We start from the raw sequence: 71,095 nt of genomic DNA on the forward strand, positions 1-71,095 counted from the left end.
AGAAACGAGCAAGAATCCAGTAGCACCTTAAAGACTAACAAAATTTCTGGCAGGGCATGAGCTTTCATGAGTCACAGCTCACTTCTTCAGGTCAGTGGTAGTAGATCTGAAGAAATGAGCTGTGACTCAGGAAAACTCATAACCTTCCAGAAATTTTGTTAGTCTTTAAGGTGCTACTGGACTCTTGCTCTTTTCTACTGCTACAGGCAGACTGACATGGCTACCCATCGTGATCTATTTCTTTGTAACTTAATCTCAGATGGGGCAAGTAAAGGATTTCAGATTTATTGTTATTTCTTGTTCAATGTTTTATTGTTATTTTTCTACTTGAAAAAAATCAAAAAGTCATTTAACAGAAGTACAATGGCTAGGCTATTAAAATTAGAAAACACCAAATACTGGGGTAAATTAAACTCCTGTTTATATCAGGGGAAGATGCTGAGCAGACAGCTGCAGGTAGGGAGTTCCACAAACAAGGTGCCACCACAGAAAATGCCCTGTGTCTTCCCACTTCATCAAGGTGCAAAGGGCACCCAGTGAGCTTTAGGGCAGAGTGGGGATTTGAACCCAGGTGTCTCCAATCCTAGTCCAGCACACTAACCACCACACCACACAATCAAAAAAAGTATTTCTTTAAGAAGGGGGATGTGTGAGGGGCTGTGGCTCAGTGATAGAACATCAGGTTGGCATGCAGATCCCAGGTTCAATCCCTGGTATCTCCAGTTAAAAGGACCCAGTAGAAGGTGATGCAAAACGCTCTGCCTGAGACTCTAGACAGCCACTGCCAGTCTGAATAGACAACACTAACCGTGATGGGCCGATGGTCTGATTCAGTATAAGGAAGCTTCATGATGCGTGGGTGAGAGATAAAATAATGGCAGTTGCCAAAATTAAAAAAAAAATTCATTGTTTGCCATATGTACACTTTAGGGTTGAGAAAAGGACACAGAAGATCACATTCTGAAATTTGTCTAGTTTGGGACAATAGCCCAAATGACACCATTACATTTTTTTTGCCCGTCTGCAAGTAGGCTAGGTCTTGATTCAATACCGAGTCCAACTTGTGTGGAATATTTTGATCGGTTTCTCAGTAGTCATTCCAAAATAGTTTTCTTCAGGGATCCAGCAATAATTTTTTGAAATGTTTATACCATTAAGACAGCTCACATAACAAGACTTGATTCTCGTTCAGTAGCACCTTAAAGACCAGTAAGATTTCCAGGGTATAAGCTTTTAAGAGACAAAACTCCGTTCATAGAATCATACAGCTGGAAGGGGCCATACAGGCCATCTACTCCAACCCCGTTTAATGCAGGATCAGCCTAGAGCATCCTTGACGTGTTTGTCCAGCCTCTGCTTAAAGACAGCCAGTGAGGGGGAACCCCCCACCTCCCTAGGTAGCCGATTCCACTGTTGAACAACTCTTTCTGTAAAAAATCTTTCCCTAATATCCAGTCGGTACCTTTCCGCCTGCAATTTAAACCCATTATTGCAAGTACTATCCTCTGCTGCCAACAGGAACAGTTCCCTGCTCTCCTCTAAGTGACAGCCCTTCAAATATTTACAGAGAGCAATCATGTCTCCCCTCAACCTCCTCTTCTCCAGACTAAACATTCCCAACTCCCTCAGCCGTTCCTCATAGGGCTTGGTCTCCAGGCCTGACAAAGGGAGCTTTGACTCTCAAAAGCTTACACCCTGGAAATCGTATTGGTCTTTAAGGTGCCACTTGACTCAAATCTTATTCTTCTAGTGCAGACCAACACAGCTACCCACCTGAAAATAACCAGATCTGGACTGTGTAATGTTTTGAAGTGGTTGATGACTTCTATGATTGGTGGGTGTAAGTCTGCCCACCGGACCTTTGTTGGATGACAAAAACCTAAGAGCTCTGAGCTGTGACTCGCCCCTAGTGTGGAAGAAAGAAAGTTCATATAGACATCAAGAGACTGTCAGCACCTGTGACCAAGACAAGTGGAGAATTTCAACTCTGTGAAATGCAGGTCAGTGGCAGATATGTTCCATTTCCCCTCCAGTTAGTGACTGCACTTCTGAGCAGATCACTGAAACGGAATTTCCAAAACTCCCAACGGTGACCTGTTCTAGTCACCAATGAGTAACAGCAAAGATAAATCCTTTATCGTAGCTCTGCATTCTGAGTTCTCAGGAACATTCAAGTTAATCAAGACATGAGCTTGCAGAAAACATGACACCGTCATTTGGTAAATGATTCTCACACGGATGTGACAACAAAGGTGACCCCAAAGAAGGGTTTGAAGCAAGCCTCTAAACCTTATACAAAGCTTCCATTGGCTTATAGGATATACATACACCCCATGATGGAAAGGGGAAATTAGACACGAAATTCTAGATCTATGCATTAGGCACATGACTCACTGCTTGAAAACATCTGAAGTGTTTGTCAAGACTTGATGTCTGACAGCTGTTGCATTTTACAGCTACTATTAACAGTGGAGAACTATTAACAGGACAACTTTAAGCCAAGTCAAGCAAACACATTTTTAAAACAAACAGCATACACAATCTACCCAATTCCAAATCAAAGCACAAAATAAGGTTCCAAAACCTTGAGAAATGTCCAAGCGCTTCCTATTGAAGATCCAACTAGTTTTGCATTGTGTTTCCAACCAGCAGTTCTGAGCAAAGGCTGGAAGGCAACCCTCCTTCTCCCTCAGCTGATATTCAGATATACTTCCATTTAATCCTCTTGGCTGAGAGCTGTAGATAGATTATGAGTAAATTCACAAAGAATGAGTCTAAGTCCTGGCCTGCCAACACATCTTGCAGTGACTTCTGTAAATGTCTGTTTTGAGAAGGAGTTTCTCTTTGTTGTTCTACATATGGTACCCAATTTTTGTAATCCACTGTGTGGCGATGGTTTTAACAAGGGATGGGCCAATCTATGGCAATGTCTATCACATGCTCCAAGTTCAGAACAAATGTAGGTTTTAATAAAAGTGACCAATGGGTTAAAATTGAGGATGGGATGTTAATATAATGCCCTGCTTGAAGGTTTCCTATGGCCATCTGGATAGTCAATGTGGGAGGATCCTGGACACTGGGTCTGATCCGGCAAGGATCCTTTTGTATTCTTTAAAACAGTTTTTAGTGTTTTTCCTCCTTTTCAATGACAGCTGCACATTTGGATCACAAGGGTTTCGCCAAATGATAAAGCTGTTCTGAAATATTGGCTTCCACTGAATGTTGCTTCCTAGACTAACTTGTTTTTCTCAGAGGAAACACAGTTCACAGAAATCTGAGCATTTACACAACATCTCCCTTGTGTAGATTCTGGGTTGTTGACAAACATTTGATCAGTCAGAGAATCTCGAGTTTGATTATTTCTGTACTCGGTGTGATGGTCAAGCCATCTGTGTCCACACCCCATCTGAAGTTTTTTTCATCGTCCAGGTATTTCTGCAGTCTGCAGGATTCTCCCATGTGAATCCTCTGATGAGAAGCTAGGCTCGCACTCTGGCTGAAGCTCTTCCCACACTCCAGGCACTTATATGTTTCTTCTTCAAGGTGCAGCCTCTGATGATATTTAAGGCTCCCTCCTTGAGAAAAACTCATGGTGCACTCGGAACATTTGTACGGCTTCTCCCCTGTGTGGATTCTTTGATGCCTTGTCAGGTCTGAATTCTTAATGAAGCTCTTTCCACACTCCAAGCATGGAAATGGCTTCTCCCCTGTGTGGATGCGCTGATGGGAGATAAGGACCGAGCGCTGAGTAAAGCTCTTGCTGCACTCAGAGCACTTAAATGGTTTCTCGCCCGTGTGGATTCTCTGGTGCCTTGTAAGTTCAGCACTTTTACTGAAGCTCCTCCCACACTCCAAGCATTTATAGGGTTCTTCTTCCATGTGCAGTCTCTGATGATATTTGAGGCTTCCTCCTTGAGAAAAACTCATGGCACACTCCGAACACTTGTACGGTTTCTCCCCAGTGTGGATTCTTTGATGCCTCGTCAGGTCAGTTGTCTTACTGAAGCTCTTCCCGCACTCTAGGCACGGATATGGTTTCTCTCCCGTGTGGATTCTTTGATGAGAAGTCAGAGCTGAGCTCTGGCTGAAGCTCTTCCCGCACTCCGAGCAGGTGTACGGCTTCTCTCCTGTGTGGATTCTCAGATGGGAAGTGAGAGCCGAGCTCTGGCTGAAGGTCTTTCCACACACAGAGCATTTAAACGGTCTCTCTCCCGTGTGGATTCTTTGATGGGTTTTAAAGCTTGCTGTAGTGCTTAACCGCTTCCCGCACTCCAGGCATTCAAACGGTTTATCAACCTTGTGCATTCTCCAATGAGCATTCAGGCTGGATTTAAAATTGAAGCTTTTCCCACATACTGGGCACTGACTCTTTTCCTTCGCTTGGCCTAACCGGCTAAGAGCTGAGATTTCATGGCTGTTGTTGCCTTGACCTACTCTGGATTTCTTCCACTTCTGAAGTTTTGCTTCTGTTTCCCTTCCTGGCAGATCTTCTTCTTTACATTGGACTCCTTCCAATGATTTTGTGAGAGGCTCTCCTTCCTTCTTGGTCTTCCCTTCATCACCTGACGAGACAAGAACACACAGAAGATCAAAGCCAAATTCACAATCATCCAGTGCAAAGGGGCAGTAGGTTCAAATTAGAGAAAAGGAAGTGGCTTGTCATACTTCTCATGATAAATATCTATCATTTAACCTCACAAGATCTGGTGATGGCCCTTGATTTTGTTATGTTTTTAATGAGAAAGAAATGTGGGAAGGCAGACCTTGCCATATATTAAATAGTTTCTGATCATTACCATTATTTTCCTCATTTATTTTCAATAACATAGCCATAAAGCACAAAAGCTTGTGAGACTTTAAAAGCCTGCTCATTCAATACAAAACGCTAGTAAATGACAATACACATAAAAACACAGATTAAGAAGAAGAGTTGGTTTTTATATGCTGACTTTCTCTATCACTTAAGGGAGAATCAAACCAGCTTACAATTACCTTCCCTTCCCCACAACAGACATCCTGTGAAGTAGGTGGGGCTGAGAGAGCTCTAAAGAGAACTTTGACTAGCCCAAGGTCAGCCAGCTGGCTTCACGTGTAGTAGTGGGGAAACCAATCCTGCTCACCAGATTAGCATCCACTGCTCTTAACCACTACACCAGAGAAAGCCATACTGGTGTAGTGATTAGTGTTGAACTATGGGAGACCCAAATTAGAACCTGCACTCTGCCACAGAACCTTGGCTGGGTGACCCAGTCACACACCCTCAGTCTAACGTACCTCATAGGGTTGTTGTGAGGATAAAATGGCGCACGGGGGCGGGGGGAGAAAATGATGTTAAGCTGCTTTGGGTCCCCCTGGGGAGAAAGGTGGTGCACATAAATGAAGTAAAATAAATAAATAGAACGGCACTGGACCTCAGCTCAGTGGTAAAGCATCTACTTGGAATGCAACGGGTTAACCCCACATGAAGGATAACAGAATAACAAACCTACACATGAAGGATAACAGAATAACAAACCTACACATGAGGATAACAGCCCTACACAGGAGGCCAGATTTTTTTACCAACCAAAGGAAAGCAGCAGGCTTACCCAGGGTGGCCACGATCCCACAATTCTCCAGCATGACTTCGATGTACAAGGCTCTCTGGCCCGGATCCAGCAGCGCCCACTCCTCCTCGGTAAATTCCACAGCCACCTCCTCGAAGGACAGCAAGCCCTGAAAGAATTTATTTGAAACATTTACGAGCCACTTTTCTTCCATTAAGGAGCTCAAGGTGTGTTACAACATAGATGAGAGGAAGGAGAAAAGGCGCCATTCCCCATAGCAGACACGACAGTCCTTCCCCAAAAGAGCAAACCACAGGAGGGATTAACAACAGAGGATTTAACATTTTCCTGCAGGATCCAACCCTTCCTCACTGGCGTTCCCAGCTTTCCTAGAGGGCAGCTTGGGGAGAAACAAAGGGGAAGACACAGATTTCCTTCTAAGTCCAAGGAGATAGGCAGGCTGGGCCCTGCGCACCCCCTAACCATTCCTCCCTTACCTGATCTGACAGTACGGATGTGTCTTTTGCTCCATCACTAGGAAGCAATGGCTTGGTATGCTTTGCTGATCTTGTTTCAACACCTGTGAAGAACATGGAAAAAATCCTTTGCTTTGCATACACTTTGTATTTTTATACAGAGTGTGGCATTCCGTTGTGTAAAAAAATACTCTCCCCCTCCCCATGTTGGCTCTCCGGTTCAGTTATGAACATAAGATGAGTCCTGCATGATCAGGCCATGCTCTACCCACTCCAGAATTATTTGCAGTACTGGGCATCCAAATCAACATCTTTATAAATGATTTGGATGAAGGAATAGAGGGATGCCTAATAAATTTGCAGATGATACTATATTGGGAGGGGTAGCAAATTTAGTAGAAGACAGAGCCAGGATACAGGATGATCTTGGCAGGCTGGAGAACTGGAATAAAAGTAATAAAATGATTTTCAACAGATTTAAATGTAAAGTTCTGCATTTAGGTAGGAGAAATCAAACGCATACTTATAGGATTGGGGGAGACTTGGCAGTAATGTGTGAGAAAACGATCTAGGGGTCTTAGTATATCATACACAGAACATTAGTCAGCAGTGTGATACAATAGCTAAACAGACAAATGCGATTTTGGGCTGTATCTATCGCGAGTTCAGCGGATTTAATCAGATGCCCAAGAAACTCCTCCAGACAGCAGCTTATACAAAAGTGCTCCTTTATTCACAGTGCAGTTAGTATGCTCTATATACAAATTCCAGCAGAGCCTCCGGCTTAGCAATATATCCAGTCCAACACTAAACCCTAGAGGCTGTGCTCCTTATATACACATCTCAGGTATAGCCAATTGCCTGGCCACCTGTAGGTATTGAATCATACCACCGGTTCCATCCAGTTCTCTCGAGTCCACTCTGCTGGGGCAAGTCATTTCTACACCTTGCATCAGCAAGATCATGTGGATCTGACAGCTCCTTCTCAGCTGTACTGTCAAAATAATACAGCATGCTTGTTTATTCTTGACAGTATCAACAGAAGTCCATATCACACAATGTGATGGTATCACTTTGCTCTGTACCAGAAGCCTCTTTTTCCCTTCTCTTGTTCCTTTGTTTTCTTCTCTTTTTTGTATTGCAGGCTGCTTTGGGTCCCCATTGGGGAGAAAAGCAGGATACAAATAATTAATTTAATAAAAGCAATCAACTCTCTAGAGGGCGAGAGATTTCTTTTCCCCTTGGCTCTTCCAGCCCACTTCCCTCACATGAGGTATTTCTGTTTCATTTCACCATGTACCCTGTGTATGTCAGAGGTTAGACCTCACCTAGAGTACTGTGTTTAGTTTTGGGCACCACTATTTAAGAAGGATGTAGCCAAGCTGGAACATGTCCAGAGGAGGACAATGAAGATAATGAGGGGTCTGGAGACCAAGTCCTATGAGGAAAGGTTGAAGGAGCTCGATATGTTTAGCCTGGAAAGGAGACGACTGAGAGGTGATATGATAACCACCTTCAAGTACTTGAAGGGCTGTCACATAGAGGATGATGTGTTGTTTCCTGTTGCCCCAGAAGATTGGACCAGAACCAACAGGTTGAAATTAAATCAAAAGAGTTTTCGTCTAAACATTAGGAAGAAGTTTTGACAGTTAGAGCGGCTCCTCTGTGGAACAGGCTTCCTTGGGAGGTTGTGGGCTCTCCTTCTTTGGAGGTTTTTAAGCAGAGGATAGATGGCCATCTGTCAGCAATGCTGATTGTGTGAACTTAGGAAGATCATGAGAAAGAGGCCAGGAAGGGATGTCTCAGTGTGCTTCCAGGTAGCAGGAATGCCTCCAGGGATGGAGGTGCTCTGGCAAGGGAAGAAATAAGGAAGAACCTGCTAATGGTGTAGTGGTCAGAGTGTTGGACTACAGTTTTTTTCCTTTTTCTTTATTTTCTTTATTGTAATTTTGTTAACAATAAATTTAATAAAATGCTTTAAAAAAAGAGTGTTGGACTAGTATCTGGGAGACCCAGGTTCAAATCCCCACTCTGCCATGGACACTTGCTGGGTGACCTTGGGCCAGTCACATACTCTAAGCCTGACCTACCTCACAGGGTTCTTGTGAGGATAAAGTGAAGGAAGGAAGAGCCATATGTGATACCCTCAGCTTCTTGGAGAAAGGGTGGGACAGAAGTCTGACAGTAAGCCAGTGTGGTATAGGGGTCAGAGTGTCAAACTCAGATCTGAGAGGCTCAGGTGTGAATCCCCACTCTGCCATGAAAGCTCGCTGGGTGTCGTTGGGCCGGTCACACACTCTCAGCCAGACCTTCCTCACAGGGTTGTTGTGAGGATAAAACGGAGGAGAGGAAAACAATGTAAACCACTTTGGGTCCCCATTGAGGAGAAAGGCAGGATATAAATGAAGTAAATAAAATAAAAATAAAACAGCTAGCTTACTTCATTGTTCTCTTGATTAGGTATTCAAGTTCTGGGCATGCTCAGAGGTGCGAACTGAAGGGTTTTGGTCCTTCAGCTAGCTCTTGGCCTGAGTTTCACAGCCTCAGACTGGTGAGAAGATTGGTTAGACAAGAGAGAAAGACGTGCTCTGTACCAGAAGCCTCTTTTTCCCTTCTCTTGTTCCTTTGTTTTCTTCTCTTTTTTGTATTGCAGGCTGCTTTGGGTCCCCATTGGGGAGAAAAGCAGGATACAAATAATTAATTTAATAAAAGCAATCAACTCTCTAGAGGGCGAGAGATTTCTTTTCCCCTTGGCTCTTCCAGCCCACTTCCCTCACATGAGGTATTTCTGTTTCATTTCACCATGTACCCTGTGTATGTCAGAGGTTAGACCTCACCTAGAGTACTGTGTTTAGTTTTGGGCACCACTATTTAAGAAGGATGTAGCCAAGCTGGAACATGTCCAGAGGAGGACAATGAAGATAATGAGGGGTCTGGAGACCAAGTCCTATGAGGAAAGGTTGAAGGAGCTCGATATGTTTAGCCTGGAAAGGAGACGACTGAGAGGTGATATGATAACCACCTTCAAGTACTTGAAGGGCTGTCACATAGAGGATGATGTGTTGTTTCCTGTTGCCCCAGAAGATTGGACCAGAACCAACAGGTTGAAATTAAATCAAAAGAGTTTTCGTCTAAACATTAGGAAGAAGTTTTGACAGTTAGAGCGGCTCCTCTGTGGAACAGGCTTCCTTGGGAGGTTGTGGGCTCTCCTTCTTTGGAGGTTTTTAAGCAGAGGATAGATGGCCATCTGTCAGCAATGCTGATTGTGTGAACTTAGGAAGATCATGAGAAAGAGGCCAGGAAGGGATGTCTCAGTGTGCTTCCAGGTAGCAGGAATGCCTCCAGGGATGGAGGTGCTCTGGCAAGGGAAGAAATAAGGAAGAACCTGCTAATGGTGTAGTGGTCAGAGTGTTGGACTACAGTTTTTTTCCTTTTTCTTTATTTTCTTTATTGTAATTTTGTTAACAATAAATTTAATAAAATGCTTTAAAAAAAGAGTGTTGGACTAGTATCTGGGAGACCCAGGTTCAAATCCCCACTCTGCCATGGACACTTGCTGGGTGACCTTGGGCCAGTCACATACTCTAAGCCTGACCTACCTCACAGGGTTCTTGTGAGGATAAAGTGAAGGAAGGAAGAGCCATATGTGATACCCTCAGCTTCTTGGAGAAAGGGTGGGACAGAAGTCTGACAGTAAGCCAGTGTGGTATAGGGGTCAGAGTGTCAAACTCAGATCTGAGAGGCTCAGGTGTGAATCCCCACTCTGCCATGAAAGCTCGCTGGGTGTCGTTGGGCCGGTCACACACTCTCAGCCAGACCTTCCTCACAGGGTTGTTGTGAGGATAAAACGGAGGAGAGGAAAACAATGTAAACCACTTTGGGTCCCCATTGAGGAGAAAGGCAGGATATAAATGAAGTAAATAAAATAAAAATAAAACAGCTAGCTTACTTCATTGTTCTCTTGATTAGGTATTCAAGTTCTGGGCATGCTCAGAGGTGCGAACTGAAGGGTTTTGGTCCTTCAGCTAGCTCTTGGCCTGAGTTTCACAGCCTCAGACTGGTGAGAAGATTGGTTAGACAAGAGAGAAAGACGTGCTCTGTACCCAGAAGCCTCTTTTTCCCTTCTCTTGTTCCTTTGTTTTCTTCTCTTTTTTGTATTGCAGGCTGCTTTGGGTCCCCATTGGGGAGAAAAGCAGGATACAAATAAATTTAATAAAAGCAATCAACTCTCTAGAGGGTGAGAGATTTCTTTTCCCCTTGGCTCTTCCAGCCCACTTCCCTCACACGAGGTATGTGTTTCATTTCACCATGTACCCTGTGTATGTCAGAGGTCACATCCATGGCTTTGTTTTATTAAATCACTAAGGATCAAAGCCATTACTGTATCATTCTTTATTGAATGTCTTTGCTGTCTGGTTGAATTTTTTTTAAATATACATGTTGTAATCTGCCTTGTGTCTCAGAGAGAAAAAGAGGCTATAAATGAAGTAAATAAAATAAACTGCCGATCAATTAAATTAGTTAGCCCTGAGTTCAAGAGAAGAAGCAAAAAAATCCCTCCATCTAATTTCTCCATCATACACATCATTTTCCACACCTCTATCAAGACCTGTACTGGGAGAAAATAGAGAAGACTTGAAATGACTACTGCTGAAAGTTAAAGGAGAAAGTGCTAAAGCAGGACTACAGCTGAACATCAAGAAGACAAATGGCTGCTGCATGCAGAGTTTACATTCCTTCACCATGATGTAATATCGCTTTCCTTTTTATTTTTATTTAAGGAATTTATATGCCACCTCTGCAGAGTCTTGCTGTAATGCTTTGTTTTATATAATTTATATAATTACTATGGTCCCTATATCATCATCATCAGAGTCTTGCTAAAGGTGGCTTCCAAGCAAAAACACCATAGCAGCATCATAAATCATCAATATAAAAAACAAAACAAGCCATTAAGAACAGAGTAACACAAATCACTGATCATCTTAAAAATACCCATAAAACAGTCCTCAGACAATAAAGCAGTGTAAAAGATTTTAAAAACCTTTGTTAAAAGCCTGAGGCCTAATAGACTGCGCCATAGGCACCAGGTGCGTTCAATGGGTAGGGCATTCCAAAGGCAAGGTGCCACCATCAAAAAGACCCTATCTCTAGTTGCCCACCAAGAGATAAGTCATGTGAGGATGATGATGAAGAGTTGGTTTTTATATGCCGACTTTCTCTACCACTTATGGGAGACTCAAACCAGCTTACAATCACCTTCCCTTTTCCTTCCCACAACAGACATCCTGTGAGGTAGGTGGGGCTGAGAGCGCTCTAACACAGCTGTGACTTGCCCAAGGTCACCCAGCTGGCTTCGTGTGTAGGAGTGGGGAAGCAAATCCAGTTCACCAGATTAGCCTCCGCTGCTCATGATCAAACTTGGTTCTCCAGATCACAGTTCACTGCTCCAAACCACCGTTCTTAACCACTACACCATGCTTTTAGTGCTGCTTTAGGGAGTTAAAGACTTTTGAAGTGTGGGAGCAAGAGAATGTCCCATTAAAGCCTTACTTTGTGAGGTGATACCACTGTTGCAACCTTGTGTGATCCTCCAGAAGAGCGGCTTCTGTCTAGTATCCCACAGAGCTCTCTCTGCCTCAGAGAAGTCAGTGTCTCCTTCTGCAGATGGTTCCCACACCTGAAAAAGCAATAAGATTGCCTGTCATGGAGAATGGGGTGGGGGAGGAATTGGAAAGGAATGCTGGCGTAAATGGTATGGGGACTTAGGCCATCCTCTCTTTGGGGGATCCCCCACCAAATTTGGACAACTGCAGGAGATCATTCAGATCTCTTCACTCACAGCCCTGATATCTTGGAATCCCTTGGACAAAACTCCCTCACCTGCTCAACCTCTCCTGGATTTAACAGAAAACCTTCCGCCAGGGCCACCGCTTGGGAACTGGTCTCGGGCCCACATTCCCTGACCCAGCTCTGCATCTCCAGGGGCAGGATGGCCAGGAACTGCTCCAGAATCACCAAGTCCAGCATCTCCTTCTTGGTGTGCCTTTCCGGCTGTAGCCACTGGCAGCAAAGATGGTGCAGTCGGCTGCAAGCCTCTCGGGGGCCCTCAGCATCCTGGTAGCGGAACTGCCTGAAATGCCGGCACTGCACATCTGAAGGAACGGGGTCCTCTTCTGGATCCTTCTGCATCATTTCTTCCCAGAATTCCCCACTGCTCCCTGGCTTGCTGACATCAGGACTTTGGTTGGCTTCATAGCCAGCTGCCTCTTGCCCTTCCATCTGGGATCCAAAGCCACTCCAGCTGGGCCCCCAAACTACTTTGTTCTTCTTTCCTAATTTTCCTTCAAGAGCCTGAAGATCAGCCCAGAGATGAACTTCCAGACCCCAAGTTAGGAAATCCAACCCAAGTGGAAGATGCCATCTGGCACCCTGATTTTCTCCCTGCAGGCAAGAAAGTCTGCGAACATTCAAAAACAAAACTGTTAACCGAGGCAAAGGAGTGGTGTTGTTCCAACTCCTTGGGAATCACAGAATAAAAACATAAGAAGAATCCTGCTGGATCAGACCAGTGGTCTATCTAGTTCAGCATCCTGTCTCACACAGTGGCCAACCTGTTGCTCATGGAGGACCAACAACAAGGCATGGAGACCATGGTCTTCCTCCTGGCACTGGTATTGAGAGGTTCCCCTTAGGCACCGTGGCTAGTAGCCACGGATGCACCTGTCCACCCTGAATCTGTCTAACTCCTTTTTAAAGCCACCTATGCTTGTGGCCATCACTACCTTCACTGGCAGGGAATTGCACAGTTTAGTTGTGTGTGTGTGTGTGTGTGTGTGCCATCAAGGCACAGCTGACTTATGGCGACCCCATAGGGTTTTCAAGGCAAGAGCCATTTGGAGGTGGTTTGCTATTGCTGGACTCCACATGGGCTGAGAGTGTTCTGAGAGAACTGTGAGTAGCCCAAGGTCACCCAGCAGGCTTCATGTGGAGGAGAGGGGAGTCAAACCCAGTTCTCCACATTAGAATCCTCCGCTGTTAACCACACCACGCTGGGTCCCACAATTCAGTTTCTCGCAGAAACATGAACAAATGCAGCATCCCTGCTACCAGACTGCCCTTATACCCCCTTCTCCGGTCTCCTTCTCTTCCCCCTTTCCTGGACTCCCCCCCCCCATAACAGCACCCTTTTTCACCCCCCTCCCTCCAAAAACAGACCTCCCCCTCCATGGCTGTGGTCCCTCCCCGAGCCCAATTTGAAACCGCTTGTGTTTTATCCAAACTCTGAATTCACGATTTATGCATGGGAGGTTTTGGCTTGGATTTGCCGCTCTCTAGACGCACATTTCATCCATCCCAATTCTGAAAACTCAACAGTAAGCCCCCCTGCAGAGTTCTGAGATCTTGGATGGGGAAACTGTGCACCTAGAAAGCGGCAAATCCAAAGCAAAACTTCCCATGCATACCAGACTCGACTTAGTAGAAAAGGGCAAGAGTCCAGTAGCACCTTAAAGACTAACAAGAATATTTTCTGGTAGGGTGTGAGCTTTCGTGAGCCACAGCTCCCTTCTTCAGATACTCACTTCTTGGTATCTGAAGAAGCGAACTGTGGCTCACGAAGGCTCATACCCTACCAGAAAATATTCTTGTTAGTCTTGAAGGTGCCACTGGACTCTTGCCCTTTTCTCTTTCAGATCTGAAGAAGCGAGCGGTGGCTCACGAAAGCTCACACCCTACCAGAAAATATTCTTGTTAGTCTTTAAGGTGCTACTGGTCTCTTGCCCTTTTCTCTTTCAGATCTGAAGAAGCGAACTGTGGCTCACGAAGGCTCATACCCTACCAGAAAATATTCTTGTTAGTCTTGAAGGTGCCACTGGACTCTTGCCCTTTTCTCTTTCAGATCTGAAGAAGCGAGCGGTGGCTCACGAAAGCTCACACCCTACCAGAAAATATTCTTGTTAGTCTTTAAGGTGCTACTGGTCTCTTGCCCTTTTCTCTTTCAGATCTGAAGAAGCGAGCTGTGGCTCACGAAAGCTCACACCCTACCAGAAAATATTCTTGTTAGTCTTGAAGGTGCTACTGGTCTCTTGCCCTTTTCTCTTTCAGATCTGAAGAAGTGAGCTGTGGCTCACGAAAGCTCACACCCTACCAGAAAATATTCTTGTTAGTCTTGAAGGTGCTACTGGACTCTTGCCCTTTTCTCTTTCAGATCTGAAGAAGCGAGCGGTGGCTCACGAAGGCTCATACCCTACCAGAAAATATTCTTGTTAGTCTTGAAGGTGCTACTGGTCTCTTGCCCTTTTCTCTTTCAGATCTGAAGAAGCGAACTGTGGCTCACGAAGGCTCACACCCTACCAGAAAATATTCTTGTTAGTCTTTAAGGTGCTACTGGTCTCTTGCCCTTTTCTCTTTCAGATCTGAAGAAGCGAGCTGTGGCTCACGAAAGCTCACACCCTACCAGAAAATATTCTTGTTAGTCTTTAAGGTGCTACTGGACTCTTGCCCTTTTCTCTTTCAGATCTGAAGAAGCGAGCTGTGGCTCACGAAAGCTCACACCCTACCAGAAAATATTCTTGTTAGTCTTTAAGGGGCTACTGGACTCTTGCCCTTTTCTCTTTCAGATCTGAAGAAGCGAGCGGTGGCTCACGAAAGCTCACACCCTACCAGAAAATATTCTTGTTAGTCTTTAAGGTGCTACTGGTCTCTTGCCCTTTTCTCTTTCAGATCTGAAGAAGTGAGCGGTGGCTCACGAAAGCTCACACCCTACCAGAAAATATTCTTGTTAGTCTTTAAGGTGCTACTGGTCTCTTGCCCTTTTCTCTTTCAGATCTGAAGAAGCGAGCGGTGGCTCACGAAAGCTCACACCCTACCAGAAAATATTCTTGTTAGTCTTTAAGGGGCTACTGGACTCTTGCCCTTTTCTCTTTCAGATCTGAAGAAGCGAGCTGTGGCTCACGAAGGCTCACACCCTACCAGAAAATATTCTTGTTAGTCTTTAAGGGGCTACTGGACTCTTGCCCTTTTCTCTTTCAGATCTGAAGAAGCGAGCGGTGGCTCACGAAAGCTCACACCCTACCAGAAAATATTCTTGTTAGTCTTTAAGGGGCTACTGGACTCTTGCCCTTTTCTCTTTCAGATCTGAAGAAGCGAGCTGTGGCTCACGAAGGCTCACACCCTACCAGAAAATATTCTTGTTAGTCTTTAAGGGGCTACTGGACTCTTGCCCTTTTCTCTTTCAGATCTGAAGAAGCGAGCGGTGGCTCACGAAAGCTCACACCCTACCAGAAAATATTCTTGTTAGTCTTTAAGGGGCTACTGGACTCTTGCCCTTTTCGACTACTGCAGACAAACACGGCTACCCACTGTGAAGCAGACTCTACTTAATTCGCATTAAACATGCGGTAGGCAGGCCAGCCCTGGCTTTGCAGGGAGGGAAGGAAAGCACCCCCACACACACACACACAAACACCATGATGGAGGTACTGGGGTGGGGGGGAAGGGACCCCAAGTGGGTCAGCCTCCTCTCTAATAAGTGAAGCAGAAGGAAGCACACTTCTCCCCCCCACCCCATCTTTAATGTCCTTTGTATGCATCTCCCCCCTTGGGGGTCCTGCCACCCACTCCCCACTTCCCCACCTTGCATTTACCACCATGCACAGCCCTGGGGGAGGGGTGGCTCACCAGCACTTAGGACTCACCCAGATCCTGGCTAGGAAACCCCTTTGGAGGTATTCCCTCCCCCTGCAAGGAGGAGCAGGAAGAAGCCCCTCTAGGAGACCCGACTTGCTCATTTTAACCCTTGGGTTGGCGGTGGGATGTGCGGTCAAAGCCACGCCAATTGGCAAGGCAAGAGGCCAGCAGAGGTTTTATGGCCATTGCCTACCTCTGCGTGGCAACCCTGGGCTTCCTTAGAGGTCTCCCTATGAAGTGCCCTGGGCTGTGTTATAGAGTCCAATGAAGACAACTAGGAGGAGGTTAAAAAGAGCAACAGTTCTTTATTGAGCTAAGCACAGACCTGGGGGGTGAAATAACCCACAAATAAGATGTGCAGAGTTACTCACCCCAGAAACAAAGGAAAGTCAGTATCATTTATGCCACTGGTCCCCAACCAGGGGTCCATGGACCCCCAGGGGTCCGCGAGAACTAAATTAAGGTCCGCGAAACAAAGTTATAAACCCATAATAAATTAATATTTTCAATTAAAAGTTCTCTATTATAAAAATAAACTTAGAATAATATTTGAATGTATAATGTTTAACTAACAGCTATGATTAAAGTTTATTTTCAAATTCTCTGAATTTTTATTTTGAAGCTTGGGGTCCCTGCACCGAACAAAAAAGTCCAAGTGGTCCCTGGTCAAAAAAAGGTTGGGAACCATTGATTTATGCATTCGCATGGGGCAGGCCCATGGCTGCTGACAAGCAGGTTGAGACACAAAAGCACCAATGCAAATTAAGAGTCTACTTCACTCTAACTAGCATAACCTAACTAGCATAAACATTGCCCGAAGGCGTCACTTAGTGAGTGCCTGATCGTGTGAGCTCGGCAACCAGAAACCACATTCCTGAAGATGAACGTAAATCAGAGCTCTCTACTGGTGAGAGGCCGTACCAGGCACAGAGAGCATGATTTGTTGGTTCATGGCTCCCGGATGCCAACTTCCCAAAGCTTCCATGTGTGTGTGTATGAGTACATAGTGTTCTAAACCAGCCCTTCTATCTGGGCATTACACCATACAAGTACTAACCCGGGCTGACCCTGCTTAGTTTCTGAGATCGCGCTAGCCTGGGCCATCCAGGTCAGGGGAGACTTTGATACACACAAAGCCCGAAAAGGAGCATCTTTCAAAAAGTTGCATCTACACCGATACTGAGATATATGAATGGGAAGGGGCCACCTTAAAAGGATTGGCAGAGAATAATTTCTGGAATCTACGGAAGAAAGGCTATGGGAAGTCATTGGTTTTTCTGAATGACCATTAAAATCAGTTGCTCACAAAGGGATCTTTGTCTCCAAGCAGTGGAGAAATATCTGTATTGACCACACAAAAATCCAGAACAAAAAAGCCCCCCCCCCAATCCATCACATACTTTTTATTGGGGCCAGACAAAATGGTGTAAAAGGGTGTGCAAGCTTTTTGAGCTCAACAGGGCTCTTGATCACACCAGGTGTTATAAAATAAAAAGGTTTTTTTTAAAAAAAAATAAAGAAGAAAAAAGCAGATTTTTTTTTAGGTCAAGATCTAAGACCCACTCTTGTGAACCTTTGCCAACAGGCTTAGTACTGGTGTTCCATTTAGGGTTGTCAACCCCAGCCTGGGAAATTCCTGGAGACTTTGGGGTGGAGCCTGGGATGGGTGGGCTTTGGGGTGGGGAGGGACCTCAGTGTGGCAGAATGCCAGAGTCCACCCGCCAAAGCAGCAATTTTCTCTCTGTAGTCAGGTGCTCAATTTTATTTCTGGGAAGTTTTGTGCTCATCCAATGCAGGTAGTTGAGAAGCACCTTGCTGCATTGGATAAGTACAAATCCCCCAGGGTCAGATAGTACTCACCCAAGAGTGCTCAAAGAACTTTCTAAAGAGCTTGCAGAGCCTTTGTCCATCATCTTCCAGACCTCTTGGAGGATGGGAGACATGCCACAAGATTGGAGGAGGGCAAATGTTATCCCATTTTCCAAAAAAGGGAGGAGGGATGACCCAGGAAACTACAGGGCAAGCAGTATGACATCTGTCCCAGGGAAGATACTGGAGCAGATTTTAAAGAGATCAGTCTGTGAGCATCTGAAGGACAACTTGTTGATCTGGGGAAGTCAGCAGGGATTTGTCCCCAGAAGGTCCTGCCAGACCAAACTCATTACCTTCTTTGATCAAGTGACAAGCTCACTGGATCGGAGGAATGCTGTCTATGTTGCTTACCTGGATTTCAGTAAAGCTTTTGACAGCGATCAGCCTAAGCATCCCTGGCAAGTGTTTGTCCAACTGGGAGCTCGCCACCTCCCTAGGCAGCCAATGCCACTGCTAAACTACTCTTACAGGTTGTTGTTTTTAAATCTTCTGCAATTTACACCCATTATTGCGAGTCCTATCCTCTGCTGCCAACAGGAAGAGCTCTCTAAGTGACAGCCCTTCAAATACTTAGAGAGCAATCATGCCCCTCTCAACCTCCTCTTCTCCAGACTGAACATTTCTAAGTCCCTCAGCCTTTCCTCGTAGGGCTTGATCTCCAGGCTCCCGATCATCCTCATCGTTCTTCTCTGCACCAAGGAGCCTTTATAAGAACATAAGAAAAGCAGTACTGATCAGACCAAGGCCCATCAAGTCTAGCAGTCTGTTGTCTGCAAGTCCACAGTGGCCAACCAGGTGCATCTAGGAAGCCCACAAACAAGACAACTGCAGCCTTTGTTGTCCCAGGAACAGAAATATAGCTGTGATACTTTCACAAAGTTTTTGCTGATAAAATAGAGAATACACCCTGATCTGGATGTCGGTTGTAACATACATTCATGAGAAGAAATGCTTAACACATCATCGGATCTCTTTTTGGATCATTTTGACCCAGCTTCCAGGATGGATGTTGACAGGTTCCTGTAAAAGCCACTTGCCCTTCAAAACTGCTCAGATCAAAGAAGAAACTGTAGTGTAGTACAAAGGAAGTGTGGTGTGGTGGTTAGAGTGCTGAACTAGCATCTGAGAGACCAGGGTTCGAATATCCACTCTGCCTTGGAAGCTTGCTGGGTGACCTTGGGCCAGACACATCCTCTCACCCTTGTTGAGAAGATAAAATGGAGGAGAGGAGGAGGATGTAAACCACTTTGGGTCCCCACCAGGGAGAAAGTTGGGGGTAGAAATGAAGTAAATAAATAAATAACTTTAGGGAAAAGGTGAAAAGACAGATATACAAAAATACAAGTAGGGGAACACATGAAGAACTCGGTCAGGAGAGTATTCCTTGGAGGTCTCCCATCCAAATACCTGCCAGGGACAAGGCTGAGAGTATGTGACCGGCCCAAGGTCACCCAAAAGTTTCCACAACAGAGGGGTGATTTGAACCTGGGTTTCCCAGATCCCATTACAACACTTTAACCACTACACCACACTAGCTCTCTACTTTTCTATATAGTGATATAAAAATAATCAGTGAAAGTAGCTGGCCTCCAGACCAACTGTGAAAGCAGCAACTCACCTGTAACGTCTATATTCTGGGGACTCCTCAGCTATGCAGAAAAATACAGCTCTACAAATAAATTAAGACACCAAGCATGCTCTGGGAGGCAGGGAATGTTGATAGCAGTCAAAGGGGGGGGGGAGAAGAGGGAAGGGGAAATTAGCCCTCTCAGGATTTAAGACACTTAGAGGGGGAGATGGTGGTATTTTGTTCTCCCTCGCCCAAAATATAAGAACATAAGGCCATGCTGGATCAGACCAAGGCCCATCAATTCCAGCAGTCGGTTCACACAGTGGCCAACCAGGTGCCTCTAGGAAGCCACAAACAAGACGACTGCAGCAGCACCATCCTGCCTGTGTTCCTCCGCACCCAAAATAATAGGCATGCTCCTCTAATACTAGAGAGCATAGGTATGCAGCATGACTAGCATCCATTCTAACTAACAGCCATGAATACCCCTCTCCTCCATGAACATGTCCACTCCCCTCTTAAAGCCCTCCAAGCTGGCAGCCATCACCACATCCTGGGGCAGGGAGTTCCACAATTTAACGATGCGTTGTGTAAAAAAATACTTCCTTTTATCTGTTTTGAATCTCTCACCCTCCAGCTTTAGCAGATGACCCCGTGTTCTAGTATTATGGGAGAGGGAGAAAAGCTTCTCCCTGTCCACTCTCCCCAAACCATGCATAATTTTATAGACCTCTATCATGTCTCCCCTCAGCCGCCTTCTTTCCAAGCTAAACAGCCCTAAGCGTCTTAACCGCTCCCCATAGGACAGTTGCTCTAGTCCCCTAATCCTTTTGGTTGCTCTTTTCTGCACCTTCTCAAGCTCTGAAGGCAACCAATGAAGCTGACAGGCAGCAGGTTCAGGACAAACAAAAGGAAATGTTTCTTTAAACAGTAAGTGGAATTCACTGCCAGAGGATGTAGTGAGGGTCACAGGCATAGACAGCTTCAAAAGAGGAATTAGATAGATTCATGGAGTTCTTTCAGTGGCTACTAGCCATGGTGACTAAAAGAAACCTCCACATTCAGAGGCAGTCAAACTCTGAATCCCAGTGCCGGGTTCCAGCATCAGGGGAGGGCCTCCCATCTTTTTTTACCTTGTTGTTGGCCCTCCAGAGGAACTCGCTTAATTCTTGGCAGAAGGAAACTCAAAAAGGAAAATGTAATAAAATACAAATGGTTCAAACTGGACCATTAGAAAGAGCCTCTCAAAATCCCACCAGAGTGGGTGGATATTTGGAGCGAGCAGGCCAACAGGAAGCTCCACCAATTCCTTCTTCTGATTTTTCAAAGAGGGGGCCTATCCACTCCATTCCTGCACATTTTCTTTTCTGCCCAGCTGCCACAATGAAGGGAAGAAAAGGACAAACTTAGATTGCTATAGGAGGATGCAATCTTTCAGGTTGCACAGAGGTCTTCATCATACAACCAAGGCCAGCACTACTCGGCACCTTTCTATTAATTATATTTCCTGATGAGCAATGCTGGTGATCATGTCAAGAATATGTTTTGTATGCTGATAAGAACAGCCACATGCACTGTTGCCACGCGAACTGATAAATCCTGGTACAAAATGCATTCCTCTGCATGAAATTTTTTTTGGTGTGACTGAAAAGGGCGACTTTGCTCTAGCATGGCAGCAAATAAGTGAACCAAAGGACACACCTCCCCAAAAAGGCCACAATGTGTGGAAAGCACAGAGTAGTGATTTTGTTGTAATGATGTGAAAGCTGCCTTCTGAACAAGGTACATTCCCCACCCCCCAAAGATTTTAAATGGTTCAAAGCTCAACTTTGATGGAGCTCTTCATTGAAAAAGGCCATGGCTCAGTGGCAGAGCATCTGCTTGGCATGCAGAAGGCCTCAGGTTCAATCCCCAGCATCTCCAGTTAAAGGATCTGGCAACAGGTGATGGGAAAGACCTCCATCTGAGACCCCGGAGAGCCGCTGCCGCAGTCTGAGTAGAAAAGACTGACCTTGATGGACCATGGGTCTCGTTCAGTATAAGGCAGCCTCATGTATGTTCACGTTCCTTAAAAATAAAGCAGCCTTGAACATTTATAGAAATGGTTAAAATATATATTTAGCAAGAAATAACATATACAAAAAGATGGAAACATGAACTATCAGCGATAACATGGTATCCTTTTCTTGCTTCGTTTACAGCGCCATGCTTGGGGAAAGCGCTCATTGTTAAATTGTTAAGAGCCTGGAAATGCAATCCTACACAAACTCCAATCCCCATCACAAATATTAAAAACATTTTTAAAAGCCTTTCTCCCTTGCAGAACTCAAGGCAGCTTACAATATAAATTAAAAACGATTATTTAAAAAATGCAATAAAAACAATATGAATTAAAAAAACATTTGTTTTAATGGACTTTAAACTGAAGTAACCCTGCACTTGTTTGCAGGTTAAGAGTGTTACAACATTGCTGAACTGGTGAGCATTCTCCTTAACAGCATTTCCTACAGAATATTAAATGTGTGTGTCAATTTAAAAAAAATGGAACCATATGTGCCAGACTGGTTAATATTTAAAATAATTTTTAAATGGAACCATATGTGCCAGGCTGGCTAATGTTTAAAATCATTTTTAAATGTTTTAGTTAACTTACAGCAAAAGTAAGTTTACAGCAAAAGTAAGTTGGGTCTGGTCCGACCCAAGAAGGTCGGACCAGAACCAATGGATTGAAATTAAATCAAAAGAGTTTCCATCTAGACATTAGAATTTTCTAACAGTAAGAGCGGTTCCTCAGTGGAACAGGCTTCCTCAGGAGGTGGTAAGCTCTCCTTCCCTGGAGGTTTTTAAGAAGAGGTTTGATGGCCATCTGTCAGCAATGCTGATTCTATGACCTTAGGCAGATGATGAGAGGGAGGGCATCTTGGCCATCTTCTGGTCACTAGGTGTGGGGGGGAGGTAGTTGTGAATTTCCTGCATTGTGCAGGGGGTTAGACTTGATGACGCTGGTGGTCCCTTCCAACTCTATGATTAGGTAAAATGTAACCCCAAAAAATGAAAACAGCAAAATAAACAATTGGTTCTTGTAGGTTATCCGGGCTGTGTAACCGTGGTCTTGGAATTTTCTTTCCTGACGTTTCGCCAGCAACTGTGGCAGGCATCTTCAGAGTAGTAACACTGAAGGACAGTGTCTCTCAGTGTCAAGGGTGTAGGAAGAGTAATATATAGTCAGAAAGGGGTTGGGTTTGAGCTGAGTATTGTCCTGCAAAAGTATTGTCCTGTAAGTATCAAGATAATGTGCTAATGAGGGTATGGTATGTTAATATGGAACCATTGTATCCTGAAGTGATCTGTTAATGTGTGTAATCCAAAGCTAATCTGTATGGCTATTGTTGAATGTTGTCTTTGTCTGGAGGTTTTTCAGGGCAGGAAGCCAAGCCTTATTCATTCTTAAACTCTCCTCTTTTCTGTTAAAGTTGTGCTGATGTTTATGAATTTCAATGGCTTCTCTGTGCAATCTGACAAAATAGTTGGTAGAATTGTCCAGTCTTTCAGTGTCTTGGAATAAGAACCTGTGTCCTGTTTGTGTCAGTCCATGTTCAGCCACTGCTGATTTCTCAGGTTGGCCAAGTCTGCAGTATCTTTCATGTTCTTTTATCCTTGTTTGTATGCTGCGTTTTGTGGTCCCGATGTAAACTTCTCCACAGCTGCAAGTTTACATCGGGACCACAAAACGCAGCATACAAACAAGGATAAAAGAACATGAAAGATACTGCAGACTTGGCCAACCTGAGAAATCAGCAGTGGCTGAACATGGACTGACACAAACAGGACACAGGTTCTTATTCCAAGACACTGAAAGACTGGACAATTCTACCAACTATTTTGTCAGATTGCACAGAGAAGCCATTGAAATTCATAAACATCAGCACAACTTTAACAGAAAAGAGGAGAGTTTAAGAATGAATAAGGCTTGGCTTCCTGCCCTGAAAAACCTCCAGACAAAGACAACATTCAACAATAGCCATACAGATTAGCTTTGGATTACACACATTAACAGATCACTTCAGGATACAATGGTTCCATATTAACATACCATACCCTCATTAGCACATTATCTTGATACTTACAGGACAATACTTTTGCAGGACAATACTCAGCTCAAACCCAACCCCTTTCTGACTATATATTACTCTTCCTACACCCTTGACACTGAGAGACACTGTCCTTCAGTGTTACTACTCTGAAGATGCCTGCCACAGTTGCTGGCGAAACGTCAGGAAAGAAAATTCCAAGACCACGGTTACACAGCCCGGATAACCTACAAGAACCAATGAACTCTGACCGTGAAAGCCTTCGACAATAAAATAAACAATGCACAACTATTTCTGTAGGCTTCCATATACATATATGTTTGAGGAAAAGAACACAATGGAATATAGGCCATTTATACCCCATCTTTCTCCCTAATGGGGGCCCAAAGTGGCTAATAGCCTTCTCTTTTCCTTTGTTTTATCCTCACAACAACCTTGTGAGGTAGCTAGCACAGGCTGAGAATGTGACTGGCCCAGAGTCACTCAGCAAGCTTTCTTGGTGGGGTGTGGATTCAGACCTGGGTCTCCCAGATCCTAATCCAACACTCTTAGCACTACACCATACTGGCTCTGTTTCTTTTGAGAATAGTCCTTTTGTTGTATTAATAGATTTGCCTGTCTCAAGACAAGAGCAGGCCTTGATTCAAGGCAGAGCTCTGGCCAGTGTGAAATATTTCTACTGGCTGCCCTCTAGTCAAGGTTCAGACTTTTTTCCAGGTTCTGACGACTGGCAGGCACACACCATTTAGATAGCTCCCTCATCTGTAGCAGGGCCATGTAATGCTCTGACCCTGAATAATGGCACAAGAGAGTTGCTGGACCTTGTTCTAACAGCCTGGAAGGCATTTAGTCAGAGCCTCTGGGGGTTTCAAAGAAAGACGGCCCCTTTCACCAATCCCAATGCCATTTCTCAAACCAATGATATGGGAAGAATGTTAGTAAAGGCACCAAAAACTTGTCACCTTCTGGAACTGGAAGAAACAAGGAACTCTGACACCCATGGATTCAGGTCACTTACAGACTTCTGCAAATTGCCTCGAAATGACTACCAAAGAGAAGACAGGAACTGATCGGTTGCAGCAGGTTTAATAAGATCACCAAGGAAGATCATTCAAAACCATTTCTGAAACCCCTAATGCCAAATCCCCTTGCCCCAACCACCTCCAAAAATAAGTCATGTGAAGATAATAATATTAGTCCTTGATGTTCAATGTTAACAAGTTTTCAAGAACATTTGTATTAAACATAAATGAACAGGTAAAAAAATGTGACGACATTATTTAATAAAAAAGCGGACACCAAGGGAAGAGCTAAAGACACCTTAAAATACAGGATTGGAAAGAGCTTCTCAAATCTAACGGCAGAGTCCACGATAAAGCCTTGTTGGCTTACCAGAAATGCCCCGGAAGGAAAGCGGGATTTATAGAAGCAAAGCATAACTCTTTAGGTATCCGCTCATTTGAGAGTCCTTTTAATAACGTCGTAACTTAAAATCTCCATGTTATAGAGATGGTGAAGAACTGTACGGCTTCTGTGATGCCTAAAGAACTTTTTAGTCTCTCTTAAACCAGCAATTAGATTTTAAAGTGGAGAATACAGGACACTATTAAATTCAGAGGAAAGAAACCCTCACATGGATACTTAATGGCATTTAGAATCTATCTTACTAATCGAAAATATAAGCGCTAAGACCGCCCACTTTATATAAGAAGAGCCCTGCCAGATCAGGCCAGCGGGCCATCTAGAGCATATGTCCTACAATGACCTTGGAGCAGACTCCAGGAAGCTTACTTGCAGAGCAGGAGAACAACAGCTTGCTCATGCTAGTTGTGCCTAATATCAGAAGGTATATTGTTCCTGAACATGGAGGTTCATTTAGCTTAACTAATGGAATGCGTTGCAAGATCTGGCCACGGATGCTGTTTCAGGAGAACAGGTGAAGGCATCTACTGCTTCAGAGAGTAGCTGTGCTGGACTGCAGTAGAACAGCTAGATTCAAGTCCAGTCTACTGGTAGAGTCTTGGCAGTTAAGTAGAATCACCATGTTTGGAAGGACTGAAATTCTCAATACCAGTCCTGGCAGGTGACTGCACTCCATGAATGAATTTTATGTTCATTATAAAGGTCTGATGAATCCAAAACCATCTGATGTTATTTGTTGTGCACCTTTAGGTGAAAAATTGGTGCTCCACTGAAGTTCTTCCCATGCCCAGAGCATTTTTTAGGATTTACAGGATTGTCTGTGTATTATTATTTTTTTACCCTGCCCTTCCGCAGTCCATGATGGAAAATGCCGTCCTCCTCAATTCGACCTAGATGAAAAATGATTGATCGGAGGTCACCAGTAAGCGTTCACGGCTGAGTGATTGGAACGCAGATCTCTCCCACCCTAATCCAACACTGCAACCGGTATTCCGCATTGGTTCTGATTGTGCCTAGCGTGCATTCTTTGGTGTGAATTAAGGTTTATTCTCTGAGTGAAACTCTTTTCACACACCAAGCATTTATATGGCTTCTCCCCTGTATGGATTCTCTGATGACTTCTAAGGCTTCCCCCTTGAGAAAAACTCATGCTACAGTCTGAGCACTGATAGAGTTTTTCTCCCATGTGGATTCCTGTGTATCTAGTAAGTTCTGAGTTCTTACTGAAGTTCTTTCCACATTCCGAGCATTTATATGGCTCCTCTCCTGCATCCAGTCTCTCGTGATGTTTAAGGCTTGATTTAAAACAAAAATCCGTGCTGCAGTCTGAGCACTGATAGGGTTTCTCTTCCATGTGGATTCTTTTGTGTCTTGTAAGGTCTGAGTTCTTGCAGAAGCTCTTCCCACACTCTAAGCATTTATATGGGTTCTCCCCTGTGTGGACTCTCTGATGGGAAGTAAAATCCGTTTTGTCTCTGAAATGCCTTCCACACTGCAAGCACGAATACGGTTTCTTCCCTGTGTGGATACCTTGATGCCTAAGCAATTTATCCCTCTGACCAAACCTCTTGCTACATTCTGAGCATTGGAATGGTTTCTCCCCAGTATGTACTCCTAGATGTCGAATAAGGTTCGCCTTCTGGCAAAAGCTCTTTCCACATTCTGAGCACTGAAACGGTTTTTCCTCCTTATGGATTCTCCAGTGCGCATAAAGGCTTGATTTCCAACGGAAGATTTTCTGGCACACGGGGCACTGACTAGTTTCCTTTCCCGTGCCTGTTTTTTCTGGGGTTGGGATTACAGAGGCCTCACCATCCTGAGAAATGGAACATTCATCCCCCCTTTCCTGCTTTATTTCCGTTTTGATTCTGTGCTGTTCCACCTCTTCAGACCTGCCTCTTCCCAATATCTCCCTGAGTGGTTCTCCCTCATTCCATCCATCTGAGGGAAACCAGTAAGATGCAGAGGGATTAACAGAGCCTGAAGAAGAAGAAAAGTTGGTTTTTATACCCCGCTTATCTCTACCATAAAAATAATAATTGATTCAATGTTTAGGCTGCTTTATCCCGACAACCCAGGCCCAGAGCAGCTTACGTTACCTATTTAAAACCCAATACAATATGTAATTAAAACTAAAACATGTTAAAAACAACAATGCCCTTCACTCATGGCGATAATATTAGTCTGCACACACAAGAGTAACCATTTATACAATTCTGGTAATAAAAGAGAAGGGGAAGAGAAGAAAGGCGTCTTAAAGCAGCTTACAATCGCCTTCCCTTCCTCTCCCCACAACAGACACCTTGTGAAGTAGGTAGGGCTGAGAGAGTTTTGAGAGAACTGTGCCTAGCCCAAGGTCACCCAGCAGGCTTCACATGGAGAAGTGGGGGAACCAAACCAAATTTTCCAGATTAGGGTCTGCCACTCATGTGAAATCAAGGAACAAACCTAATTAGCTGTTATTCTGATGCAGCATGCTTTTTAAAAATACCTTCAACTGACATCCCACCGAAGAGGCTTAAAAATGTTACAATTTAAGTGGAAAAGTGGATCCTTCCCAATATTAAATAGCCTGTACCCATGGAGCAACACCCAGCATGGTGCACTTAGACCAAGGAAACCCAGATTCAGCTCAATGACAAGAGCATCTGCTTTGCATGTGGAAGGGTCCCAGGGTCACTCCCTACCAATACAAACTGAAGGCCCACATGAAGTCGGGCTTGAGAATTGCAGAGAGACACTCCCAGCCAGTGGACTATTCCTGGTTGTGTAAACCAACCATAAATCTGCCTTTTCACTGAATCCTATCCCCCTTCCTCAGCTCCATTTGCACATAAATAATTTGCTGGATTTTTCCCCCCTTGATTATAATGTAAAGACTGCCTTGCCTACTCCCATATAAACATACCCAACCACTACGGCAATATGTGAAGGACTTGCTTTGGGTGCCCCCACCATCTCATCTGAGCCTAGAAAGCAGCAAACTGAAAAAGGGCCTTCTTGGCCATGACACCAAAGTTATGGAATTCCCTCCCCAGGGAAATTTGGCTAGCCCCTTCTATCACTGTCTTTCACCAGCAGGTAGACTTTTTTTGTTTCATTTGGCATTCCCTCACTGATTCCACATTCCCTGGTGGGTCATCCCTACTATACCTACGGCACCTGGTATCAGTGAAAAACAGACATGGGTGGAAACAGCTTCACCATCTTCTGGAGTTCCAGGACAGTAATTCCCACCAGCCACTGCAATGAACTGGGAGAAGTAGGAATGTCCACAAAATTGGGGGAGGGGGGAGGAAGGGCAATGTGTATTAGGTCTTTGATTGTGGGATCCTGCATGGTGGGGGGAGGGTTGGGGTCACTGGGGATGTGGGGGGAGGTAGTTGTTGATTTCCTGAATTGGGCAGGGGGGTGGACTAGATGACCCTGGTGGTCTCTTCCAACTCTATGATTCTATGATTCTCTTAACCCCTTCTTCCCACTACAACAGAATTTCCTTGGCTATAAAAGGCTGCCAAAGATGCCTGTTCAAAACTTTTACATAAACAGGCAAACAATGGCAACGTGTATTTGCCTCTTTCCATTTATGGATGGGGGCTGCAGTGTGTCCCTCCCACCGAGAGAATGACACCTCTGTTCTTAGATCATAGCCTAAAGCCTGTTTTCTCAATCCTGAAGTAGGAGTTCAGGTGTATTGGCTGTCACCTGAGAGACCTAGTATCTCTAATGTCATTCCTAAAGGTAAAAGTAGTCCCTTGTACAAGCACTGGGTCATTACTGACCCATGGAGTAATGTCACATCCTGATGTTTACTAGGCAGACTATGCTCACGGGGTGGTTTGCCACTGCTTTCCCCTGCCATGTAAACTGTACCCCCAGCAAAAGCCAAAAGAAATTAAGTCAGAAGAATGCAGAGCCATATTTTCATATGACTGACAAAAAGCCTCACCCATGCAACTCCTTAACGATTCTTCCTTGGGAACCTGGACAAATCGAGCATCTCCTTCTTCCTGCCAGGAATGGAGATCCAGATTGCGAATCAGAGGTCCTTCTTAAGAGGAAGGGGGAAAAACACAAACACACATTCAAGTCAGCCAATTCTGATTCTGCATGGAGCAGAAGATTCAGAGATATTCTAAAGACCGCTTGTCTTCATGACCCCCACCACCACCAAAGGGAAGAACTGCAAGATCGTAAGGATGCAACAGATACAAATATGGGAAAGGGAAGAGTCATGCTGGCAGAAGATGGTGTGATGCCCAGCATGCGGTGAGGAAGCACCCCAAATGCAGCCACAGCGAGCAACACATTTTGAGGCTACGAATGGGCACAGGGAAGGGAATGGGCACAACCCCACTGGGAAGGTGGCCTTTTGGTGGTAGAAACTGCTTTCAAGTTGCAGCTGTCTTTATGGTGACCCTGTACGGGGTTTCAAGGCAAGAGAGGAACAGAAGTGGTTTGCCATTGCCTGCTTCTGTGTAAGCAACCCTGGACTTCCTTGGTAGTCTCCCGTCGCAACAACTAACCAGGGATGACCCTGCTTAGCTTCCAAGAGCTGATGAGACAGGGCCAGCCTGAGCCATTCAGCTCAGGGCAGTGGCCTCTTGGACTATTCCAGCTCCTTCAAATGCAAGATGGCAGGAAGGCAACGACATCCAAGTTTCGATATTTATTTTCCTCCCATTGGGGAAACAAGTATGATATAAATAATTTAAAATAACAAACAAACAAATGCCTGTCTCACTGGTATTTAATGAAAACTTTATACCCCACCTTTCCCTTTGACTCAAGGAGGGCTTGCAAACAGTAATAAGATCATTACAAGTGAAAAAACGAACAAAAAATTAAGTACTCCAGGTACCTCCCTCCCTCCTTCAAAGGTGCGTGCTGCTCATATCCCATCAGAAGCCCTGGCAAACAGACAAGCCTTGCAGTTCTCATAAAGGGCCACCAAGTTAGGGCTGCAGCTGCCTTGAAAGATATCTCCTAGTCCTACCAGGCCAAAAAGAGGAGCAGATGACTTGTACAGTTAGGACTGCCAGCCTCCAGGTGGGCCTGGAGATCTCCCGACTGGAGGTCAGAGAAAATAGCTGCTTTGGAGGGTGGACTCTATGGAATTATATCCTGTTGAAGTCCTTCCCCCCCCCAACCCAGTTATCTCCAAACTCCACCTCCAAATCTTCAGAAATTACCCATCTTGGAGTTGGCAAGCCTATGGGGTTGCCAGCTCCAGGTTGGGAAATACCTGGAGATTTGGGGGTGAAGCCTGAGGACGGCGAGGTTTGGAGAAGGTAGGGACTTCAATGGGGTATAATGCTGTAGAATCCAATGACCTTCCAATGCGGTCATTTCCCCTGGGTTGAACTAATCTCTGCCTCCTGGAGATCACTTGTAATAGTGGGAGATCTCCAGCCACCAAAAGAACTGAAGCAACAGACCCAAGGGGACCCTTACCCAGAGAGGCCACATTCTGGCGGTTCTCCTCCATGATCTTCCTGTGCAGGGCTCTTTGGTCGGCGTCCAGGAGGGCCCACTCTCCATCAGTGAAATGCATGGCTACCTGATCAAACGTCAGCAGGCCCTGAAAAGAGGAAAACATTCATCAATAAGACAACCACTCTAGGAGAAGGTGTGGAACCTTTTAATTTTAGATATCTTCACAACTCAAAAGTAGCAAATAACTTATCTTACTCTACAAACTTTTTAAATAAATGGCTGCCTTTTCTAGAATATGTGGAAAAGGGGGCATCACGAAGTAAACGATGCCCACGAAACTATCGTATGATTTGCATTTATTAAGTTCTGCTGATTTCTGTTAAAAGTACTGATGTATAATATTGTAACAATATATTGGAACCAAGTATTGAAACATATCTCGACTGTGCAAGGATGTTTAACCTACTGCTGCTCTATTTTTATTTTGTTTTTGTTGTTATTATAAAATAAACTTAAAATCAAGAGTTATAAAAAAATAAGACAACCACTCTTCCCCTTCTAGCACAGTGATGAAGTCTTCAACCTTTTCCCATGAGCAGGCCTGTACGGTCCCTGCCACACAATTCAGCACGGCTAAGACCACTGACTCCATTGGGCTTAGCCTGGAGTGACTCCTCAGGGGACTGCACAGTCAGCCTTCCCAACGGGCACCCCTAACAGATGCAAAGTGGAAACTGATTCTTCCAGGCCCTGAAGAGTCACACAGGCTGTCCCCCTGCTCATCTCTTCCCAGTGATCCTTCCCCTACCTGATCCGGTTGCACAGCAGACGGCTCCTCCCCGTCACAAAGAAGCGACAACCTGATATGCATCGCTAATGCCATTCCGTCACCTGTTCAGGGACACAAAAGAAAGGAGGAACAGCCTTCATCTCACACACACATTTTGTATTTTTATATTCATTTTTTCAGTTCCTTGCGTTAAAAGTTTCAGAGGGTAGCCAAGTTGGTCTGCAGTAGAACAACTAGATTCAAGCCCAGTAGCACCTTAGAAATGAACAAGATTTTTGGGGTGTAAGCTTTTGAGAGTCAAAGCTCCCTTCATTAGCAATGAAGGGAGCTTTGACTCTCAAAATCTAATACCCCGAAAATCTTGTTGGTCTCTGAGGTGCTACTTGTCTCAAACCTAGCAGTTCTTGTTTGAAAAGTCTCTCTAATATTGATCAGTTATGAACATCAGAAGACCCCTGCTGCACGACACCAAATAACCACCTAGTACTGCACTCCTGGAAAGCCAGCGTGGTGTAGTGGTTAAGAGCAGTGGACTCTAATTTGGAGAACAGGGTTTGATTCGCCACTCCTCCACATGAAGCCTGCTGGGTGACCTTGGGACAATCACAGTTCTTTTAGAACTCCATCCCACACAGAGGCAGGCAATGGCAAACCACCTCTGAACGTTTCATCTTGAAAACCCTACGGGTTGCCTTAAGTCAGCTCTCAGCCGGGGAGAGCGGAGTATTAAATTGAAACAATAAATAAATAAATACATAAATAAATACATACATAAATAAAGCTGTGACTTGATGGCACACAAAAAAATTGGGATACCAGACATAACATGTGTGGGGTTTTTTTTTACATTAGCACAGTGAACCTGAGATCAGCAGCCCTCTTATTCCAATAGTTTTTATAATCTATCACTTGCATAGTAAACATCTTGAAATATGTTCACTTAATTCCTTCTGCTTGTGAGAAGAACTTTTGGATGCACTTTTACTAGAAGGGCTTTGCATGAATCAAGTTAATCATTGCTTCTGTGCAGCATAGACTTCAGGAAGGGGATGCATTGTATTTCAACTCCATATAAGTCCTGTTTTACTTCTTTATTTATTTACTTCAGATATATCCTGCGTTTCTCCCCAATGCAGACCCAAAGCAGTTTATTTATTTAATAATAAAGTTTACATCATTCTCCTCTTCTCCATTTTTTCCTCCCAACAACCTTGTGAGGTAGGTTATGCTGAGAGTGTGTGTCTAGCCTAAGGCCACCCAGTGAGTTTCCACAGCACAGAAGGTATTCAGTGATACATTTTATCACTGGTTGATGTTACACACATCCGGAAACATTGGTAATTTTACACCAGATTTTTGTGAGACCATGTTTCCATGCTGAAAGACCCATGGCTTGTGTTAATAATTAACATCAGGCCACACAAGATATAAGGTTTTCTATTTTCAGTTAAAAATACCTTGTAAGGTGTATTTCCAAACGTATCTTTAATAATCACATTTTGTTTTTATGGCCACTGAGGAAGGACCAATAGGCAAAAAAGTCTCTGGTCCAGTATTGGTCATTTATAATGAGTGTACCATCAACTTTGTGTGAGATCTTTGTAACAGTTTATACCAATGTTTTTATATGTAGCCTGTATTCCAGGCCCAGTGTTTTAAACAAATGTATTGTGTACATCATATAATAAATATAAATATTTTGTTACAGATTATATAGTTTCCAGCTCAACCTTTGAGGCTCCCTGTACTTTTCTGGATGAGGTCCCCCCCTTTTATTGTTTAACAGCAGGCATTAAAACCCAGGCCTCCTGACTCCAACCACTACACCATGAACAGGAACCACACGATGGTCTCACAGGAGATTCAGATCATGGTTTGTTCAGAGTGCTTTAATAGTAGATATATCTCGATTTGAGCCTGGTGGATACTTTTCTGACACAATATGATTAGGCCAAAGGGAACAGACATCATCACAATGTTTGCATTGATCAGAAGCTGGATGTCACACCCCTGGAAATGGCCGAAGCCAGCTTCAGTAAGTGACCCTGCAGCGGGAAGGGGATTCTACCCAGCAGTCAACAAATTACGCTGCGGTGATCCTGGCAGTGAAAGCTATTGCAACCCAGTAACCACATCCACATTCAGGTTTGAAACATGGGTGGTGTGTGTGTGTGTGGAGGGGGGGGGGTTCAATTCAATAGAACCAAATTTTGAGAAAGAATTTTTCAATTAAAAAAAAAAGGTTTTCATGTTACGCAGCCTCTGAAACCGATCACGATTCGGCAGCCATAAATGGATGCAGTCAATGTTTTTGAAAAGTTTTGAAACAGGGTTACAATCTGCAATCTTGTCAAATGAAAAATTATACAGGGAAGCTGCTAATTTAACCGATTGTATGCAGAGGCAGGCAATGGCAAACCATTTCAGCTCATGAATTGGGTTTGCAACTCGCCGGGTGCAATTATTATTCTCACTGATGTTCTGAAAGTTATTTGGCATACATAGAAATTTGTGAGTTTAAAAATATTGGTTTGGTCATTGGCTCTTCAGTGGTTCACATGTCTTGAACCTACTGCAAATGAGTTTGATTAGGTAGCCTTTCTAGGCAGGATGATTTCAAGTCCGTCCACTCTCTGTTATTTCTGCCTTCTACACAGAAAGACTTCCATGTTTTTGAAAAATAGAAAAAGCAAGCACCACTCCCTTTCTGTCATACACATACAGTCACACAAAAACAGCACACAGACTTCAGGCATACTTGAAAATAACATCTTAAAAATGCCCAATGGATCTTTACCCAGTGTGGAGGCCCCTCGATCACTCTCCGGTGTGATCCCATCGAACAGTAACCTCTGGCTGGTGTCCGAAGGAGCTTTCTCTGCTTCAGGGAAATTACTAGCCAGTTCTGCAAATGGCCCCTGCACCTGGAAAAACGGAGAATCTCAGGCCAGAAGACTGGGAAAGGAACTGTTCTGAAGCTCTTGAAGATGCCTCATACTGAATCAGACCATTGGTCCATCAAGGTCAGTATTCTATACTCTGACTGGCAGTGGTTCTCCTGGGTCTCAGGTAGAGGTCTTTGACATAACCTCTGACCTTATCCTCTCAGCTGGAGATGCTGGGGATTGAACCTGGGTCCTTCTGTGTGCCAAGAATATACTCTACCACTGAAAGCCACACACCCCTCCCTAATAAGCCTGCCTTTGTTCTGAGTCAGATCTTGGGTCTATCTCATCCTTTCAACTGGAAATGGTGGGGATTGAACCTGGGACCTTCTGCATGCCAAGCAGGGGCTCTTCCACTGAGCTACTGCCCCTGGACTAGCAGAGGGGAAAGGCAGGACTTCCCCTGGGTGGTTTCTAGGAAGGGGAAAGATGGACACGGTCTTGGCCCCTCTCAACTGCTAGGATGCTTCACACTCACCATCTGGTCCTGATTCTTGTCTTCTACCTGGCCCAGCAGGAAGACTTCTGCCAGGGCCACTGCCTGGAAACTGGTCTCCGGCCCACATTCCCTGATCCAGCCCTCCATCTCCGGGGGCAGGACAGCCAGGAACTGCTCCAGGATCACCAGGTCCAGGATCTGGTTTTTGGTGTGTCGCTCAGGCTTCAGCCACCGGCGGCAAAGGTCATGGAGCTGGTTGCAAACCTCTCGGGGGGCCCTGGCATCTGGATAGTGGAAATGCCGGAAACGCAGGTGCCGGGCATTTGGGCTGCTAGGCCTGTCGCCCGGGATTTTCCGTACCGTTTCTCCCCAGAATTCCTCACCGCTCCTGGCCTCAACAGCATCACATGTTTTTCCTGTGTGAGGTCCAGCCAAGCCTGGCTCTTCCATCCTCAATCGGTGCCCCAAAGAAGTCTCTGGCAGTGCCACGGGCCTGCCGCACTCTTCTACGACAGCTGCCCCACGTGGCGGGGCTCCCGAGTCCTGCAAAGCCGACACGTTGTCCTTGTGAGTGAACGATTACACTGTCAGAAGGCATTTCACAAGCAAAAGTGGGAGACAGCAGTCATATTTGCTTTGCAGAAAAGGCCGGCGAATGCTAAGACTCAAAGAGAAAGAATACAGGTGGAGGTCCTCTTCCTCACTTCAAGCTCGCAGAACAAAGCTACCATCTGACCTCAAACCTGCCACACAGCATTCCTGCTGACTGATGGCTCTAACACTTCCCCCAGCCATGCTCACACGCGGACACACAAAGCTGTCTTATATTTAATCAGACCATCAGAGTCAGTATAGTCTTCTCAGACTGACAGCGGCTCTCCACATTTTCAGATGGAGGTCTTTCAAATCACCTACCACCTCACCCTTTAAACTGGAGATGCCAGGGGCTGAACCTGGGAACCTTCTGTATGCCAAGCAGATGTTCTACCACTGAGCCACAACCCCCTCCCGAAATGAACTTGCCTTTTTCAGAGTTAGACCTCCTTTCAGCTGGAGGTGCTAGGGCTTGAACCTGGGGCTTTCAGCCTGCCAAGCAGATGCTCTGTCACTGAGCCACTGTCCCTCCCCTGCTCGTTCCCTTTCTCTGTCTTCCCTTGACACCCTCCTCCCATAATACCTGCCTCTGCTTCACTCTTTTCTCTCCTGCTGGCCTTCTGATGGTGCCACCCTGCAAACAGGTAAGATCGACAGCTTCCTGTATGTGTGTGTTTTCTGTTGTGGCCAACCCACGTTGTGCAAGAGTCTGCCTGAGGAAGTCAGGAAGGCTCCCACACATCTGCCCTTCCACAAAATGTCCAGAACAAAATTATTCAAGAGGGCATTTGTAGGGTAGTAGTATCTGCAAAACATCAGGCTGTTTGCATTCTTACCCCTCTTCCTTGTGTGTGTATTTAATCTATATACAGTGTATTATTTTATGTATTTATTTTTGCAAAACATTGCTATGCCAGCATGGTGTAGTGGTTAAGAGCAGTGGCGGACTCTGACCTGGAGAAGCGGGTTTGATCCCCCACTCCTCCATGTGAGCGGTGGAGGCTAATCTGGTGAACCGGATTTGTTTCCCCACTCCTACACATGAAGCCAGCTAAGTGACCATGGGCTAGTCACACTCTCTCAGCCCCACCTACCTCACAGGGTGTTTGTTGTGGGGAGGGGAAGGTGATTGTAAGCCAGATTGATTCTTCCTTAACTGGTAGAGTAAGTCGGCATATAAAAACCAACTCTTCTTCTTTCCACCCAATTCAGGGCCTCCAAGGCAGTGAACATTTTAATCATTACCAGAGTGTTAAAAATTTTATATCCATCTTTCTACATAGTATTTCTTGTGTGTGAAACAAATACTATAAGTTCATAAATAACGGTAAAGGTCTCCTGTGCAAGCACCGGGTCATTCCTGACCCATGGGGCGATGTCACATCCCAACGTTTACTAGTAGAAAAGGGCAAGAGTCCAGTAGCACCTTAAAGACTAACAAAAATATTTTCTGGTAGGGTATGAGCTTTCATGAGCCACAGCTCACTTCTTCAGATACTGAAGAAGTGAGCTGTGGCTCCCGAAAGCTCATACCAGAAAATATTTTTGTTAGTCTTTAAGGTGCTACTGGACTCTTGCCCTTTTCTACTACTGCAGACAGACTAACACGGCTACCCACTGTGAATTAGGCAGACTTTGTTTGCGGGGTGGTTTGCCAGTGCCTTCCCCAGCCATCTTCCCTTTACCCCCAGCAAGCCAGGTGCTCATAAATACACAAACAAAAATACTATCTAGAAAGATGGATATAAACATTGTAACACTGTGTTAATGAATGATAGGCCCACTTTCTCGGGGACCCTGAATTGGGTGGAAAGGCAGCATAGCAGCATTTTACAAAAATACACAAAGTAAATAATGCCCTGGTTTTGCAGCCTTGTTCTTCGGTTTCATAACTCTGCTTTCCTATATGAATTATAACAGCTTCCTCGGGCCTGCTCAGGATCTGCTCAGGACCCTGAATTGGGTGGAAAGGCGGCATAGCAGCGCTTTACAAAAATAAACAAAAGTAAATAATGCCCTGGTTTTGCAGCCTTGTTCTCCAGTCTCATAACTCTGCTTTCCTATATGAATTATAACAGCTTCCTCGGGCCTGCTCAGGATCTGCTCAGGACCCTGAATTGGGTGGAAAGGCGGCATAGCAGCGCTTTACAAAAATAAACAAAAGTAAATAATGCCCAGGTTTTGCAGCCTTGCTCTCCAGTCTCGTAACTCTGCTTTCCTATATGGATTATAACAGCTTCCTCGGGCCTGATCAGGACCCTGAATGGGGTGGAAAGGTGGCATAGCAGCGCTTTACAAAAATAAACAAAAGTAAATAATGCCCTGGTTTTGCAGCCTTGTTCCCCAGTTTCATAACTCTGTTTTCCTATATGCATTATAACAGCTTCCTCGGGCCTGCTCAGGACCCTGAATTGGGTGGAAAGGCGGCATAGCTGCGCTTTACAAAAATAAACAAAAGTAAATAATGCCCTGGTTTTGCAGCCTTGTTCCCCAGTTTCATAACTCTGTTTTCCTATATGCATTATAACAGCTTCCTCGGGCCTGCTCAGGACCCTGAATTGGGTGGAAAGGCGGCATAGCAGCGCTTTACAAAAATAAACAAAAGTAAATAAGGCCCTGGTTTTGCAGCCTTGCTCTCCAGTCTCATAACTCTGCTTTCCTATATGAATTATAACCGCTTCCTCGGGCCTGCTCAGGACCCTGAATTGGGTGGAAAGGCGGCATAGCTGCGCTTTACAAAAATAAACAAAAGTAAATAAGGCCCAGGTTTTGCAGCCTTGTTCTCCAGTCTCATAACTCTGCTTTCCTATATGCATTATAACAGCTTCCTCGGGCCTGCTCAGGACCCTGAATTGGGTGGAAAGGCGGCATAGCAGCGCTTTACAAAAATAAACAAAAGTAAATAATGCCCTGGTTTTGCAGCCTTGTTCTCCAGTCTCATAACTCTGCTTTCCTATATGAATTATAACAGCTTCCTCGGGCCTGCTCAGGATCTGCTCAGGACCCTGAATTGGGTGGAAAGGCGGCATAGCAGCGCTTTACAAAAATAAACAAAAGTAAATAATGCCCAGGTTTTGCAGCCTTGCTCTCCAGTCTCGTAACTCTGCTTTCCTATATGGATTATAACAGCTTCCTCGGGCCTGATCAGGACCCTGAATGGGGTGGAAAGGTGGCATAGCAGCGCTTTACAAAAATAAACAAAAGTAAATAATGCCCTGGTTTTGCAGCCTTGTTCCCCAGTTTCATAACTCTGTTTTCCTATATGCATTATAATAGCTTCCTCGGGCCTGCTCAGGACCCTGAATTGGGTGGAAAGGCGGCATAGCAGCGCTTTACAAAAATAAACAAAAGTAAATAAGGCCCAGGTTTTGCAGCCTTGTTCTCCAGTCTCATAACTCTGCTTTCCTATATGCATTATAACAGCTTCCTCGGGCCTGCTCAGGACCCTGAATTGGGTGGAAAGGCGGCATAGCAGCGCTTTACAAAAATAAACAAAAGTAAATAATGCCCTGGTTTTGCAGCCTTGCTCTCCAGTCTCGTAACTCTGCTTTCCTATATGGATTATAACAGCTTCCTCGGGCCTGATCAGGACCCTGAATGGGGTGGAAAGGTGGCATAGCAGCGCTTTACAAAAATAAACAAAAGTAAATAATGCCCTGGTTTTGCAGCCTTGTTCCCCAGTTTCATAACTCTGTTTTCCTATATGCATTATAACAGCTTCCTCGGGCCTGCTCAGGACCCTGAATTGGGTGGAAAGGCGGCATAGCAGCGCTTTACAAAAATAAACAAAAGTAAATAAGGCCCTGGTTTTGCAGCCTTGCTCTCCAGTCTCATAACTCTGCTTTCCTATATGAATTATAACAGCTTCCTCGGGCCTGCTCAGGACCCTGAATTGGGTGGAAAGGCGGCATAGCAGCGCTTTACAAAAATAAACAAAAGTAAATAATGCCCTGGTTTTGCAGCCTTGTTCTCCAGTCTCATAACTCTGCTTTCCTATATGAATTATAACAGCTTCCTCGGGCCTGCTCAGGATCTGCTCAGGACCCTGAATTGGGTGGAAAGGCGGCATAGCAGCGCTTTACAAAAATAAACAAAAGTAAATAATGCCCTGGTTTTGCAGCCTTGTTCTCCAGTCTCATAACTCTGCTTTCCTATATGAATTATAACAGCTTCCTCGGGCCTGCTCAGGATCTGCTCAGGACCCTGAATTGGGTGGAAAGGCGGCATAGCAGCGCTTTACAAAAATAAACAAAAGTAAATAATGCCCAGGTTTTGCAGCCTTGCTCTCCAGTCTCGTAACTCTGCTTTCCTATATGGATTATAACAGCTTCCTCGGGCCTGATCAGGACCCTGAATGGGGTGGAAAGGTGGCATAGCAGCGCTTTACAAAAATAAACAAAAGTAAATAAGGCCCTGGTTTTGCAGCCTTGTTCCCCAGTTTCATAACTCTGTTTTCCTATATGCATTATAACAGCTTCCTCGGGCCTGCTCAGGACCCTGAATTGGGTGGAAAGGCGGCATAGCAGCGCTTTACAAAAATAAACAAAAGTAAATAAGGCCCAGGTTTTGCAGCCTTGTTCCCCAGTTTCATAACTCTGTTTTCCTATATGCATTATAATAGCTTCCTCGGGCCTGCTCAGGACCCTGAATTGGGTGGAAAGGCGGCATAGCAGCGCTTTACAAAAATAAACAAAAGTAAATAAGGCCCAGGTTTTGCAGCCTTGTTCTCCAGTTTGGTAACTCTGCTTTCCTACATGAATTATAACCGCTTCCTCGGGCCTGCTCAGGACCCTGAATTGGGTGGAAAGGCGGCACAGCAGCGCTTTACAAAAATAAACAAAAGTAAATAATGCCCAGGTTTTGCAGCCTTGCTCTCCAGTCTCGTAACTCTGCTTTCTTACATGAATTATAACAGCTTCCTCGGGCCTTTCGGAATCCCACACTGAAGTTTGGGTCGCGCCGCCTGCAAGGCGCTCGTTTCTGAACTGCGCCACCCGCCCTGAGCCCCGGCGCGACAGAAAGGCAGGCTTCAAAGGAAAAAAAAGAAGTCAGCAAGGGGAGACAGAAGGCGCCAGAAACCACTTGGAAGCCGCTTATAAGAGATCTCTGAGGCCATTTATGCATGGAAGGTTTTGCATTGGATTGGCCACTCTTTATCAGTGGTTCCCAACCTTTTTTTTGACCAGGGACCACTAGGACTTTTTTGTTCGGTGCAGGGACCCCAAGGTTCAAAATAAAAAAATCAGAGAATTTGAAAATAAACTTTAACCATAACTGTTAGTTAAACATGAAACGTAGAATAATATTTGAATATATATATTTTATAATAGAGAACTTTTAATTGAAAATATTAATTTATTATGGGTTTATAACTTTGTTTCGCGGGCCTTAATTTAGTTCTCGCGGACCCCTGGGGGTCCACGGACCCCTGGTTGGGAACCAGTGCAGATGCACCTTCCCCCCCCCCATCCCTATTCTCAAAACTCAACAATAAGACCCAGTGCAGAGTTTTGAGAATTCAGATGGGGGGGGGGAAATGGGCATCTGTAGAGGGGCAAATCCAATGCAAAACCTTCCATGGATAAATGGCCACAAAATGCAAACGGTGCAATCCGCCCCTCCGAAGAGGAGGCGTGCAGAGGCACCTCCGGGTCTCTGCTGCTTCCAGCAGAAGCAGCGACACGCGTGTCGCGGGTCAGCCGCGCACAGGCCACATCGCCACCCTCCCCCCCAGGGAGAAATCTGTCGCTTGCATTTTTAACACATGCATTGCATTATCTGGGGGGGGGGGTCCCCCTCGGGGCTGAGCATGGACTTACCTGCCCTTCATCGCCCAGCGCGGCCCCAGATGCCCCCCCTGCCCCCAAAGGCGCTTGCAACTCCCCAGTTCCGGGCTGGGAAAACCAAGGGCCCCCTTTTGGAACGGAGGCGGAGCAGGAAGGCGCCGCTCTAGCAATCCGCCCTCGGTCGCCTTAACCCTTGGGTGTGCGTGTGAAGTGCCGCCAAGTCGCTTCCGACTCCTGGCGACCCTATGAATGAAAGTCCTCCAAAATGTCCTATCTTTGACTGCCTTGTTCAGATCTTGCCAATTGAAGGCTGTGGCTTCCTTGATTGAGTCCATCCATCTCTTGTTGGGTCTGCCTCTTTTCCTGCTGCCCTCCACTTTTCCTAGCACTGATTGAAGAGGGGTGTGTGTGTGTGTGTGTGTGTGTGAGTGAGTGAAACGGAATGGTTTCCAATTGGCAAAGGTATGTACAACGATGTAAATTTTATCTCCCTTGAAGAGATAGGGAGATAAAATACATCGGTGCACATACCTTTGCCAACTGGAAACCATTCCGTTTCTCCATATTCTGTTCTAACGGTGGCCTCTTGATTTTACAGTTTTGCAATTCATACTTTGTCCGGGCCCAAGCTAACTCAGACCATCTATCTTATACCCCATGGTGTGTGTGTGTGTTAAGTGCCGTCAAGTCGCTTCCAACTCATGGCGACCCTATGAATGAAAGTCCTCCAAGGTGTCCTGTCTTTGACAGCCTTGCTCAGATCTTGCAAACTGAAGGCTGTGGCTTTCTTTATTGAGTCCGTCCATCTCTTGTTGGGTCTTCCTCTTTTCCTGCTGCCCTTAACTTTTCCTAGCATGACTGTCTTTTCCAGTGACCCTTGTCGTCTCACGACGTGACCAAAATACGACAGCCTCCGTTGAGTCCTTTTTAACCCTTAGGTGGCTGCAACTCTGTCCTGGGTCTGGGAAGAAATCAAAGGCTCCGTCGGGTTGGCAGAGTCACGCTCGCCGTCTCCCGTCTTGTAGGAAGCGTCTTTATTCTTTTGGCTGCCAAGGGTCGAGGCGCCGATGCTCCTAAAAGAAGGCACCAGGGCGCATTGCAGGCAAGGGTTAAAATGGATGAGTCTGGCCTGCTAGAGGGGCATCTTCCTGCTGGGGAGGGGGCTTCCATTGATTCCCCCCCCAGCCAGGATCTGGTGAGTGGCAAAGGTGTTGGGGTGCAGGGGGGGTCCTGGGGCTGCATTGGGATCCAACGAAAAAAGACCGTGCAACCGACCTCATGGGGTTTTCAAGGCAAGAGGTGAGCAGAGGCGGGTTGGCATTGCCTTCCCCTGCAGTCTTCTTCGGTGGTCTCCCATCCTAGTGCTGACCGTGGGCTGCCCTGGTAAGCTGGGCTGCTAAGACCCACGCAAGGCAGAAAAGCACGAGGAGTGGATGGGGAATCCCCAGAAGGAGATAGCCGGCCACTGAACAGAAACCCAAAGCTTCTGCTGGTCGGAGAGGCAAATTTAACACACACACACCTGGAAAATGGGGGGAGATTCCAGATTTAACACACACACACACACACACACCGCCACCAATACGAACTCCCTAAGAGCTTGCCTGTGCAGCTTGACCACTTGACCGGGGAGTGTCTTCCCTAAGGTTACTAACCTCCAGGTGGGGCCTGGAGTTCCCTTGGGGTTGTGATTGATCTCTCGACCAGGTAGATCAATTCCCCTGCAGTAGATGGCAGCTTCAGACTGCCGATTCTAAGGCATCGCATCACTGCTGTGCTCCATCCCCCTCCCCAAACCCTGCCCTCCCCAGGCTCTGCCCCCCCCCCCCAAATCTCCAGGAATTTTCCCTACTGTGTGTGTTAAGTGCCGTCAAGTCGCTTCCGACTCATGGCGACCCTATGAATGAAAGTCCTCCAAAATGCCCTATCTTTGACAGCCTTGCTCAGACCTTGCAAATTGAAGGCTGTGGCTTCCTTGGTCAACCCATCTCTTGTTGGGTCTTCCTCTTTTCCTGCTGCCCTCCACTTTTCCTAGCACGACTGTCTTTCCCAGTGACTCTTGTCGTCTCATGACGTGACCAAAATACGACAGCCTCAGTTTAGTCATTTTAGCTTCTAGGGTCAGTTCAGGCTTGATTTGATCTAAAACCCACTGATTTGTTTTTTTGGCAGTCCACGGTATCTGTAACACTCTCCTCCAACACCACATTTCAAAGGGATCTATTTTCTTCCTAGCAGCTTTCTTTACTGTCCAGCTTTCACACCCATACATAGTAATAGGGAATACGATGGCATGAATTAATCTAGTCTTGGTGGCCAGTGACACATCCTTACAACCCTATTTCCTCTTCTCTGCAAAGGAGCTCTCATAGACCACGTAGATCAATTTCCCTGCAGTAGATGGCAGCTTCAGACTGCCGATTCTAAGGCATCACATCGCTGCTGTGCTCCACCCCCCTCCCCAAACCCTGCCCTCCCCAGGCTCTGCCCCCCTCAAATCTCCAGGAATTTCCCCAACTAAGAGTTGGCAAGCCTATTCTTTCCTCTTCTCTGCAAAGGAGCTCTCATAGTGGGCTCCTGAGGGTTTTGCTCCAGGCTTTTTGATGTGAATAGAGCAGAAATTGTTTTGGGCTGTTTCACACAACATTCTGTGTCTGAATTATCCAGTGTACATGCTGGGTAATTTTATGGGAGCGTCTGGGGAAGGGGGAAAGCAGAGGAAGATTGGACGGGTGGGGAGCATAAGGGAAGGTGGACAGAGAGGTGGGATTGTTAGGGACAGATCAAAGGCTGGGGGCTCCCTTTGTTGAGCCTCCCTTAGCCAAAAGCTTCGGTCTGTGAGTTTCAAAGCAAAGGACTCCCTTAGAGTTGCTGTCCTCCAGGTAGGGCCCAGAATTCTCCTGGAAATGGCAGTTTCAGAGCTCCATGACATTATCCCCCACTTAGGATCCTCCCCTCCCCAATCTCTGCCCTTCCCAGTCTCCAACCCCAAATCTCCAGAAATATCCCAAGCAACCTGGAATCTCCCCCCATTTTGTTGCGTCTTTCTGAATCCTGACAGCTGCCCATCTTTCTTACAGGGAGACGACCTGGATCCCAACTGGAAGCATTTATCTCGATTACAGTTCTTAGAGTAAGAAGTTATGCATAGACCAAAGCACTGGCTTTGCAGAATTCAGGATCCCCTGTAATCAGAAGGCATTGCTCGCCTTAAGAAAGGCTATGGCAGAAGAGCAGCGGGATCCTTGCGGCCTTTGGCAGGCTGCCTTGGAGCACAGAGTGAAGATGGAAAAGCAAGACTTGGCTGACCATGAAGTCGAAAAGGCCATTGCAGTTGGGGGCAGTGGTGGATTCTGGGAAAGAAGCATGCAGGCATTTCTGGGAGAGGACAATGTGGGCTCTGACACACAGCGCCTACACTTCCGGCAGTTCCCCTACCAAGAGCTGGCAGGGCCCCGAGAGGTTTGCAACCGACTCCATGACCTTTGCTGTCGGTGGCTGAAGCCAGAAAGGCACACCAAGAAGCAGATCTTGGACCTGGTGATCCTGGAGCAGTTTCTGGCCATCCTGCCTCCAGAGATCGAAAGCTGGGTCAGAGAATGCCGCCCGGAGACCAGTTCCCAGGCAGTGGCTCTGACCGAAGGTTTCCTGCTGAGTGAGGCAGAGGATAAGAAGCAGGAAAGGCAGGTGAGGGCTTTGCTCCTGTGTACTTGGGGAAGAGCCATAGCTTAGTGGTAGAGCCTCTGCTTGGCATGCAGAAGGTCCCAGGTTCAATCCTTGGCATCTCCAGTTAAAAGGATGTGTGGACCAAGGGTCTAAATTGTTAAAAGGCAGCTTCATTTAGGGAGGGGGCCATGACTCAGTGGTAAAGGATCTGCTCAGGACACAGAAGGCCCCAGGTTCAACCCCCAGCATCTCCAGGTAAAAAAATGTTCAGGTGATGTGAAAGACTTTTGCCTGCTGCTGACAATGTAGTCTAAGTAGGCAATGCTGACCTTGATGGACTGATTCAGTATAAGGCAGCTTCACATGTGTTCTTGTATTCTTCAAAGGACTGAGAATGTGATCAAGAAGATCCTAAACATTCCCATCCTCTTTTTCTTGAAATCCTCAAAGAAGAGAATGTCCCCCAACTCCCTCATTCCTTTTCTGAATTTCTTTCCATTCTTTAACTAAAGATTGTATTTGCTTTTTCAGGTGCAAGGAGCATTATCAGGTGTCACCGCAGATTTCCCAGAGGCAGAAGAGGCTCTGACAAACCCCAAACAGAGGCTGGTGTTCAGCAGGATTGCTCAGGAGGATAACCAAGAGGCCACCTGGATCAGTAAGGGTTTTTATTTATTTACTTACTTCATTAATCATCTGCCTTTCTCCTTGAAACTCAAGGTAGATGACAGTTATATTGACAATTTCAGTAAAAGCTGGAATAATTCATACAATGAATGATGCAATAAAACTGGATTGGTGGTGGAAAGTGCCATCAAGTCACAGCTGACTTATGGCGACCCCATAGGCAGGGATGGGGAACCTCCAGCCTGGGGGCCATATACGGCCCCCAAGGACATTTTTTGTGGCCCTCGGGAGCTCCGGGGCCCTGCCGCGGAGGAATGGCGGCCCTCCCCAAGGGTGTTCCTGGGGCCCCAGCTTACAGGGACGTTGTGGCGCCCTTTGGACCTCCTCTCTCCGACTGTCGGCTGTTGGTCAGCGAGAGGAGAGGGGAGGGATGCTTCCCCCAAGGCTGCAGCATGCAGGAATGCCATGGCACATTGTAAGCCCCTCTTGCTGCCTGTCGGCTTTTGAGCGGCGAGGGGGGGGAAGAGGCCGGCGGCTCCCGGCGCCAGAGCATGCGTGCGGGAGCTGATCGGGCTTTGGGGGGGGCTTTTGTGGACTCCGTGCGCCACCGGGTGTGTGTGTGTGGGCCGGGGAGGCTGGGGCCCAGTCACGCAGGGCCGGTGTGTGTGTGTGTGTGGGGGGGGAAGGCTTTTCTCTCATCCTCTTTTTCTGTCACCCTTTCTCTCCTTGTCTTTCTCCCTCTTTTTCTGTCTCTTTCTTTCCCTCCGTCCTTTTCTTTCTTTCCCTCCGTCCTTTTCTTTCTTTCTCCCCCTTTCAATTTCTTTCTCCCTTTCTCTCTCTTTCTCCCTCCCTCCCTTTTCCTCTTTCTCTGTTTTCCTTCCTCCCTTCCTCCCTTGCCGATCAACTGCTGGCTGCGCCCCCCTGGTGCCTCGTTTGCTCGGGCCCATCGCTGGCTGCCCTCCCGCCTGGGAAGGGGGAGCAGGGGCGCCCTGCAGGCTGTCTCTGTGTGGCCTCCCCTGGGGATGCCAACTTCCAGGGGGTGGCTGGAGACCTGGCAACCCTAGCCTCCTACCCCCCCGCCGGTTGATCTACATCTGGTATGCCCCTTGAATGATGTTAAAAATGTGCAAATGGCCCTTGGCAGGAAAAAGGTTCCCCACCCCTGCCATAGGGCTTTCAAGGCAGGAGAAAAACAGAGGTGGTTTGCCATTGCTTACCTCTGTGTAGCAACCCTGAACTTCCTTGGTGGTCTCCCATCCAAATACTACCCAGAGCCCACCATGCTTAGCTGCTGAGATCTCATGAGATCGGGCTAATTGGCCCATCCAGGTCAGGGTAAAATTGGATTACACAATTTAAAACCTCTGAAATAAAAATAGTACCATGTATCCAGTGCCCTCAATTTCAGACTTAGATACGAAGAAAACTACCTAAATGTTTCACAGGGAATTATCAAGATTGGGCCCTGATAGAATGAGCCATCTTTCTGCCTGGCCATTTTGTTTTTGGTCTCCCCAAAATCCCCAGGCTCCTTTATGTTCCCCTGAGGCTGCAAGTGGGAGATTATAATCTCCAACCTTTCCCACACATTAAAAGAGCAAAGCTGATATATACTACGTTGAAGGCCTTCTATCCCTCATGAGTTTCCTGAAGACATCTTACTAGAAGAATGCTACAATAGATCTTCCCTCCATCTTTTGTGTCCTTCATAGGTGGCAATAAGATGTCAGCAACACCTCCTTGGTCATCCATTTATGATCCAGTGGACCCAACTCCTGTGCAACCAGATCAGGTAGGAGAGGAACTGCCACGGAGAAGAGCACAGTGGCCAGCTTGAGTGCTTCTCTCCAGGATCAGAGGAGCATGTCTATTATCTTAGGTGCTGTGGAACACAGGCAGGATGGTGCTGCTGCAGTCGTCTTGCTTGTGGCTTCCTAGAAGCACCTGGTTGGCCACTGTGTGAACAGACTGCTGGACTTGATGGGCCTTGGTATGATCCAGCAGGGCTTTTCTTATGTTCTTATGCTTATCCCTCCCTTTCCTTCTGCCAGTGTCCCATTGGGAAAAGGGTTGATCTGCATGTGAAGGATCTGCAGCAACCTTGCCTTTAAATGCCCTTTCAGGTTGTGAAGGACCATGACATAATCTCTGAGGACAAAATATCTTCTTCTTTCAGATTCCAGTGTCCTTTGAGGAGGTAGTGGTGTGCTTCACTGAGGAGGAGTGGGCCCTGCTAGATCCAGGCCAAAGAGCCCTGCACAGAGAAGTCATGGTGGAGAATTATGGGATTGTGGCCTCTTTGGGTAAGTTTCCCTCTGTTAGCCATATCTGAGATCTTGACCTCAGGCTAAGTATACAGCCTGTTTTGAATGCAATTTCAGACCTCCTGGAAGAATCACCGCATTAGCAATGACCAGACACACTTTGATACTTAGTAGAATCTACTTGCCTACTTAATTTTGGGGACTTTCTAAGAAAATGATGGGATAGACATTAAAGAAACTGTACTTTTATATTCTGTCACTCAGAACAGCAGCTAATTCATTTTGTTCCTTGATTGCAGGCTCCATTTTTCCTTCTGGATCTTAATGATTATTTTCTCACTTCATCCAGCAGGCGATGGGTGGAAAAGTGAGACTGAGGAAGATATATTTACCGTATCCCGGGGACGGGGCAGATCTGTACAGGCGAAAAAGCAGAAAAAGAAAACAGATCAAACCAGGAAGAATGAGTCCTTCCCTTCTCAACTTAGTGCCTTCCAAGAAATCCCAGTGCAAGCAAAAATAGACAAAGCCAAGAAAAGATATAAGTGCCCTCTCTGTGGGAAAAGCTTCAGTTTTAAGTCAAGGCTAAATCTGCATTGGAGAATCCATACTGGGGAGAAACCTTATAAGTGTTTGGAGTGCGGGAAGTGCTTGTGTAGCAATGCTAGCCTTCAGACTCATCTGCGAATGCACACAGGGGAGAAACCGTTTGAATGCTCAGAGTGTGGAAAGTGTTTCAGTAGGAGGCATAAGCTTATAAGCCATCAGAGGCTTCACACCGGGGAGAAACCATATAAATGTACTGAGTGCGGAAAGGGCTTTTGTGAGATCTCGAGTCTTAAGAGACATCAAGGAATCCACACAGGGGAGGACTACAAATGCTTGGAGTGTGGAAAGAGTTTCAGTCAGAAGTCAGACCTTAGAAGACATCAAAGAATGCACACAGGAGAGAAGCCTTATAAGTGTCTGGAGTGTGGGAAAAGCTTCACTTGGAGCAAAACCTTGATTTACCATCAAAGAATGCACACAGGTGAGGATCCATTCAAGTGCTTGGAGTGTGGAAAGAGCTGCAGTACAGGGTCCGACCTTAGTAGACATCAAAGAATGCACACGGGGGAGAAACCATTTAAATGTCTGGTTTGCGGGAAGAACTTCACTCGGAACATACATCTCACTTCACATCAAAGAATGCACACAGGAGAGGAACCATATAAATGTTCAGAGTGTGGAAAGAGCTTGAGCACAAGCTCGGCCCTCGCTAGGCATCAGAGAATCCATACGGGGGAGAAACCATATAAATGCTCAGAGTGCGGAAAGAGTTTCACTTGGAGTACATCCCTTACTTCCCATCAACGAATGCACACTGGGGAGATTCCCTTGCCTAAGAATTGTCAGAATATGGAAAGAACTTTGGTTGAAGTTCAGATCATCATATAAGGGGTTTCCACTCCAGCAAAAATACATAAGTAGAGTTTCTTCACCCAATCAAAGGTTAATTACCAACATGTCTGGGGGTGGGTGGGCACTGCTTATTTCCCTATCTCTATTTTAAAGCCTCTTTTCTATTCTAAGTTGTAAATAAATAGGATCATGTGGTTTCAATGAGAGAAAGTTACAACAGCAACATGTCAGTTCACCAGGCATACATGTCTATAAGATCTCTATCGGACAGAAACGAACATCACCAGGCTTCATGCATTAAACAGATATCACCAACATAATGCTAAGAGTTTATCTTTAGCTGGTCAATTGTGAGTGAGAATCTTTTCAGCTTCGATTGCCTCGTTTTCAGACTTTGATAGATATTCTCCAAGAAATGCCTGGTATGATTTTTTTCCAGACTGGATTTAAGATTTCCCAGTGAGTTGTAAATTGTTTGGGAAGTTTTATAGTTTTTTGTGTTTGGTTGCTCCTTGTAGTAGCACCATACCAACATTTCCCCCTGTTTATTTTCCCCTAAATTGTCTCTCAACAGCTCTTAGCACTCCATGCTTCTTGAGATATACTCAGTCTGCCTTGGACACTTTCCATTCTTGGCAAATGTTTGAAGTCTTATTTTTTGACATAAGGTGGGGAGTCCCCCAAGTATTCCTTCCTTTGCTGCCTACCACCCATGTGATGATATGATCTAGCAATGGCTTTGCTTTCCTTCATTTAATGGTGTCCTAGATTCTACACTGGAAATCAAGTTCCTGGTTTTAGAGGTCAGATTTTTCTTTGTGGGTCACAGAAACTGTACTGTTCTCTGCCTTGCTAATTCACCAGCTCTAAAATGGAGCTTTGTGGGGGAAAGACATCAAGAAGCTTCTCAAACGGTTATTTAGGCCAAAAATACAGACTCTCTGTTTCAGCCTTGGCACACACCCTGTTTGATGTACTTCACAAGGGTATTGTAACTATTGTACTAAAATAACAGCTGCTTTGAAAGCACTCTAAAAATGCTAATAACTATTATTATTAAGGTATATTTCCTCAAATCCTGAACTGAGGGCATCTTTTGCTCTCCCCTTGGTATCAGCACTGTGTGTGAGGATGTTTTATTAATCAGTGTTATCCTTGTTCATATGTTATTTAACTTGAATATTCCTGAATGCTGAACAGTCATCGAGGATTGGTTAGAAGTCTTGGAAATGGTATTGAATAATCAGTCCTGGTGAGGTGTAATAAACAGGGTAAAATTCATTGCAAGCTGTGGCTTTTAGCCTAGATTCTAAAGTAGTTGAATCTTGTCCAGTCCTTAAAATGTTCATGCATCCATCCTGAAGAAAACTGTTCTGAATAATACTGAGAAACACATCAAAATATGTCACCCATGTCTGGAGTAGGGCTGCAAACTCTGGCTTGGGGAATTATTGTAGATTTGGAGGCGGAGCCTGGGGAGGAGAAGAACCTCAGCAGGGGACAATGCCATAGAGTCCACCCTTCAAAGGAGCCATTTTCTCCAGAGGAACTGATCTCTATAGTCTGGAGACTGGTTGTAATTCCAGGAGATCTCCGGGCCCCGCTTGGAACGTGGCAGCCCTAGTCTAGATTCAGTATTGAGTAAAGGACCATGTCTACTTGGGTACTGGCAAATAACTGCAATGGTGACACTTAGTTATTGGCTCAAACTAGAGACATTTCAGGATGTGATCTTCTTTGCCCCTTTTCTAGCACTAATGTGTACAACACGGAGTACTGCAAAAACCTTCATTCTTTATTCGACAAGAACAATTCTTTTTATGTCTCATCTACCCCCTCTCCTTTTAAATAGAGTGGTTAGACTAGGACTAAAGAGATCTGGGTTCAAACCTGACTTGCCACAACACCGGTTTACTTCAGGCTGGCCAGTTTCTCTCAGCCTCACCTACCTCACGGGGTTGTTATGCGCAATGATATGGGGCATAAATTTTTTCCGAATGCTATGTTTTTTCCCCACACATACGTAAATGGTAGAGATGTCAGCCTCCAGGTGGCACCTGGGAATGCCCCAGAATAGCAGCTCATCTTCAGACTATAGAGATCAGTTCTCCTGGAGAAAATGGATGATTTGGAGGGTGGACTCTATTACATTGTACCCCACTGAGGTCACAGTCCTCCCCAGGCTCCTTCCCCAAACCCCCAGGAGTTTTATAATCTAGAACTGGCAACCCTAACCCCTGCCAGTGGCCAGGGGGGACAGGGCAACCCTAGTAAACATAGTCTGGTCATCTATACTTGTCAGGGCTTGTACACGGTCCAGGTTTGTGCATGGTGTATTTGCCTTCTTTTGCTGGCATTATATGAATCTTTACATTATTTATTTACATCTGAACTGGAAAAAATTCCAATTAAAATTTTCCCAGAAGACCCATGCTGCTGTTTGTGAGGATAAAATGGAGACGGAAGAAGCGTGAATGGTGCTGTGAGTTTCTTGGAGAAAGGGCAGAATAAAAATGCACTAAAATAAACAAGTTCTCATTTTAAAAATCAAATGGGTTGTCATAGGCTGTGCCTCGGGGTCCTAGTTTGTTTGCCTTCGTTATCCTGTTCCTCTTATTCCTCAAGGCTTAGTTAGATTTTTAGTTGCTTTCCACAGATACAAAAGAGAAGGGGCTGTTGCACTGGAGGATATCCTCTTGGGAAAGAAGGCACTTATAGTGGACAGAGTTTTGTCTGCCCTCTGTGACAGGGGCAGTAGCTTTTCCATTGGTATGGCCAGTTATGCAACAATCCACATCTTTCTCACAACTGAAATGTTGGCCTGAGCCAGGGTGGTGTAGGGGTTAGAGTGTTGGATTAGGCTCTGGGAGAACCTAGTTCGAATCCCCGCTATGGCATGGAAGCTGGGGGACCTTGGGCCAGTCACAACCTCTCAGCCTAAGCTACCTCACAGGGTTGTTATTGGTAAGGATAAGATGGCGGAGAGTGATGTAAGCGGCTTTGAGCCTCCATTGGTAAAAAAGGGAGGGTATAAGTATATAAATAAGTAAAATATTGGCATGCAAATCAGGTTGCCAGCACCAAAACCCAAGATGACCTTGGGCCTCTGAAGGCTTCTGGTGGGTTTTCATATGCTGAGTCATACCTCTTGCTTTGGCAACGCTCCCTATGAACTCTGCTGTTCTGCTCTTTATTTCAGAAGTTTTGCTTCTTATTTTGCCTCGATTAACATGCCTCCATTCACCTCTCGTTCTCCAATAGTCCTGTTTTCTGTAATTAATCCAACGTATTTCATGTCGCATCCCTTATTCCATTCCATTTGTTCATGTAAGCACAGTTTTTGCATTTTCTTGCCTTTTTAGAATTTATAAATGTAAGGCACTTTCATTCCCTCAACTACCGTCTTCTACAGACTTCCCCTATGGTTATCTGTCTTTTCCCACCAACCAGCCCACCATTTTCTTTGTCCTCACAGAATTTTATCCCTTTTCCCCCCTTCGGACTCTCATGAATGCCACCTGTCTTCACTCATATTTATGGCCAACTTTGTGCTCCATTTCTGCCTTATTATAGTCATGAGAAAAAACTGCTTATAAATGTTGTCAATCTCTAAAAACAAATAATCTCTCCCACCTTTTTTAAACGAATCTTTGTACAGTCCTTTCTTCTTCCTTTCTTCTTCTGTATTATTGTTATTTTTTCTCTGTTTGACAATATACATTGAACTACTCTTAAATTTCTTATTTTACAAAAATCATGAGGGGTTCCCCTGCCCCCCCCCAGATTTCTCCCCACCACCCACTGCCCCATCCTTATGTCAGACTTTATTGGCATGTTACATAGTACCTGGGAAATGAACTTAATTTAAATATTCTTGATTTTTCTTCTTGGTTTTTTGCCTTTCTGATTAATCCTTTTTTCTTTTCTTTTTCTTTTGTTACGAGTTTTCTAAATTGCTAGTTCTCCCAGTCGCAGGAACTGCTGGGGACAGTTTATCCCTCACAGGATTTTCAGCTGCTGCATTCATAGGTGTATCTTTCATTTTCCTTATTTAACTACAGATTTTTTTTTTTTTTGTTAGTAGTAAAAAAGAGCAAGAGTCCAGTAGTCCCTTAAAGACAAAATTTCTGCCAGGGTATGAGCTTTTGTGAGTCATTAAGGGTTACCGCACTTGTATTCCCAGCCATGAATTAAGAGTTTGAAAATGTTATAAAAAATACTGTTCGCACTTTCTATGTATTCCCATGAATGTATTAAGAGTTTGAAAACGTTATAAAAAAAAACTGTTCGCACTTTGTTTGGCCCCTTTAGCTGTGAAGACGTCTTCCAACCATTTATAAGCCGTGGTATTCAAAAACCCTTTTAAAGCGATGTTTTTTATAACGTTTTCAAACTCTTAATACATCGCTGGGAATACAAAGTGCGGTAACCCCCATAGCTCACTTCTTCAGATAGCTGTGACTCAAAAAAGCTCATACCCTGCCAGAAATTTTGCAAAGGGCTACTGGACTCTTGCTCTTTTCTACTGGTTCAGACAGACTATCACGGCTACCCATCAAGATTTCCTGGTTGTCTGACTTGGGACAATTGTTGTTGCCAGGCATTAATTCTGGTTTTCTCGGTGCTCCATTGCCCACCCCCCCAGATATAGAATTTCATCTTTATCCCTGTTTAGGATTTTTCTTCTCCCTTTTCTCTGATTTCTGTAGGGTTTTCTCGTTTTTCCGTCAAGTAGCTGTTTGTTTTTCCCCTTCAGTCTCCAAAATTGGCTTAAGGTTCAGTCTGTAACACTCCTTGCTCTCACAAAGCCACCCATTGTGCTGGAAAATTCACTGCGGATTTTCAGACCAACTGTCATTTTTAAGCATTGCCAACTGCCTCCGAACTGCCAGTTCCAACCTCTGTTTCTCTTGACCCTGTTCTGGCTTTTAACTCTTTCTAATGCTTCTTTCATGCACATTCCTCCATTAGAGAGGAGTGTTCCTCCCTTTTATTTTAAACAAAATAATATTTTTAACAAAATAAAATATTTGGCAGTCCCCAAGTGTGTGGAAAACCCATATCACTTCCCTAATATTGGAGTCAGTGGAAGGAGCAGCTTTTTAGATTTTTAAAAAGAAAATTGTGTTTATTTTATTTACTTCATTTATAATACTGCCGTGCTTTCCAGTGAGGACCCAAAATGGCTCACATCATTCGTCTCTCCTCCATTTTATCTCTACAACAACCTTGCAAGGTAGGTCAGGTTGAGAGTGTGACTGGCCAAAGGTCACCCAACAAGCATCCAGGGATTCATACCTGAGTCTCCCAGATCCTAGTTCAACACTCCTTTTGTCAAAGGCTGAGTCCCCCTCCCCGGGAGACATGACCAAAGCCGATGGTCAGAGGATAAAAACACAAGAACCTTGCTGAATCAGACCAATGGTCCATCTAGTCCAACATCCAGTGGTCCATCTGTTGTGCCTAGAAAACGTTATCCCAGGTATGTCAGATCAAAGGATAACGCACTGGAGATCAGGAGTTAGTTTTACAGCTATGCCGTTTAATGGTACCAAGTTTTACACAGTACAAAGCTGGGATCAAATCTCTCCGTCTTAAAAGCAAAAGAAAGAATCACAGTGCTGTTCTCTAAGCATCAAGCTTTATACATTTTCTAAAAAAGGATTTCAATACGATACAATTATAATTTTCTCATGCTGTCATTTCTTGGCTACTGAAATCAACAAGTCAGCACTGCAATAGGTCCAAACACAGAGAGTTCCTTGCAAGGCACATTAGAATCTTTTAAACTAGATAACAAGCTACAATGCTGGCAGCTTCTACTTATTGCAAACTAAAAAATGTTAGTATATGTGTGTGATTTATGCAAACTCAGTTTGAAGAAGGAAAGGAAGAGAAGACGGGGGATTCTTGCACGCATTTATCTACATGGTGTCACGTCTAAAAGAGGGATTCCTGCACCTGTTCATGTACACAGGGGCAGTTAATAGTGCCACAGGTAAAATACCTTTATTGTGGGCACTTCACATCTAGTCCAAAACCAGTTGCCCTGTAATGCTAATAAGGTGGACATAGTTACATTCCTAGAAATGGTGTGGAAAGTTACTGTCTCTGACCACTGAGGTTCCCTTTAGCCACTACTTTAAGTAGCTATTGACGGAATCACTCCTCCATGACTATGAGTAATCCCATTTTAAAGCCATCTATGCTTGGGTCTATCACCACATCCTTGGGCGGTGCATTCCCCAAATTACTTGTTGAGTGAAAAAGTGCTGCCTTTAAAATTCTTTCAAAATTATATCCCAGCCAGCCAATATTTTTTTTTGTTTTTTTTGCTGACTTATGTTGACCCCAGAGGGTTTTCAAGGCAAGAGATGTTCAGGGGTGGTTTCCCATTGCCTGCTTCCTTGTCACAACCCTGGTATTCCTTGGAGGTCTCCCATTCAAATACTAGCCAGGGGCTACCCTGCTTAGCTTCCAAGATCTGATGAGATTGGGCTAGTCTGGTCTAAAGTGATGGATTTTCCACTGTAGAGGACAAAGCAACTACAAGTCTTACTGAAGCCCAATAGATTTCTTCTGCATAAGATTATGTGGAACGAAGCTGGCTTCTGCAGATGCACGAAATGTTATCCTCCATTGGCCGATATGCATACTTGAAGGCATGAGTATAGATGGGCAAGACAAAAAATTTTGTGCTGGGAATCGGAAAGCTCCAATCCCAAAATGTCTGAAGATGACTTAAAGGAACCTCCACATCCAGAGGCAGCCAACCTCTGAATACTAGCACTAGTAGGCAATATCATAGGAAGGCCTTCACTCCTCTGTCCTGTTGTTTACCTGCCATCTGGCTGGTCACCGTGTGAAAAAGGATGCGGGATGAGATAGACCACCGGCCTGATCCAGCAGATATCTCTTATGTTCAAATTGGGCTATGACAGAGGCTGAATCGCTAACACACCTCCCTCTTGCTTTACAAGTTGTATGTTTTTTCAAAGTAAAGTGTAATTTTTCTTGATCTGGCAGGTTTCAAAGAGTTAGATGATGATGATGATGATGTGTGTGTGTGAAGTGCTGTGAAGTCGCAGCTGACTTTTGGCGACCCCTTTTTGGGGTTTTCATGGCAAGAGACTTAACAGAGGTGGTTTGCCAGTGCCTTCCTCTGCACAGCAACCCTGGTATTCCTTGGTGGTCTCCCATCCAAATACTAACCAGGGCTGACCCTGCTTAGCTTCTGAGATCTGACAAGATCAGGCTAGCTTGGGCCATCCAATAATAATAATCATAATAATTGTATGCCATCAAGTTGCAAACCAACTCAAGGCAACCTCAGGGTTTTGAAAGGATGAGCAGAGGTGGTTTGCCATTGCCTGCCTCTGCATAGCAACCCTAGTTTCCCTTGGAGGTCACACATCCAAGTACTAACTGTGGCTGACCCTGCTTAGCTCAGATGAGAGAGTCTCTTAGCTTAGATCTGATGAAAGCAGGCTAGCCAGAGCTATTCAGACTGCTACAAAGGGTTCACACAGAGCAGATCTGGACTGAGAGAGTCGAAGTGCAAAAACACCTTCACCCACCGGCTCTTCCTACCTCGGGCTAGATCACTGGTTCCCAACCGGGGGTCCATGGACCCCCAGGGGTCCACGAGAACTAAATTAAGGTCCGCGAAACAAAGTTATAAACCCATAATAAATTAATATTTTCAATTAAAAGTTCTCTATTATAATATATATATATTCAAATATTATTCTAAGTTTAATGTTTAACTAACAGTTATGATTAAAAAGGGCAAGAGTCCAGTAGCACCTTAAAGACTAACAAAAATATTTTCTGGTAGGGTATGAGCTTTCGTGAGCCACAGCTCACTTCTTCAGATACTGTATCTGAAGAAGTGAGCTGTGGCTCACGAAAGCTCATACCCTACCAGAAAATATTTTTGTTAGTCTTTAAGGTGCTACTGGACTCTTGCCCTTTTTGACTACTGCAAACAGACTAACACGGCTACCCACTGTGAGTTATGATTAAAGTTTATTTTCAAATTCTCTGAATTTTTATTTTGAACCTTGGGGTCCCTGCACCGAACAAAAAAGTGCTAGTGGTCCCTGGTCAAAAAAAGGTTGGGAACCACTGGGCTAGATCCTTTGCTTTCCAGTGCGAACTTAGGAAATCAACAGCACACAAGCTCAATGGATCCCAATACTCTTATAATTGTTTGTTTCTTGGTGCCAGTGAGAACTGACATAAGGGTTAAAGCCAGTGAGTCTGGGTTCCTAGAGAGGCTTCTTCATGAGCTGCTCCCCCCCCACCCCCCATTTCCAACCAGGTGGAAAAGAGGTCTTTGCAACCAGCATTTGGTGAGTTTCAGATGCCTTTGTGGGTGGTGCTGGGGCTTCATGGAGGCTGGGTGGAAAATAAGGGAAGGGGTGTGGGGGGGACACTGCATGGGGGACAAAGTGCAAGGAGACATCTGCTTGACTGGGAGGGGGGGAATTGGGGCTCCTCCCCATTTTCCTTCCTGGGATGAAGGCCTGGGCAGCTGAGCTGAGCCCATTGTTCCAAAACACACCGACCAGACAGTCTCTTCTCTTTTTAGCTGCAAAGCCAGGAAACCGTCAGCTGTTGACTTATGGAGACTTGAAGGGAAGGCGGTGCCTTTTGCATTTGCAGAGAACACAAACCGGTTTTAACCTGGTTTGCATGGACAGAGCAAGTGGGTGGGAGGAGGAGGAGGAGAAAAGAAGGGGTGAAGCTGTAGTGGAGGGGAGTCCAACAGAGACAGACCCCCGAGAGGGATGCTGCCTCTTGAGACCCCCCTGTTTAATGGTTTGATAAATATGAAATAATTAGTATATAAAGATACTCTTGTGCTATATATATATATATATATATATATATATATATATATATATATATAGTTTTTCTTTTTATTGTAATTTTTTTCTTATGGTATTGTTTAGTTGTGTGTTATGAAAATTTAATAAAAATTTATATATATATAAAAAAATGAAGGCCCTTGGTCCGTCTCCCCCCCGTTGCTCCGCCCCAAACAATCCAATCAATAGGGGGAAGAGTCATCCTTTCAGGTTTAGTATTTCCCTATCTTTCTTACGCCCTGACCTGGATGGCCCAGGCTAGCCTGATCTCATCAGATCCCAGAAGCTAAGCTGGGTCAGCCCTGGTTAGTGTTTGGATGGGAGACCACCAAGGAAGTCCAGGGTTGCTGTGCAGAGGAGGGCACTGGCAAACCACCTCTGTTAGCCTCTTGCCATGAAAACCCCAAAAGGGATCGCCATAAGTCGGCTGCGACTTGAAGGCACATTATGCACACACATCTTTCTTACAGGGAGAAGATACGGTCGCTAACAGGAAGGAACCCGTTTGGTGGGCTTTGTAGGGCTTAGTAGCCAAGCTAATCTTGAGGTAGCCCTTCTCGCAAAGGCCATGGCAGAAGAAGAGGGTGGGTTTCGGAGCCTTTTGGAGGCTGCAGCGAAGCAGGGATGGAAGATGGAAAAGAAAGAGTCGGGTGGTCCTGAAGTAGCCAGAGGGGCCAATCTCTTAGAGCATAGAAGCAAGAAGGGATTCTGGGAAAGAAGCCTGCAGACATCTCCGGGAGAGGACACCCCCAGCTCTGACGTCCCATGCCAGAATTTCAGGCAGTTCCGTTACCTGGAGGCTGCAGGGCCCCGTGAGGTTTGCAACCGCCTTCACGACCTTTGCTGTCGGTGGCTGAAGCCGGAACAGCTCACCAAGAATCAGATCCTGGACATGGTGATCCTGGAGCAGTTCCTGGCTGTTATGCCCTCGGAGATGGAGAGCTGGGTCAGAGAATGCCGGCCAGAGACCAGTTCCCAGGCGGTGGCCCTGGCAGAAGGCTTCCTGCTAAGCCAGGCAGAGGCCAAGAAGCAGGAAGCGCAGGTGAGTGGCTTTCATACTCATGGTTCAAGGGGCTGCAAATATTTCCTTTAGGATCTGTGGGGCAGCTTTTTCGTGCCATCAGAGTAGGGACCATCCCACAACCCCCAAAGTTTTGCCTACCTCGTTCCTTTTCTAATCTTCTTGCCATTCCGGGGGTCTTCTTTGCTGTTTCAGGTGCAGGGGGCATTAGCAGGTGTTTCTGCAGATTTGCCAGAGGCAGAAGAGGCTCCATCTGGAGGGAGGATGCTGTTGGCTCTGGAGGGTAACCAAAATGCCACCTGGATGAGTAAGAATGAAGGGGACATCTTTCTGCTTGCTTCTTCCTCTCTGTAGTCTGCCCCAAATCCATGTGTGTGTAAAGCGCTGTCAAGTCGCAGCCGATGTATGGTCACCCCAGCAAGGGGCTTTCAAGGCCCTTTAAGGAATCTATGATTAAGGCAAGTGGGAAGCAGAGGTGGTTTGCCATTGCCTTCCTTTGCAGAGTCTTCCTTGGTGGTCTCTCATCCAAGTACCAACCCTGCTTAGCTTCCGAGATCTGATAAGATCAGGCTAGCCTGGGCCATCCAGGTCAGGGTTAGGCTCGGTCTGTGCATGTATAGAGTGCCATCAAGTCGCAGCTGACTTATAGTGACCCCGATGGGGTTTTCAAGGCAAGTGATTAAGCAAAGGTGGTTTTCCATTGCTTCCCTCTGCAGTCTTTCTAGGAGGTCTCCCTTTCCAAATTCCAACCCTGCTTAACCTCTGAGAGCTGACCCTGCTGCCTTCCCTCCCCCAAAACCCATGGGCTTCATTTATGTTCCTTGAGTCAGTGAGGGAGATGCCTATTTGCAACCCCTCTCACGTGTTAAATTGGGAAGACTTTATATGTCTTATGGAGCCCCCCCCCCCAAAAAAATCCAACCTTTGCTTATAGCTGAAGAAGTGAGCTGTGACTCAAAAGCTTGCCAGAATTTAACCCCTGCCAGAAATTTTGTTAAGCTTTAAGGTGCTGCTGGACTCTTGCTCTTTTATACCCAGATGGGATCTGAGCTGACAGTGATTAGACAGGAAATAGATTTTGTGGCTGTGGGAGATGCAACTGTGAAGGTGTCAGGGATTAGTTAGTGGGGAAAACCAACTTCCATGTTTGGGACTGTTCTGAAAGGGATTGAAATAAGAAGGGATCTTCTTATTTATTTAATTATTGTCTGATTTTTTTGCTGAAACTTGAGGCAGGTTACAAAATGATTTTTAAAAATGCAATAACAAATATATGACATATAATAAACAATGCAATAAAACTGGATTCTAGAATTTAAAAATAATGCAAATAGTAGTACAAATTGTGAGCTCTGATCTGGATGGCCCAGGCTAGCCTGATCTCATAAGCCAAGCAGGGTTGGTCCTGGTTAGTACTTGGATGGGAGACCACCAAGGAAGTCCAGGGTCCCAACATAGAGGCCGGCAATGACAAACCACCTCTGTTGACCTCCTGCCTTAAAAACCCCTAAGTCGGCAGTTGACTTGACGGGACTTTCCATCATGAAATATGACATATGATGAAGAATGCAAAAACTAGAGAACAAGAGAATACATGCAGTAAATTGTGCAATTAACTATAACCCCATTCCCTTTATAGAAGTACCCTCCTGAACTGTTCCATTATATGACAGCTCTGTTCCCTTTATATCAGGGGGGGTCTAACTCAATTGTTACGAGGGCCAGATATGGCATAAATGCCATTTGGTCAGGCTGGGCTATACCTCGCTAGCCCAGATTGAGAGTGGGGTGGTGGTTGCTTGGCATGTTCGAGGGCCAGATAAGAGCTCTCAAGGGGCCGGATCTGGCCCACGAGCCTTATGTTTGACACCTCTGCTTTATATCATAATGCATTTATGAAAATGTGCATTGCAGCTTAATTTTTTAACTGGAGATGCTAGGGATTGAACCTGGAATCTTCTGTATGCCAAACAAATGCTCTGCCACTGAGCCATGGCCCCCTCCCCTAAACGAATTTGCCGTTTATTGAGTTAGGCCCTCTATCTACCTGATCCTTTCACCTGGAAGTATTGGGGATTGAACCTGGGACCCACTGCATGGAAAGCAGATGCTGTGTCACTGAGCCACAGCTCCTCCCTAATAATTTTGTGCCATAAAATTGCAACCAACTCATGGCAACATCAGGACTATGGAGTTTTCAAAGGAAGAGATGAGCAGGGGTGGTTTGCTGTTTTCTTTCCCTGCATAGCAACCCCTGCCTTCCTTGGTAGGCCCCCAGCCAAGCACTGACAGTGACCAACCTGTTACCATATATAATTCCTTTCACTTCTGTTGACGTGTGTAGACTCTTTAACTTGGGTTTGGGACACTCACTCAGAGCCAGCAGAAGGGTGAGACTGCACAATTTTGGCTGGCAGAACAGCGATAGTTACAGAGGCCCGCACAAAAGAATATCAAAGACATAATTGTAAAGTCCAGGAATTTTAGAGGGAGTCTAGGATGAGCATCTGGGTTTTTCTGACTTTCACTGAGTTAGGAACGGGAGCTTCCCAGAATGGTAACAGAAGGCAATTCCATTCCCACAGGGTGGGAGAAAGAGGGCTGGTAGGGAAAAGGCTTGCCCTATGCCTTGGGCAGGTTGGGGACATTCAGACAAGGTTAGTCAAAGTAATCTAGCCCACCTGGTTGATTGACTGTAAATAGATTTTGTACTCAGGAGAACTGGCCCTTGCTGATGAAATTACATTGATAGATCTAGATGGGTGCCTGGCTTTGCCCCTGGTGGCTTGCACCTGCCCCATCAGTGAATCAGTCTCAAAATTTTGGCTACTTGTTAGCGTAGTACTTTGGCCTTGCCTTCTCCAATGCATAGCATTTCTAGCTCCTAAAATGGCTGTCAAAGCAAATTTAGCCAGAATACAGCCAGAGCAGACAGCTCACATCTGGGAATGGGGTCCCTGGTACCAGACCTTGCTTAGCTTCCAAGTTCTGGCAAGATTAGGGTTGCCAGATCCCCTCTGGCCACCGAGGGGGATGGAGAGGGCAACATGAAGTTGCCTTATACTGAATCAGACCCTTGGTCCATCAAAGTCAGTATTGTCTACTCAGACCGGCAGCAGCTCCCCAGGGTCTTGAGGAAAGTTCTCTAAAAGACTGCCATGAAGGATACTTTGTGTTGTAGTGACTAAGAGTGTCAGACTAGTATACGGGAACCCAGGTTTCAATTCCCATGCCATGGGAGCTCACTAGACCTTGGGCCAGTCACACCCTCTCAGCCTAACCAACCTCACAGGGTTGTTGTGAAGATAAAATGGAGGAGGATGGAAGCTGCCTTGGGTCCCCATTGTGGAGAAAGGTGGGGTATAAATGAATGAAATAAACAAAACCAGTTGCCAAGGGCAAATCACAGGAGGTCTTGAATCCCTGTTATGGGTTTCCTGGAGGCATCATGCTAGAAAAATACTGGAACTGGTGTGTCTTTGGATCAGATCCAGGCAGGCACCTCCTCCATTTTTCTCTATGCCCAGGGGCCAACAGGAAGAACCATTTTTCATACAAGGAACTAGAAGGAAACTACAAAAGACCTTCCCACCTTCTTTTGTGTCCACTGCAGATGGTGAAATGACTCCAGCCACACATCCTCACTCATCTGTTTATGATCCTGCGGCCCCAACTCCTGTGCAACCAGAGCAGGTAGGAGAGGGGCCATTGTGGAGAAGAGCACGGTAGCCAGCATGGGTGCTTCTGCCACTCCCGCAAAGCATACCACTGGTTCCCTTGGGTCCTGCCAAAGTGTCGCACCAGGACAAAGAGCTGATGTGGCTTGTGATGGGCCCTCAGCAACCTTGCCTTGAAGCTCCCTTTCAGGTTGTGCTAAGAAGCTAAGGATTGCTACATCATCTCTGAGGAAAATATGTTTTCTTCTTTCAGGGTCCAGTGTCCTTTGAGGAGGTGGTGGTGTCTTTCAACGAGGAAGAGTGGGCTCTGCTGGATCCGGGCCAAAGAGCCCTGCATAGGGAAGTCATGGTGGAGAATTATGGGATCGTGGCCTCTTTGAGTAAGTCTCTCTCACGTGGCATAATCTGCAGTGGTGCTGAAGGAGTGGACATGGACAAGATAAGATGGGGGTGTTCTTGGTGGTGAGAGGGGTCGTCTAGGATGAGGTATACAGCCCGTTTTAAATGGCTAGCCTCCAGGTTACTGTGGCATCAATCCATGTGGCTAGATTGGCTAAGCCAACGTAAAGAGCTTTGGTGGTGAAAAGGTCCGTCAAGTCGCAGCTGACCTGTGGCAACGCCATAGAGTTTTCAGGGCAAGAGATGAACAGAGGAGGTTTACCATTGCCTTCCTCTGCATAGTAGCCCTGGGCTTTTTTGGTGTTCTTCCATCTAAATATGAACCAGGGTTGATCCTGCTTAGCTTCCAAGATCTGACAAAATCGGGTTAGCCTGGGCCATCCAGCCTAAATGGAGATGAAATAAAGTATTTCCCCCCAACTGAATCAACTTGTTTGCCAGTAATAATGCTGGGCCAGTATAATCCAAAGGTTCTTAGCTGAGTCAGAAAAAGTTACTGAAACCCATCAAATGTGTAGAGCACAATCATTCATTCATGTCCTTCAAGATCTTGGCCTTCCCAACCAATATCACCTCTGACACATCAGGATTCAATTTGAACGTGCTTACGCTTAGCTTTAAAAAAAACCCACTTTATTTAAGAAAGGATATTTCTTCATAACATGATAAAACGCTTAGCTTTTTAACTGCAGCACCAGGCCATGGATTTGGACTGCTGTATGAAAGAGATACAGAGCTGGGTGTCATCAGCATATCGATGCCATTCCAAGGCAGACCCATGTGGGGTGCTTGGGCTGGCATATCAAACTGTGAAGATTTCCTATGGTTTCCCGGTTGCTGATCAGGCTGCCAGTTCAGTGCAGTAGCAATGGGGCTTTCACATTGCGAGTTTCCCTGCATTTCCCTGCCCTAGTTCCCGGTGGCTGCCATACCCCAACACACACACACACACACACCAGAGATCTTTTTAAAAAATCTGCTGCCATACTCTCCTCATTCCCAGCTTTCATATTAAAAAATATAAGCCTCTAGACTTTTTCACTGTGGCGTTATAAAGGGAATGTCCGGCTGCACATTTCCCCTTGTAACTACACAGTGAAAAGGACTAGAGACTTATGTTTTAAAAAATGAAAACTGGGAACTAGGACATTACAGCAATAGACTGGAAAACTGCTTGATCACTATAGCTTTATATCAGGTTTTTTTTTGTAAAAGCCCACTGGTGGAGTGTCAAAATGGCTGTGCAGAACTAGAGCCATGAAAATGGTGCTGACATGGTGAAAATGGTGGATGGAACTGAGAAAGATTTCAGCTTTCCTGCCCACAAGGCAATCCCCCAGCTTTGTTTCAATCTTTCAAAAAAGTTCATACTAAAGCAGGTTTTGGCAAGACCACAGTAAAGCTGTGGAAAAGCTGGGAGGTTCAGAAAGCATCCTGGTGCTCTGGGGAAAAGGGTGTGTCCATCCCAATAAGATGCATCTTGGGGCAACTGACAGATGTGGAAGTCACCTCTGTGTACTCTTGAGGCTAAACATCTCCCACTGGGAAATAGAGATTTATCAGGGAAACATCTGGGAACCATCTGCCAAGCCCTTTGAGGAAAGGCTGAGGGACTTGGGAATGTTTAGTCTGAAAAAAGAGGAGGTTGAGGGGGGACGTGATTGCTCTCTTTAAGTATTTGAAAGGCTGTCACTTAGAGGAGGACAGGGAGTTGTTCCTGTTGGCAGCAGAGGATAGAACTCGAAACAATGGGTATAAATTATAGGCAAAAAAGGTACCGGCTGGACATTAGGAATTTGTTTTTTTACAGTAAGAGTAATTCAGCAGTGGAATTGGCTGTGTAGACTGCCTTTAGGCTGCTTCTGCATAGAACAGGGGGTTGGACTAGATGGCCTGTATGGCCCCTTCCAACTCTACGATTCTGATGGCCCAGGCTAGCCTGATCTCTTCAGATCTCAGAAGCTAAGCAGGGTCAGCCCTGGTTAGTATTTGGATGGGAGACCACCAAGGAATACCAGGGTTGCTGTGCAGAGGAAGGTACTGGTAAACCACCTCTGTTAGTCTCTTGCCATGAAAACCCCAAAAGGGGTCACCATAAGTCGGCTGCGACTTGACAGCACTTTACACACACAACTATGAAAAACAGCTTCAACAGGGGGCAAAATGATAGATACTGCATTTGTCTCTAAGCACCTGGGAAATCCAGTAACAGTGTTTACAGAATATATGAAGGTGCCTCTGGTCCGTGTAGGCTGCTTCTACACAAAGCTTTTGCTCCAAACCAGAGTGAATTTTTTTTTTGAGTATCCACATGACATCATCTCCAAATTGTTCATTTTCTGTGTGTGTCTCCCTCCCCCAGCCGCCATCTTTCCTAAATCTGGTTTGGTACGATCTTTTTGGAAAGATTGCAGTCAAACCATGTCTGTATGTCATGCGGAGGGAAGGTGAGCATTTTTTTGCATGTCACTCTCACATTAGTCACAACTCCCCCACCCCCCACCGGAAGGCTTTTTTTTTTGAGGGGGGGTTCATCAGCAATTGATATATCACTATAGTGTTATAACATTATAATGATCTACTAGCTCTTCTGAATTTCTGAGATTTTGGAGGAACTTGCAGATAGATTATTATAACACTATAGCAAAATGTCAATTGCTGATTTAACCCCCCAACCCCTCCAGTGGTGGGGAGTTGGCAGCTTTGGGAGGTGGAGACAAGGAAAGTGCAGAGAAAACTGCCACATGGACTATTCTTTGCCTCTGCATTTACAAGGGCAATAAATGCTACATGGAGAATCCCCTCCCCTCCCCCCATGTGGAAGCAACACTAGCCTAGTGCAGTGTTATTTGGTTGGCAGAGCCTTTCCATAGTTTAATATATAGGTCCACTGGGTCAACTCTTTTAAGTGGAGGATATTGGAGACTGAACCAGAGACCTTCTGTATACAGGGTTGGGGTATTACCACTGAGTGAAACCTTAAACCGCCTGGTTCAAATCTAGCATTTTGTACAGTACCCCGCAGTGGCTGTCTTTTAATGGTAATAAGAGGAAACTGTTTAATATTTGGTAGAATCTACCTCCTTGCTTCTGTCTATGTTGAAGACATTTTCTCTCACTCAGAATAGCAGCTAATTCAAGTTGTTCCTTGGTTTCAGCCTTTGTTTTACCATCTAGATCTTACAGTTGTTCTCTCTCATTGTGCTCCAACAGGTGATGGATGGAAGAAAGAGACCAAGAAAGATCGATCTGGGATACCAGGAGGAAGAGGAAGATCAGAAGAGGCAGGAAAACAGAGACGGAAAACTGAGATAAACACACCCACTGGATTCTTTTCTTCTCAGCTTGGTGATCTCCAAGAGACCCCAGTCCAAGGCAAAAAAGACGAAAGCCCAAAGAGACACAAGTGCCCTCTGTGTGAGAAAAGCTTCACTTATAAATCAAGGCTTAATCGTCACTGGCGAGTCCACACAGGGGAGAAACCATATAAATGCTTGGTGTGTGGGAAGAGCTTGTGTAGCAACGCACGGCTTCAGACACATCAAAGAATCCACACAGGGGAGAAGCCATTTAAATGCTCCGAGTGTGGAAAGAGTTTCACTGAGAAGTCTGACCTTAGAAAACATCAAAGAAGGCATGCAGGAGGGGAGCTGTACATATTGTTGGAGTCTGGAAAGCGGTTTGCTTGGCGAAAATCCCTGATTTTCCATCCAAGAAAGCGCAAAACCAAGGAGCCATTGAAGTGCTTGGAATGTGGGAAGAGCTTCACTACAAATTCAGCCTTTGTCAGGCATCAGAGAATCCATACAGGGGAGAAACCATATAAATGTCTTGTGTGTGGAAAGAACTTTACTCGCAGCACCCATCTTGCATCACATCAAAGAATGCATACAGGGGAGGTGTATAAATGTTCTGAGTGTGGAAAGAGCTTTGCTTGGAGAGCATCTCTGCGTTTACATCAGAGAATCCACACAGGGGAGGACTATAAATGCTTGGAGTGCGGAAAGAGTTTCAGTTTGAAGTCAGTCCTTAGAGGGCATCAGCGAATGCACACAGGAGAGAAGCCCTATAAATGCTTGGAGTGTGGAAAACTCTTCACTTGGAACACAACCCTGATTAACCATCGAAGAATGCACAGAGATGGGAAGCCATTTAAGTGCTTGGAGTGTGGAAAAAGCTGCAGTACAGGATCTGACCTTAGAAGGCATCAAAGAATGCACACAGGCAAGAAGCCCTATAAGTGCTTGGAATGTGGCAAGTGCTTCAGTTGGAAGTCGTATCTGACTGCGCATCAGAGAATTCACACAGGGGAGAAACCGTATAAATGCCTTCTGTGTGGGAAGAACTTCACTCGGAAGACACATCTTAACTCGCATCAAAGAATGCACACAGGGGAGAAACCGTATAAATGTTTAAAGTGTGGCAAGAGCTTTGCCTGGAGTACCTCCCTGAGTTTACATCAAAAAGTCCACACAGGTGAGAACTATCAGTGCTTGGAGTGTGGAAAGAGTTTCCATCTGAGGTCGGTCCTTAGAGAACATCAAAGGAGGCACACAGGAGAGAAGCCATATAAATGCTTCGAGTGTGGAAAAAGCTTCTCTTCAAATAAAACTCTGGGTTACCATCAAAGAATCCACTCAGGTGAGAAGCCGTTTAAGTGCCCAGAATGTGGAAAGGGCTGCAGTACTGGATCGGCCCTGAGAAGACATCAACAAATCCATACTGGTGAGAAGCCCTATAAATGCTTGGAGTGTGGGAAAAGCTTCACTTGGAACAAAACTCTGATTTACCACCAGAGAGTTCACACTGGTGAGAAGCCCTATAAGTGCCTGGAATGTGGCAAGTGCTTCAGCTGGAAATCATACCTGACAGCCCATCAGAGAATTCACACTGGGGAGAAACCATATGAATGCCTGGTGTGTGGAAAGAACTTCACTCGGAACATGCATCTTAAATCACATCAAAGAATGCACACAGGGGAGAAACCGTATAAGTGCTCAGAGTGTGGAAAGAGCTTTGCTTGGGGCACATCCCTGAGTTCTCATCGACGAATCCACACAGGGGCAGACTATCAATGCTTAGATTGTGGAAAGAGTTTCAGTCTGAAGTCGGTCTTCAGAGGGCATCAAAGAATCCACACTGGGGAGGAGCCATATAAATGCTTGGAGTGTGGAAAGAACTTGAGTACAAGCTCAGCCCTCACTAGACATCAAAGAGTGCACACAGGGGAGAAACCGTTCAAATGCCAGGTGTGTGGAAAGAACTTCACTCGGAATATTCACCTGAAATCGCATCAAATTATGCACACGGGAGAGAAACCTTATAAATGCTTAGATTGTGGAAAGAGCTTCGCTTGGAGTTCGTCCTTGAGTTCCCATCAAAAAATCCACACTGAGGAGAATGCCATGATTCCTAAAACTACTCACAGCATGGAAAGCATTTCCGATGTAGTGGAAATCATCATATAAGTGATTTCAAGTCCAGCAAAAGTGGATAAGAGTTTTTCCAACCAGTCAAAACATAATTACCATTACTTTCTTGGGGGGGGGGGTTCCTTTGCTTATTTCTCTTTATTGCAAGGCGTGTCTTTTTTAAAAAAAGACTCTCTGTTTTAAGTTAGACACAAATCGATATTGTGAAGGGGTGGACTGGCCATTTAACTAACTGGGACATTTCCCAATGGGCCACTGCCCTGGAGGGCTGATGGCAGCTAGGAGCAAACAGAGCCAAACCCCGGAAGCTTTGCTTAACACTGCATGGGCCACTCAGACTGCCTTTCTGCATGGCCTTTTTGACTTCCCAGGCCATGCCTGATCTTGTGTGAATGAGAGAAAGTTACAATGGTAATGTGCCAGTTCACCAGTCGAGGATATCTATAAGGTCTGTGCTGTATTTAGGGGACAGAAATCAGCATGGCCAAGTGTCACCCATTAAAGAGGCATTACAAACCTAGTGGGGGTGTTATGTAAGTTTATCCGTAGCTAATAGATTGTTGTGAGTGCGATTCCCCCTTTCCTTTTTATATGTATTTGCCTAATGTTTGGACGATGTTAAAAATTCTCAAAGAAGTGTCTTGTGCGACTGCTTACTCTCGGGGAGAAGCTTTTCTCCCTCTCTCATAATACTGGAACCTGTGGTCATCCACTGAAGCGGGTGGGAGATTCAGGACAGACAAAAGGAAGTTCTTCATGCAGTATATGGCTAATTTGTGGAACTCACTGCAGCAGGATATGGTTATGGCTGGCAACTTGGAAGGCTTTAAAAGAGGAGTGGACAAATTCATGGAGGGCGGGGCTATCAGTGGCTACTAGTCATGGTGGATATCTTCTGCCTCCAGAACCAGAGGCAGTATGCCTCTGTGTAACAGTTACTGGGAAGCACAAGAAGAACGATGCTCTTGCAGTCATCCTGTTTATGGGCTTCCTAGAGACGTCTGGTTGGCCACTGTGCGAACAGAATGCTGGACTAGATGGGCCTTTGGTCTGATCCAGAAGGATTCCTCTTCTGTTCTTATGTTTTCTGGCTTGAATTTGAAAGTTGACGGGAGTGGTATATAGTTTGGAAAGTTTTTTATTTTTCCTCTATATTTGGTTGGTTCTTACTTTTCTTTCACCATATTAATTTTCTCTGTTGAACATGTTTCCCCCTCTTTATTGGTCCTCGAATCGACCCTAAACTGCTCTCAGTATTCCATGCCTCTTGAGGCATACTCTGTCTGCATTGTGCTTTTAGTTTCCCTCTGGGTTAATTTTCAGTCAGTTAATTTTTCTGCATAAAAGTATCCCTTTGTCTGCCTGCTTTCATGGCTTATATGCTGATTGAGTTTTCTTTCCTTGATTTAATGGTGTCATATTTTGTGCTGTAAATGTAATTGTTAGTTTAAGAGGACAGATTCTTCTTCACATGCTGTTCTCTGCTTTGCAAATTCACCAGCTCTAAAATGGATTTGCTCCTGAAATCCTGTTTTCCATTTCAGGGAAAGCCTTTTGTATTGGAACTGAATGTTACATGTGGTAGGAACAGAAATAACATGATAGGAAACACAGCTATAAGCCAGGATGCTCCAGTTTCCAATCCCACTTCTGCTATGCACTTAGTTGCCATGGGAAAGCTACCCTCTGTTATCCTTAGATCCCCTTCCGCACTTGTGGTATGTGGAGGATAATACTGGCCTACCTTACAGGGCTATTGTAAGGATTATGCTACATGTGAAGTGTTTTGAAAGTGCTATATAAATGCTGAATATTATTATTAAGGTGTATTTCTTCAAATCATGAATTGAGGGCGTCTTTGGCTCCCCTTGGTGTTAGCTCTGTGTGATAATGTTTTATTAAACAATGTTGTCATGTTTTCTTTTTGTTCATCATCATTTTGTCTAAGTCTTAACTGGGCTGCAGAGTGTGAATTCTTAAATCTACAAACTAAGGCCATGAACATGATTTTTCCTAGGTTTGAAGAATTATCTAAGTTTGGAGAAAAATCTGAAACCTAAAACAAAGGGGGAGGTTTAAAAGTCCAAATAATAGAAGCAGCAACCTCTAGCTTTCAGAATTAATTCCCCCTGAAATTCAGTGGCTATTTTGGGGGTTGCTAGGCAACCACAACAATATTGCTACCCTTCAAACCTTGATTTCTGCCACTGACAGGCAGGGGAGTGGGGGCAGAACTGTGGCCGAATTGTGGACTGTAGTCTTTAGCCATGCAGATTAGCTTTGGATTTCACACATTAACAGATCACTTCAGGATGCAATGGTTCCATATTAACATACCACACCCTCATTAGCACATTATCTTGATACTTACAGGACAATGATTAGCACATTACCTTTGATACTTTTTGCAGGACAATGATTCAGCTCAACCCCCCCCCCTTTCTGACTATATATTACTCTTCCTACACACTTGACACTGAGAGACACTGTCCTTCAGTGTTACTCCTCTGAAGATGCCTGCCACAGCTGCTGGCGAAACGTCAGGAAAGAAAATACCAAGACCACGGTCACACAGCCCGGATAACCTACAAGAACCAATGAACTCTGACCGTGAAAGCTTTCGACAATATTCTGGGCTCTTGAATGTTTCTAAAACAATTTATTGAGATTGGAGTGAGCTCCCTAGGGAGGTGGTGAGCTCCCCCTCACTGGCAGTCTTTAAGCAGAGGCTGGACAAACACTTGTCTGGGATGCTCTAGGTTGATTCTGCATTGAGCAGGGGGTTGCACTAGATGGCCTATATAGCCCCTTCCAACTCTATGATTCTATGGAGAGTATACTGTTCACCAGAGAAAAAATGCCTGTGACAAACAAACGTATACAGTACAGCATAGAGGAGAAAAACAGAAAAAGCTCCTTCTCCCAGGTTCGCCATTACCCAATGCACACCCCTAATGCCCACTTTCTGAAATGCTCAGCAGGTGCCCAGGCAAATACCAGCGGGAGCCATGGTGTTCATGGGTGTTACCTTGGGCAACCCTGTGATAGGTCTACTCTTCTAATAATAGAGGTCATGTT

At 45.3% G+C, this 71,095-nt stretch overlaps 3 protein-coding genes across 3 annotated transcripts; 1 reads left to right on the forward strand and 2 right to left on the reverse strand.

The window, feature by feature from the left end:
• Positions 1 to 3,336: 3,336 nt before the first annotated feature.
• Positions 3,337 to 4,424, reverse strand: LOC130485384 (zinc finger protein 501-like). Its single transcript, XM_056858606.1, has one exon. It carries the CDS (start codon positions 4,303 to 4,305, stop codon positions 3,337 to 3,339), a length of 969 nt encoding a protein of 322 aa, XP_056714584.1. The 5' UTR covers positions 4,306 to 4,424.
• Positions 4,425 to 25,634: 21,210 nt separating this feature from the next.
• On the reverse strand, positions 25,635 to 34,850 carry LOC130485479 (zinc finger protein 436-like). Its single transcript, XM_056858722.1, has 6 exons — positions 34,317 to 34,850; positions 33,691 to 33,817; positions 30,912 to 30,994; positions 30,122 to 30,248; positions 28,617 to 28,718; positions 25,635 to 26,647 (listed from the first exon to the last, which is right to left on the reverse strand). Exons 1-6 carry the CDS (start codon positions 34,725 to 34,727, stop codon positions 25,635 to 25,637), a joined length of 1,863 nt encoding a protein of 620 aa, XP_056714700.1. The 5' UTR covers positions 34,728 to 34,850.
• A 9,029-nt stretch (positions 34,851 to 43,879) lies between these two features.
• On the forward strand, positions 43,880 to 48,673 carry LOC130485582 (zinc finger protein 436-like). Its single transcript, XM_056858836.1, has 5 exons — positions 43,880 to 44,344; positions 44,855 to 44,981; positions 46,663 to 46,742; positions 47,127 to 47,253; positions 47,567 to 48,673. Exons 1-5 carry the CDS (start codon positions 43,880 to 43,882, stop codon positions 48,649 to 48,651), a joined length of 1,884 nt encoding a protein of 627 aa, XP_056714814.1. The 3' UTR covers positions 48,652 to 48,673.
• Positions 48,674 to 71,095: the final 22,422 nt, after the last annotated feature.

Source organism: Euleptes europaea, chromosome 1 (assembly GCF_029931775.1).
Source record: "Euleptes europaea isolate rEulEur1 chromosome 1, rEulEur1.hap1, whole genome shotgun sequence".
In the NCBI taxonomy this organism is placed as follows: domain Eukaryota; kingdom Metazoa; phylum Chordata; class Lepidosauria; order Squamata; family Sphaerodactylidae; genus Euleptes; species Euleptes europaea.

Coding starts and splice junctions, on each gene's coding strand:
- LOC130485384 (XM_056858606.1), bottom strand. CDS start 4,305: ATGCACAAGGTTGATAAACCGTTTGAATGCCTGGAGTGCGGGAAGCGG.
- LOC130485479 (XM_056858722.1), bottom strand. CDS start 34,727: ATGGAAGAGCCAGGCTTGGCTGGACCTCACACAGGAAAAACATGTGAT. Junction 33,818..34,316: donor ACAAGAATCAGGACCAGATG/GTGAGTGTGAAG, acceptor CCGTTTTTCCAG/GTGCAGGGGCCATTTGCAGA. Junction 28,719..30,121: donor CCAGAATGTGGCCTCTCTGG/GTAAGGGTCCCC, acceptor CTTCCTCTTAAG/AAGGACCTCTGATTCGCAAT.
- LOC130485582 (XM_056858836.1), top strand. CDS start 43,880: ATGGCAGAAGAGCAGCGGGATCCTTGCGGCCTTTGGCAGGCTGCCTTG. Junction 44,345..44,854: donor ATAAGAAGCAGGAAAGGCAG/GTGAGGGCTTTG, acceptor TTGCTTTTTCAG/GTGCAAGGAGCATTATCAGG. Junction 47,254..47,566: donor TGGGATTGTGGCCTCTTTGG/GTAAGTTTCCCT, acceptor TTCATCCAGCAG/GCGATGGGTGGAAAAGTGAG.